Source organism: Hirundo rustica, chromosome 3 (assembly GCF_015227805.2).
Source record: "Hirundo rustica isolate bHirRus1 chromosome 3, bHirRus1.pri.v3, whole genome shotgun sequence".
NCBI classification, from domain to species: domain Eukaryota; kingdom Metazoa; phylum Chordata; class Aves; order Passeriformes; family Hirundinidae; genus Hirundo; species Hirundo rustica.
The window spans coordinates 95,408,513-95,480,601 of NC_053452.1; the positions used below are offsets into that span (position 1 = coordinate 95,408,513).

Genomic DNA, 72,089 nt, shown 5'->3' on the forward strand with positions numbered 1-72,089 from the left:
AAATAACAGAGTAGGACAGAGAAAATAAAGACAGACCTAAAAATATCTTCTCTATATACCCACCTTCTCCTCAAGCTCAGTGTCATTCATTCACTCTTCTACCTCCTTCTGCTCTCCTCATTGCATGGGGTTAGGGAATGGGGATTGCAGTTTGTTTGTAACACTTCATCTCTCCTTCTCCTTCCCCCTTAGGCTGTTCCTTTTCTAGAGCACTGGATCCCTCCCATGGGAGACAGTTTTTCATTAACTGCTCCAACAGGAACCCTTCCTGTGGAGTACAGTCCACCTGAAACAGACCATTTCTATGTCAGTCCTTCAGGGGCATGGTCTGGGCCAGGAAAACTGCTTCTGGGAGGGCTTCTCTGCACAGGATGCAATTCCTGTTGGGAATCTCATTGTGCTTGTGTTCTCTAAGGGCTGCACCCTCCTTCAGGATGTATCCACCTGCTGCAGCATTTGGTTCTCCATGAGATGCAGGGTGGATTTGTGCTCCACTGTGGTTGTCCATGGGCTGCAGATAGAGAACGCACATCACCATGGTCTCCCTCATGGGCTGCAGGGGAATCTGTGCCCCAGGCAGGCCAGTCTCTGCAGCAGCAGCACCTAGGAAGTCCAGAAGCATAAATGAAGAAATATTCAGACATAGTAGAAAGATTTTTTTTCATCTTGAAGGCAATAAAGCCTTGGAACAGGCTGTGAGGTCATGTAGTCTCTGGCCTTAGAGGTTTTCAAGACAATTACACTCTTATCCCTTCATGGAAAAATTAAGAAAAGTGAAGATTTGTTTTCTTTTGTTTGGGTTTTTTTCTTCTTGTTTTCATATCTAACTATCTCCTGAAAGACTGGGACTTTTTTCCCCTGGTAGACTACAGAAGCAACCATCATTGACTGTCACTTTGGTAAGAGTATAGTTCAGATTCCAGAGAACTCAATGTCTTTTCAATATGTAAAGGGGTGTTAAGAAAGTCAGAAAAATATTTTTTTAAGGTCTGTGGTGAAAAAACAAGGGGCAATGATTTTAAACTGAAAGATGGTAGATTTAGACATAAGGAAGACATTTTTTACAATGTGGGTGGTGAGACTCCAGAAAGGATTACTCAGAGAAGTTGTGAATATCCAGAGAAATACATGACTGCCCTTGGCACATGGGTTGGACTAGATGATCCATCTTCAAAGGTCCCTTCCAGCCTAAACTATTTTATGGGTCTATGATTCTATGAATGTTGCACCATCAGAACCCTTTAGAAAATAGGATCATGAAATTCACTGTTTTATGATGCAGGTTCCACACACGTGCTGAAAATCAAATTTTTGCTTGGACTGTACTACTTGAGTTCTCAAATTCTACTTTGTTCACTTTCTGTGCATATTCTTTTAAAAATATACCTGTCATTCAAGCAAGTTTATTGCATAGTAGATACATTTTCCTGAGGGTAGAGAAGGGTTGACCACATTTTCATCTTACTTTCATTATGCTTGATATTTATGATTGCAAACTTTTTACCCTTTGTCTCTCTTCCTTAGTTTTAGTACCCTACATGTATTTATATATTCTTTGTCATTCCACTGACATACTTAGACTGCTTTCCAGATTATTAATATAAGAAATAAATTTGGAAAAAAAATGTCCTTGATATTGCTAGATATTTATGGGGCTTCAGCCATTCTTAATGTAGACTCGACAATCTTAAAAAATTCTGGTTGCTCCAGATGTTTTCAAACACAAAATAGTGGAGAATGCTGTACACTGGAAGTGATGTTTGGACATCCTTTTTATTCACTTTCTTTAATCAGAAGTTTTAAAAAGAAACACATTGAGAATTATCTAATAATACTGTTTGAAATCCTGGTGCCCCTGAAGTAACTGCTATGTCTTCCCCATGCACAGCTATGAGATCAATAGAAGGACACTTTAACAAAATCACCTTTCTCATATTTGGGAGAAGTAACCTTTGTGTTTCTATCTTACGAGCTGATGTCTCAGTGAAAAAGAGTATAGTGAAGCTTATTTATCTGTGTAAAGATCTGAGAAATGCCACATTAATACCTGTATGAAGTTTTAGAGTTTTAATACACCTTATCAATCTAGCAGACTGGCTTCTTTGAAGCTCATTGACAGTATTAAAGTTATTAAAATTCAAGTTGATAGGTATACTTTTTCTCATTGAAAAACTAAACACTGTCATTAAGTTGTCTCATGCCTTACAGCTGAAGCGAAAGCATAAATATCTTATTTTGTCTGATTGAGGTTTGCATCAACATTGAAATATTAGATGTCTGTAAGGAGCTATGGCTTCATCCAAAGAAGTAAATTGGATTAATTCTGTTGATTTCGTTGACATTAGATAAGACCTTCTGTGTATTTATGCTATTCTCTTAAAATAGACATGTAGTGTGTAAGAGCCTTGTCAGACAGAAAAATACCTTTGAGTAATCAGCATGTAAGTATTGATCTATTATGTTCCAAAATAATTTGGTTTGACTGCATCATTTCATAGAACAATGTCTAATGTTTCAGAGAATGATGAAATAAATTATGCACTATAGCAGAAGAAAATAACTCATGAAGAATATTAAGTATTCCTGTGACATACTTATTTCTAAAAATGTAGTAAACTCTTTAGTTTCAATAGGTTAAAAGCTATCTTTCAATATTTTTCTGTAGAAATAGATATGCCATTAATGGCTAATCTTTTGCCATAATTTTAATTTTTCCTTTATCATTCAGCTGATGTATTTTGTATTATACATTCCAGAATTTCTGCTGAAATATGATAAATATATTAAATTTAAGTTCCTATTGCAAGGTTGGATTTCTGTTTTTTAATTTAGCAGAATGTCCAACATCCAAAGTATTAAATTAGGTAAAACATGTATAATTAGATTAAAGAATCTCAGTGGATGATATGTATCATATGCATCTCATGTTCAAGAGCATTTTTGATACAAGTAGGACTTGCATTTGACTTTTTTTTCCTTTGTAGTTTTTACTTACTGTCCTGATGCTAGATTTTACTTCTAATGATTTTTTTCTAGCAATGATGTTATTTCAAATCTAATAGACTTGAAACATACAGAACTTAAAACTGTGAATCTAATTTTCAAAATATGAATGAACAAATGTGGATGAAAATGAACCACTAGATAATCTTATTGATAATTTGTTTGGTATTTGGTTATATGCATACTTCCAGTCATCCTGGAAGGGCAGCTATGAGGCTAAAACTCACCTTTTACCCATGCATTTGTGTGTTGTGTGTGATATATATCATACATGCACAGCTGTACATGGTTCTGGAAATTGGTGCTGAGAATTATTTGGAATGATATTTCACTGCAGTGTCTATGCTCTTTCAAATGGGACCAAGGAAATTTCTTTTCCAAATTATCCAACTTCATTAATTATTTTTTTAAAAATTTCTTTAGGAAGAACTCTGAACAGCATTCTTGTAATTTATCTACTTCACCCATTTAGAAGATACCTTGAAAGATCATTTAATGTTACTTCAAGTAACTATCAGTATTCAATTATTATCTAAAGTATATTTTTACAGAATTGTAGAAATTTTGACATCCTATAACAGACAGAACTATTTATTTACAACAAAGTAAAAATATTTGAGGAATGATCAATGAAAAAATATCTAGTGATAAATATGCTTAAAAGCAAAAGTCTGAGACACCAGAGACCAAAAATATGCATGGCTCCTGCGTGGAAATATTCAAACATAGCAGAGGATGCAGCTTAGTAGAGAAAGCACTATGGCGCTGTTGTGATTAACAGTCACAGATTCACAGAATCATTTGGATGAGAAGGTCTTGGAAAAGACCTTTGAAAAGACCTTTGAGATGATCAAGTCCAACCTATGATCTAACACCACCTTGTCAACTAAACCATGGCCCAAAGTGCCACAAATCCAGTCTTTTCTTAAACACCTCCAGAGATGGTGACTCCAGCACCTCCCTGGGCAGCCAGTTTCATACCCAGCAACCCTTTCTGTGAAGAACTTCTTCACTTCTCATGTCCAACGTAAACCGCCTGTGGCACAGCTTAAGACTATGTCCTCTTGTCCTGTCACTGGTTGCCTGGGAGAAAAGGCTGACCCCCACCTGGCTGCAATGTCTTTCCAGGGAGTAGAAGAGAGCCTCCACTGTAAATTAACAGCCTGAAAAACAGACTTGGTTGTTCACTAGAATAATGCAACCACAGGACCAGAATCTGAGGCTGGAAGGAGTATCAAGAGGTCACCTAATCCAGTTGCCTACTCAAAGCAGGTCTAATCCAAGCAGGTTCCCAAACACCTTCAATGGCAGAGATCCCTCTAGCCCTGCTACAGAATTTTACCACTCTAATGGTTAAAAAAGAAAACAACAACCATAAAAAAAATCATAATACATGACATTTCCCATGTTTCCAAGGAAATAATAATTTTTAGGCCATTTGTGCTTGTTTTATTCTACATGGTTTTGTGGGGGCTTTGATGTTGTAGTGTTAGAAAATCATACATTTTTGTCATATCTGTGGCTCCTGTGAGCTGGAATATGCCCTATTCATATTAACAGAAATACATGCAACATTATCACTCAGACTCTTACCTAGCAACCTGTGACCTTTTAAAAGAATTTAAGTGTTTTTTGAGTTTCACCAAAATGGCTTTCTCAAACTTAAAGGGCTTTCTCACTCCCTTTCTTGACAGATTTTTTGACTATTTGCATTAGATAATGGGTTATAATTTTGTTTTGAATTGACTGTTATTTTAAACAAATTATTCAGTTGTAAAGAAAAACAATTCTTTAATTAAACATCCAGTAATGGTTAAGCAAATTTAGCAATGTGTGCATTTAGGTTACAGAAAGGGTTTCTTCCAGTTTTTTGCAAGTTTATTATTCTCTTTGGGAAAGACTTTTTCTTCAGCAAGTCACTCCAGGTCCTTGGATCTGGAGGCCCTTATGCTCCCTGAACCCTAGCCATAACCACAGCACTAACGACAGCTTGGAGATGAGACTGAGAGCTGGCAGCTATTTGAGAACATTTTTCTTAAAGTGGAAGAGTTCTTCATGCTCAAACGCAGTGATGTGTGCAACCAACACCAGAGACCAACTGGGTTCATTGAAGACCTCCTGGTCAAACCTCTACAGTCATATTGAGTGCAGCATCAGCAACCTGAGTGTTCAAGGCCAGCCTGGACAGGGGTTTGAGCAACCTGCGCTAGAGGAAGGCATTCCTGCCCACAGCAGGGGGCTTGCAACTAGGTGGTCTAGACTTCAGAGGCCTCTTCCGAACCATTCTACAAGTCTGTCATTCTATGATTCAAGTGTATTTATTCTCTTTACTATTAGCCTTTAAAATAGTTCTTACATATTTTTTTACATACAGTATGTTTGTGCAAGTGGAATACTTCCAGAATTGCACCCTACACACACCGAAATATTTGCAAGATGATAAAACAATTGTTTATCAGTGACTAGGATAAAAACATTTATTGTGAAACATAAAGATTTCATTGTTACTTCACACCCATTTTGTATCTATTCGTAGTTTCAACTATAAATTGCTTATGCCATTGACATTGTTAGGAATGAAAAGTAAAGTAGATTCATAGATTTGTTGGGCAGAGCCCATTGTAAAATATTCTATATTTGCCACATCTAGCAAATTCTTCATGTAATACAGAGCAGATATGTGTAGCTTAAAATTTTAGCACAAGGATAGGCTTTTTTCCCTTACTGTTCCATTTTTCAGACTTCATTAAAAATTTGAATTCCATATGATAAGATCTCAGTTGTGTAAATGAAGTCTTAGCTTAGCAGATTTCAATGTTTTATATTTAAATACTGATCATTGAATATTTCCAAGCACAGAATAACAATTGCTTTTTGTTATAACCTACATTTTTGCTTCGTTTATCTTTAAAATTTGTGTCCTGATTCTGACAAAAGACATAATTTATACCAAACTTTAAACAATATAGTGTCCTAGCAGGAAAATTGTTTTTCTATTTTATTCTTTTCCCATCTGCTTGTAATTTTAAACACTATTGTTTCTGTCAGATTATGGTTTGTACTTAAACCTCATTGAGCTTCTAACAAAGTTTTCACATATTTGCATATCTGAAATGGCTTTTAAAACATAGTCATTAAATTAAAATGGATGACTCATAAGAATGGGTAAAAATTAGTAATTTTAAGTTGCTTTTGTTATACTGTGGCATTAGGTATCTGAAGTATATTAGTAATTTCAAGAATTACTGTGTCAATGACTTCCTTTGTAATCAAAACTGGAAAAAAACTACCAAGAACAGTAATATTGATAGTAGAGAGGGGAGGGGAGTTTGCAATCTTTTCATACTCTCTTGTCCTGCCTACCAGACCACATCTCTCTTATCAGCAGGCCACTCATTCACTGAGATTTACTTCCAGTAGAAGTATTTTTAGTGACAAAACTGCAAGTTCCCAGGGAAAGAAATATGGATAGGAAAGTCATGAAGGGAGAGTTTCTGAGTGCAAGATAAATAGTATCTTCTAGAGCATTGTCCATCTGCATGAGATAGTGGAAGTTTTAATACCATCCTTATCATCTGAACATTAGAAAGAGATTTTAAATTACTTGTTCATCTGTTAGCCTCTTCCTAAAAGAAACCACCTAACTGCATTACCAAAATACATTATTTTTTATCAAAAGTTTAATTGTGTGCGGCATCCAGGGCCAACAGGTTGCTCCAATAAGTGGGAAGGGCTTAAAAGCATTTTAGACTATTATTAGAAAAGAAATGGGATTAGAGTGTTATAAGGTTTATTTTTACAGCTGGAATTAGAATACAGACCTTCTTTATAACTGCCTCATTACTATTAATGTGAACTAAGTTTGGAGTTGGAGTTGATATTTTTAAACTTCAGAATAGTCAGGAATTTTCTGAAGACTTGAAATTACAACCTTTTGGCTTCTTATCTATAAGATTTTTTGAAGGGATACATAATGGAAATTATGATTAAATACATAAGTTGAAAACTTTGGAAAAATGCTCTTCAATATTTAAAATCAGCTACATAAAATTAGAGATAATTTTGAATTTTTTGTTTTTGCATCTTAAGTTTTCCATGTATAAACTCTCACTTGTGTGAATACACTGTAGTCATCACCAAGAGCCAAGGGTTTACAAAAAAATAAAATATCTATTTTCATGGAATTGTTTGAATACCAGCACATTGTCTTGAACAGAGATGGTAAAACAAATTATTTTAATGATCTCTTATAGATTAGGTTCTTTAAATTCAGTGCAATAAGTTAAAAAAAAATTCTGCACTTGCAGAAGTTCTAATCACAGGGTGCAGAAGTTTGGATCACTAAAGGAAAATTGGGAGCTGAGTAGCACTAGTTTGAGGTAAACAAAGATCATTCACCCAACATATGTAAACATCCTATGTTTGATGATAATACAAAGTCTAAATGGAAGATCCTTGTTGGAGTCCAGGGCATTCCTTTGGTTGCCCTGGAGGGTCAGGGACCTGGGCAGGGGGGTCTGGGACCCCAGCCCAGAGCTCAGAGAGACACTGGCTTTGATTCTAGTCCATGGGAAAGGCTTCTTGCACTGCAGGAAGCATTGCAGGCCACAAGAGTGTAAAAATAGTAGTTTAGTATATCACAGGGTGAAAAAACAGTGGGTTTGGGATTTTTGGCATTGAAGTGAATGGGGCAAGATGGAGAATTTAGGGCGTTGTCTCTTTCTTCTTCCTTCTTGTTCCCTCACTCCATTTCTGCAGTGACGTTGGCACAAAGTAGTTAGTGAGGATTGGGTCAGAGTAAAGATGACCTTTTTAGTAATAGTGATAGACATTGGTAATAAATAGTAAATAAAGAATACGTAGCAATTAGTATAAAAGATAAGGACAGCCCAGAGACAGGAGGAGTCACCAGATGTCCGAGCCGCGGCAAACATCTTTTGGACACTGAGAAAATTGCAAGATAAGAACTAATAAACGAAGCATGTAACCTTGAAGACTCCGTCTTTTCCTGCGTTTGGCACAGAGCTTTGCAGAGGGCCAGAACTCTAAAACCACCTGAATGCCGGGGAATTTAAACTCCTGAAAAGGAGCCCCCGACAAATGGCGTCCCTGAGATGGGACAGAAACAACTGGCACCCCAGATGGGACAGAAACAGATCCTTCCCATATAAGAAGAGAAACCAAGGGAATGTGGGGAGAGTAGATGCCACTGTCATGTTTCCCCTGGTTTAGCATGCTCTGCCTGATCGGAGCTGCTCTTTCTCCTCAGTAAAGCCTCCCTTTCTTCTTGGTATAGAAGGTAGTACTAGTTTTAGATTTGCAATTCACTATGTTTTGCTGTTGCAGACCATCAATCATAATAATTCATCTTTGTTACATTTTTGCTTTGAGCAACTTAAAATTTTAGGGAATGCTCTATGTGTATGTGGGCTTTTCATGCTCCATTCTTCCTGTACAAGTTGACTGATAGTACAGGACTGAGCAAAAGTAAACCTGCACACCAAACCAGCACCTCCATACAACATGATCCTGGGACAGAGTGAAAACAACATGATCCTGGCCCGGCTTCAGAAACAGATTATGTGATGGAATTTTGGATTTTCCATATGAAACTAAAAGGAGAAGTGAGATACAGACACCATAAAAGAACTCACCAAATCCAAGAAACACCAATGTCTGGGAAATTGTTTGCCTCTCAAATGAATAGATGTATTTCCCAGTACTGTTCTCAAATATAAAATTAGTAAGATTTAAGACTTCCTGTTCTCATCATGTGCCCTTGCTTCTTTGTGGATCCTGCCTAACACACAAAAGTTCAAAGACAGTGATTTGGCTATTTCCATTTCTAGCTAAAATTTTCAGAAAGCTCTTTCATTGAAAGTATTATGACAATGTCTTGCCCTCAAAGTGTGTGTCTGACTCGAGGTGAGCTCACAGAGACATCAACAGGGTGCAAAGAAATCATATCATCAAATTAGTACTATCACTCTTACGTAGCAGTCAGAAAACACACCAAGTGGGAGGATAAAATAAGATCAATGCAAAATCTGTTGGCTTTTGTATTTCTTATTCATTGGCTTCCTTAATAAGACAAATCAGATGTTTATTAGTCTGAATTAATGATCTTTAAGCCTATTATGAAATCTTTTCTTTCATATTAGGGCTCAGTAAAAATGTGAAATAAGAAGATTTTATTATTTCTCATTCTGTAAAACAAATCAGCTACAAAACTATTTTCAGAAGTTGCATAATACTAATTAATAAGTATCTTTGGTGTTTCAACAGCTATTTAAGCAAATCAGCAGGAATTCTGCTAGGCAAGGTTTTTCTGCATAACACTTAGCAAAGAAGCAAGAATTTGCAATGAAGTTGTCTAAGAAAAAGGGTTTTAGTGACACAAACTTGCTTTCTGGATTTTAAATATTTCCACTGTATTTAGCATTTCTTGTGCAGTTTTATGATTCCATATAAATATTGAAGACAATTCTAGACTAGTTTTAAATATTAATCACTTTATTAATTTCTTTCTCCGCTTCTGAGTACTTCTTAGGCTTAGTGACTTAGTGTTTATTTTGATCTTTCAGTGTTTGAAAAAAAAGGATTACATACCAGATATATTAGTCATGCTATTTTCATCAGAATTGTAGATAAATTAGTATTGGGTCGTCATACCTCTGATATCAAGGCAAGGATGTATCTTTTTTTCTTCTTCATGCTGAATGTCAGGTTATGGAATAATGCGTATGCTTGCAGATTTAAACTATCTCTGGAAATGGAAAATCTTGAGGTAGCATAAAATATGTATCATTAAATACTACTTTTATCATAAAACTATGTTTTTCTTGCCCTGAAACAAATTTGAGTTGTAAAGTACCATTATTTTGCCCCCAAGCATTTTACAGTCACCAAAGTTAAAGTAAAAATCAAGTACTTCATCTGCCTGAAACGTTTATTTCCTTCCCAAGAGAAGAATTAACAACAAAAGGTTAAATAAAAATGTTATTCCTCTGCCCTCAAGCAAGTTTATATTTCATTTGGGATACTCATTCCATTGATAAGTGAACGTATCAATCAACGAACAATCCCCTGCATGTGTATAGCTCTAAATAAATACTCTATGCAGTCTCCTTCCCCCCCAGAATCACGTAGCTGGAAAATCTTCCTCAGGCTAACAGTAGGTAGTTTCATCTAAGAAATAAAATTTTATCAGGTGTTAAGACATGCCCAATGTACTAGAATTCTTCTAATCACTGGAATTTCTCAGCATCTGGGTGTCACCACGAAAAATGGGAATTTGGGGTCTGAAAAAAGGAGAGCTTGAAGATGGGCTATCAGAGTGGAGCATGGTTAACCACATCTGAACCCTTCACAGACTCCTCACCTGTTAGATGTGGACATCTAACAGGCCAAACAGTCAATTTAGTCAGCCATTCAGCTGAAATCCTTTTACAGTCTACTGTGGACTTTTGTAAATCCCTCATTCTGCAGAGTTCTTCTACAGCAATCACTATTGATTTCCACAAACTTCCATTACTTAAATTTATTTTAAACCTGGGATTAATGCAAACTTGTAAATATAGTATTCAGCTTATCACTGTCTTCAAGATTTCTGGTAGGTTTTCACTGGCTATGTTTTGGTGTGCATTTGGAATTTTTACAGGTCTGAAGGTACTTAGAAATTGCTAATCTTTCCCTTAGTCCTTCCTATGTCTTCTATTCAAGTGAAGTGATAGGAAAAACCCCGAAAAAACTGAAAATAACTTAAATTTTGTCTCAGAGTTATTCAGGACACGATGACCATGCTTATGAGTAGAGGATAGATCTTCTCTGAGGAAAATTACCATCCATGATGGGAAAAGATTTCTAGTTTCAGGCTGAATTTTTTATGCCAGCCAAGCTAGATTCAATGTCTAATTCTTAGTGCTAAATTAATATTCAGGCTATTCCTAAGGTGATGTAGGACCAAATATTAATGTATTAAGGAATACAAATATATATATAATCAGCAAAAATGTTTGTATAATGCTATGTCTAATACTTCATGTTTATGGATGTCCAGGGTATATTTGACCAATCCCTTAGCCTAAAGTCTATCTGATAAGAAAAACAGAAGCCACTCACAGAGCAAGAAAATTAGGACTCACGACAGCAATGTTTTTAAAGTCCTACTAAGGATATATCTCTTCCTTAGATGCCATACTTCATAAAAGTATGGCACATCAACTTCTTAACATTTCTTTCTGCCCTCTAAAACTGCCTTTTTTAGTATCACAGAAAACTGTGATATTGCACAAGTTGAAAGTTCATCCTTATATTATTCTTCTGAAGAGTATTCGGCAAACTTTCTTAAAAAGTGCTTAGAATAAGGGCATACGAAGTGCCAATCCTTTTGAAGGCATAATCCAATTAATTAACTGGAGCATGAGAACTCTCCTTTTTTATACACAGTGTACAAGTCAAGTTGCAACATCTAACAAAGTTGTTCATCTGTGCTACTTTGGAAAGTCTTATGATAAAGATTATCATAGGCTGCAGAGCTGGAGTAGCAATTAAACTAGACATCTGAAAATTAAATTTGGACTAAGTTATGTTTACCTTTTTTGATAGCAATTGTTATATCATAGTCAGTGGTGATAATGAGCTGACTAATAATTAGCCAAGAGAAACAAAAATATAAAGCCATAGGGACTTTTTTGTTGTTGCTTGGATTATTTTATTTTATTTTATTTTATTTTATTTTATTTTATTTTATTTTATTTTATTTTTTCTCCCCCCTCCCCCTCCCCCCCCCAAAAAAATAGTGGAGCTGGTAAAATCACAAGAGATACTTTGTTTCAGATATCTATTGGATTTTGGCAAAGCTTCACCTGTACATTCATATTACTATTTTGAAGAATATGCTACTAAAATTAAAAGTCATCCATTGAAATTTTGACCTTTATCAGAGAATTTAAGGAAGAAAATTTCCCCCTAGTTATGATACAGACTTCTCTATGATTTATACTGCATAATACGGTTCTTCTTTTGAACACTTCCTTTGTGGCTGTGTCTTTCCACGCCTGGCGGGCGCTGACCACTGGCTGGCTCAGATCTGCACAGCGGCCAAAGCGTTTCGGTCGGGGTTGCAAGCAGGCGAGCAACCTCTTCCCGTGGGTCTCGGCTCCCCACTGGTGGCTGGCCCTGATTGTGTCGTGACTGCAGCGGCGGACAAAAGGGCGACTCTCTACTCGGCAGGTTTAATGATGGTTTATCAAGGTCCAAGCGGCGGGAGCTCCACCACTCTTCAAACTGCCCAGAGAGAGCCCTTTGAATTTCCCTCCGTGAACTTATAAACGGGGGAGGATTCAGAGGTGGTAACAACAGGTCAGCAAATCAGGGAATTCGGGGGGATAACAGGGGGTGTCCACTTTTAAACATGGGACCACTCACAAGGGGGGAAAAGGGGATTTCCCAGGCACCAGCCTATCACTCAACGCCTCTCCTGGGACTTTTCCAAGCCCAGGGAGGGGTCCTGAAGTGACAGACAGGACGCCCCAGAGCTGGGGGGAGAGGGGATTGACAAGGACAGATGGGGGGGTGGGATGATTGACATAGAACAACTTGCTATACAGAAAACTCATAGGGGAGGTACTGTTACAGGACTGGGGCCACAGTGGAATGAACCATAACATAAAACTTCTTATAAAACTTCCAAAATTACTTAAGAACTTGATAAAACAATTCTTGCACCGCCACACACTTCACTATCTGTAACCTTATTTCCTAGGAGTGTCATGGAAACCGTAAATTAGTCATAGAAATAACAAAAAAAAACCCTTTCAAAAAATTCAGGTTATTATTTCCTTTAGTAACGAATTTTGTCTGCTTTTGGTCCAGTGGAAAAGCAATATAAACATGGGTTCTGCTACAGTCTGTTGCTAGAGATCTCCCAGGATACAGAATGACTGCATGCCATAGAGTTCACAGTTCTTCATGGTTTGTTTTTTTTGTTTACTGTTGACTGCAACCTGACAACTAGACTACTTTTGTATGAGGTTGTTAGCCTTTTTAATACTGTGCATTCATATTTCAACAATATGAGAAGATATTAGTGGTGTTTGGGACTAAACCTAGTTTAGAAGAATTTGCATTTTGATTTCTGTTTTTCAAATACTTACAGTAACTAGGTTATCCATGACCTAACCTTCATTATTATCTGTCCAACCTATTACAATCTTCTTACACTCACCATGCATGTTTTGTTTTAAGTGATAAAGCACTTCTATCAAAGCAATCCATATCTGAATATCAAATAGAACATCTCTTGAAGTTTTGTTTTTTATCTCAGAATGAATTAATGTCTTTTATGACCATTTTCTTTAAAGAAACAGGTGTACATTAGCATTTTAATACTATCTGCCAATAGACATTTAAAAGACTCAGACAGAAATGTGGACAGCAGAGAAATTAACTTAAATATCAAGGAATAAATTTTAAAATGTATATTTATTACAGCATGGCATGTTTTGATCATAGAGACTCAATGAGATTTCAAAGTGAAAGAAGGGGCAAATCTTATTTTCTGATTCAGTAGAAAGGAAACTCCAGAACACAGACCAAAATCTAAATTAGTCTGGTATTTGCTTTAGTTCAAGTCACGGTTTCCTAGGCACCAGGATGTTGCCCTGTCCCTAACTGCCCTCTGAGCAAATGCAAGAATAAATCTGCTTAGTGTCATTTTCTACCCTTTCATACAAAGTTGAACTGTTTTCTATATGAGAGGGAGAAACTATTGATTTGATTTTGAACATGGCTGTGGGGAAACTTATAGGCCTTGATGGAAATGATTTAGTAGAAGAACAAGGTATTGCACTTGTGCAACTTATCATACAAAAATATTTCCCATTTATTTTCATGTTTTCAAATGGCAAAAATACAACCCAGCGCATGTGACAGCTCCTGAGAAGTGAGATGAAAGACAGGGTAAAACCAGGCACCAAAAAACTTGGTATATTTTGTTTTAGGAAAAGGTGTGTGGTCTGAAAAAAGGTTATAAATCATGAACTTTGGAATTGTACACTGTTGGTCTTTTTTTAGGTAAAAGTAGCAAGCAATACAAAACTACTCTCCCTGTAAGTGTTCCTAAAAATTAGATCAAAATAAAACAGGAGAGTTAATACATGCTTCCTGTGCCAGATTAAACTGAATTGATGCTGTTTTGGGAGAAGCAAAAGAATAATTCATGTGGATATTATTTGTTACTAAACCATACATATATATATATATATATATATATATATATATATATATATAGGTACACAAAAAGAAAATTGTTATTACAGTGTGAATAAAATCTACATTAGAGTTTGTAATTACAGCAGCTAATACAGCAAAATATGCCTAAGATTTAACAAATGTGATGCAGTCTTTTTCAAGTTTTTTGTACTCATTGGTTACACCCTTTCTGTAATTTGCTATGTCTAATTACAAGGGTGGTACAGTAAGAAGAGTAAAGGTCAGTGACATCTCAGATCCTGTATTTGTTGTTTCTCAGGAGAATGTAGCTTCTGAAGAAGCCAGATCATCTTTTAATGACTACTGGATCATTAGTGAGTTAATTAATTTTGGAAGAAAGCTAAAGTCTCTGACCTAGTACCAGAAAGAAGAAAACATATAATTTATCACAACAGATCTTTCAAGTTTCCATTTCACAACTAGTAGGTCTTTGCAAATTACATTCATTTCCAGTAAATTAATTTAGACTGGTACATAATTTAAGCTATGGCAGCCATTGTTTTGATACATTTTGTCCATAGGTGAGTAATCAGGAGTTTTGGGGAGAATCAGGGCAGTTTTGTCTGCTCTTAGGCTCTTATTTAACCATTTATAAATTACTCTAACAAATAAGGGAAAAGTAAGAGCACCAAAACACTGTAACTAGACATGACTTCTTCCGCCCATGCAAGCTCCTGAAAGAGGTAGCCTAATCATTCTGGACTGTAATGGAGGCCCATCAGGATTAGGCAAATGAGGAAAATAAGACACATTTAAACAATACTGAACAAAGAAATTTTTTCAAGTATGTGTGTTTTGCTATAAAATTATTCAGTAGCTGAAACAAAGCTGTTTGGTTTCAGCACATCCCACAGTCACATACTGTTGGAGTCCAGGGCATTCCTTTGGCTGCCCTGGAGGGTCAGACACCTGGACAGAGGGGTCTGGGACCCTGGCCCAGAGCCCAGAGAGACACTGGCTTTGATCCCAGTCCATGGGAAAGGCTTCCTGCACTGCGGGAAGGATTGCAAGCCACAAGAGTGTGAAAGATAGTAGTTTAGCTTATCACAGGGTGAGAAAACAGTAGGCTTGGGTTTTTAGTATGGAAGTGAATGGGAGCAAGATGGAGGATTTGGGGCGCTGTCTCCTGCTTCTTCTTTCTCCTTCCCTCACTCCATTTTCTGCAGTGATGGTGGCACAAAGTAGTTTAAAGAGACTGGGTCAAAGTAGAGATGACCTGTTTAGTATAAGTGATAGGTATTGGCAAATAATGATAAATAAAGAATACGAAGCAATTAGTATAAAAGATAACGACTGCCCAGTCTGGGAGGAGTCGAGGAGTCACCAGATGCCCGAGCAGCTGCACAGACCTTTGCTGGGCACTGAGAAATCTGTAAGATAAGAAAAAACAAATGAAGTGTGCAACTTTGAAAAATCAGAACCTGAAGACTCCATCTCTTTCTTAGGTTTGACTCAGAGCTTTGCAGAGGGCAAAAAGACTCTAAAACCACCTGAATCTCAGAGAAAAAACCCGAGATCGATGGTCTGGACTTTTATGTGATGCTATACTAGAAGAACAGTGGGAACCCGCAGGACACATGGCATGTCCTGTAGCGTGTCCTGTCCTGTTCAGAGGTGGTAATCCTGTGTATGAGCAGCATGAATGGAAAATTTTGCAACAGGCAAAAAATACAGTAAAGGAGCATGGCTTGAAAACTGAAACTGCTCGAGCAATGTTGGATTGGATTCATACTGCAGATATCTGTTCTCCAGCCTGGATTGCCTCCAATTTGATCACCATCATAGGACTGTTAATAAATATATTTACAACTCTGCTATTAGTATGTTACTGCCCAACAGCTACAGAGCAGGCGTCTCCCTGGGCATATATTGCTTGTGCTTGTGGCCTTTTCATCTACCAGTCCCTGGATGCTATAGATGGGAAACAAGCAGGAAGGACAAATAGCAGCCCTCCGTTAGGGGAGCTTTTTGATCATGGCTGTGATTCACTGTCTACAGTCTTTGTGGTTTTGGGAACTTGTATTGCTGTGCAGCTGGACTCCAACCCTGAGTGGATGTTCTTTTGTTGTTTTGCTGCGACATTCATGTTTTACTGCGTGCACTGGCAGACATATGTCTCAGGAACGCTGCGCTTCGGCATAATTGATGTAACTGAAGTACAAATCTTCATAATAATCATGCATTTACTGGCAGTGATTGGAGGATCACCTTTTTAGCAATCTCTGATTCCAATAATCTCTGATTCCAATACTGAATATTCAGGTGAAAATACTCCCAGCTCTTTGTACTGTGGCAGGAACCATATTCTCCTGTACAAACTACTTTGGTGTGATCTTCAGGGGTGGAGTTGGCAAAAATAGATCCACTATAGCAGGAACAAGCATCCTCTCACCTTTTCTCCATATTAGCTCCGTGACTGCCTTGGCTGCAATGATCTACAAGAAATCTGCTGTGCAGCTCTTTGAGAGGCACCCCGGCCTCTACATCCTGACTTTTGGCTTTATGTCTGCCAAGATCACAAATCAACTGGTGGTTGCCCACATGACCAAGAGTGAGATGTATCTATATGACACAGCATTCATAGGCCCAGCATTGCTGCTCCTTGACCAGTATTTTAACAGCTTTATTGATGAGTATATTGTCCTCTGGATTGCCCTGATCCTGTCCCTGTTTGACCTGCTCCAATACTGTGTCAGCGTGTGCAACCAGAATTGCTGCCCACCTGCACATCCACGTGTTCTGCATCAAGGGCTGCCCCATGCACTTGAACCACCACTAGGGATGGGAGCTGCCACAGAGGAATGGAGAAGGAGTTGGGTTTTTACAGGAATGGATGAAGACTTGTAGGAGTCAAAGACTAAAAGCAGATGAGAACAAAGTAATTTATAATAATCAATGTTGTTTAATTTTTCTTCTTTGTTATCAGTAACACTCTTAACCAGTCTCCTGCCTGAGAGTGAATTCCGAGTTCACCCTAGTCAACTCTCCATGTAGTCAACTCTGTTGGTTCCAAGCCTGGGAAAGCATGCAGGAAACAAATGCTCTGTCTTTGTAATTACCTTGATTACAAATTACTCTCTATATGGTGAATGGATCCCCACCAACTGGAGTTTCTAATGTAGTATAATTACAGCTGCAATCTGACTTGCTTTTAATTTTAATATTTCATCATCTCTCAGTGAAATACTTGTTTAGTGTCCACTTGGAATTTATTTACTAAAGACTTGAGCTGGTAAAAAACCAGAGATATCTTACTAAGTTGTGTTGCTGCAGCAACCAGGTGGGAGCCAGGCTGGGGTGGTTTTTACTCATGCATTGCTGACAAAGCGGTTTCATGCTGAACAGGGTCCTGTGAGCCAAGGGGTGCCCAGCATGCAAAATAGTGTGTGGTATCTTTGTCAATTAATTTTATTTTTTAAATAAATATTATCTAAAAAAAAAAAAAAAAAAAAAAAAAAAAGAGGGATATGGCAGGTCTGCATGGTAAGACATTCTCACGTGTTGCATGCCTTTTGCTCATGGTGTCAACAAGTGTTGCAGGATCTCCTCAATTAGCTCATCAATCTTCTAAGAGAACTAATGGATGGGTGACATTTGCCAATATGACTGGACAGGATTCTATTTGCCTTAGCCTGGCCAGTCCCCAGTCAAAAGCTGCTAAAATAGATTAAAATATTAGGGTTTGATTCTACCAATGCTTGCAGAGAGAATGTTTTAGAAAAGTAACCCAATATTATGATACTTGTTCAAGAACTATGCAATAAAATTTTCAGAGCAGGATATGTTTCAAAGATTCAAGAGAAATAAAAATAAAATCTTCCATGTTCTACAGTTGATATGTAACATGAAGCACAATGACATGATTTTTCTCACTTCCAATATCCCATCAAATTTGTCAAGAATTAGTCAATCACCAATAACTGGAGGCTGTTAAGCCAGACAGTATTAATAGAAACACACTCCCCTGGAGAGAAACCAGATAATAATATAAACGCGTCCCCTTAAAAAGGGAGCAGTTAGACCAGACAGAATATAAACACAACCCCCTAAAGTAGAAACTATGACAAACAGCTCTCTGTTATGGCAGAGAAATGTGTTAATCAGTTATAATGCATTGGGGTTTTTTTCTGACCCCAGACAATTGGTCCATTTTGGATCCCACCCCTAGCTACCCTATATAATCCCACCCACCTTTGGCTCTGGGATTCTTTCCTGTTCTGATCCTGTGGCATAAAGCTTTCCTGGGGATTAGAAAGACCCCATTTCTGTTTTACTCCTGAATCGCTCTGCACTTGAGAGCGCACTGGAGAGAAAATCACTTTGCACTTGACAGTGCACCAAAGAGCTGAATCACTCTCTGCCTGAGAGTGGCTGTGCCTCCATCGATCTAGGGGTCTTTTTAGAGACGCTTCTAGTGAGGAAGGTTGTGGCACCTTCACCACTGGACCAGACCACGACAAATAACCAAATTGAATACAGCTGCCTTTTCATCTTCTTTGCACTGGAAAGCTCAGTTTGAGACTTCTGTGTACTTAAACAGAAAATTAAGTTTTTTGACAATGTTCTAGTCTTCTATTAACAAATTTGAATTTCCTCTTGAGAACAAAAAAGTGATGGGTTTATTGGCATAAATTCTTCTCTTACATCAAAGAAATTAGTACCCTGAAAATAGCTTTTCTTAAACATTTCTTTTCTAAATGTTCTGTATAAATAGTTATGACATCATGGAGGTTATTATGGGGCATAAACATAAGTCAAAGAACAGGTTTCTTCAGTCCCACATTACTCAACTGAATATGGATTACCTAAGGTTTTTAAACATGCTAACTAAAGTTTTTCAACATGCAGAAAGTTAGGGTAGATGATCCTCAATTTCTTATACTCTTGAAATCTCTAATGAATAACACTGCACAAAGGTCTGATATTTTCAGACTACTATCTACTACTAGTTTGGACAGGAATGTGTGCCATTTTACAATCAATCTATGTATACCCTAGTTCTTCGCCCAGCAGGAATAAACCCTTACTATTTATTACACACTAATAAAGCAAGTGATGATAAGCAGTAAGTGCATACAGTGCGTTTTTCTGTTAGGTTGTGCTGACGTGTTTCCATTGCCATTTCAGAGACTTCTGCATTTCAGATTTTCAGTTTAGTTCTACCTCATCACTATGTTGTGGTTTAACCTCATCCAGCAGCTATGCCCCATCCCAGCACTTGGTCTCTCCTCCAGGTGGGATGGGGGATAGAATCAGAAGAACAGAAGTAGAGAAAATGCATGGTTCAAGATAAAGACAGTTTAACAGGTAGTGCTAAAGCCATGCACACAAGCAAAGCTAAACAAGGAATTCGTCCACTGCTTCCCATGAGCAGACAGGTGTTCAGCTATGCCTGGGATAGCAGGGCCCCATCACACATAATGGTGACTTGGAAAGACAAACAGCATCAACATTTGCAGAGAGAATGCATTTCCTTCTTTCTACTTCCCCCAGTTTTATATGCTGAGTCATATGAGCCGTATGATGCCATATGGTCTGGTTATGGGGTCCTGTACATGGGTCACAACAACCTCATGCAGCTCTACAGGCCTGGGACAGAGTGGCTGAAAGCTGCTCAGCAGAAAAGGACCTGGGGGTGCTGGTCAACAGCAGCTGAACATGAGCCAGCATATAACCAGGTGGCCGAAAAGGTCAATGGCATTCTGCCATCTGTCAGAAACAGTGTGACCAGCAGGACAGGTGAAGTGATTGTCCCTCTCTTCTTGGCACTGGTGAGGTGACATCTCAAATCTTTTGTTTAGTTTTTGTGCCTTCACTACAATGAAGACACAGTGACACTGGAAAGGTCAGCTTTTGCCTTCCAAAAAAGGGCAACAAAGTTGGACTAGATGATCTTAGAGGTCTTTTCCAATTCTATTGAATCTGTGATTCTGTGATAACCCATTAGTCTGTTGGGGTCAGCTGTCCTAGCTGTGTACTCTCCACGCTTCTTGTGCACCCCCAGCCTCCTTGCAGGTGGGGTGGCGTGAGAAGCGGGAAAGGCCTTGACTGTGTTTGAGCACTGCCCAAAACAATGAAAACTCTGTTATTATCTACACTGGTTCCACACAAATCAAAAAACCAGTCCCAGGTCCACCTAGTATGAAACAGATTAAGTCTTGACAAATGCAGAACACACTTATAACACTGCTTCCTGCTATTGCCCAGGTTTACTCTGAGGACTTTTACAGTGATCAATAAAGGAGCTGGAAAGAGTATGAAGCAAATGAGACAAAACTATTTTTCTTTTAAACTTCATTCTACAGCATGTCAGTTATTCCTCAGAACAGCAGACTTATTGTATGTGAATTATTAGTTGAATAAAATATCTAGGTCTCAAATCTACCTAAATTCTATTGTCAGATATGACTTGGGTTAAATTTACAAAGATAACTGGATTCCTAACAGCGAACAGCAGAAGCTACAGAAAGTTAACAGCTGAGATTCAAGAAGTGGCAAATGGAATAAGTGTAGTAGGAAGATGAGAAAATTATTATAACATAAAAAGAATAGTAAAGAGACATTTACTTCAGAGATTTAATTGGATGTAGTGATTCTCTGGTTATATAGCACAGAGGTTATATAACACATCAAATGTTATATAGCACACCCAAAGGTTGTATAGCATGTCAGGTGCCTTGAACTGCTAAAAGTAAGCAAATTAAAAAAGAAGAAAATAAAACCAAAGACAGCATACTCAGCGAGAATTCTAACTATAACTCAACTGGAAGTCACTCTTGATGAAATTACAATGCCAAGTATATTTTACATCTCAAAAAATACCTGTAAAGCATGTCTTTGCTTCTGTTAGTGGAAGCAAATTCTTTCTGTCTGCTTACACTTAACTCTCTCCAGAGGGTTATAAAGTTTTGACAGCAACTGTCTGAGTAGTGGAATGACAAAACAAAATGCAGTTGTCATTTTGGACACAAACAATAGAAAGCTCAGCTTCTTTTTCATGAACCACTGTTCTTGCAGTCAAACTCTGCTGTCAGATATGAAAATGGCATTTTATGTGATGCAACATTAAGCTCAAAAAAGAAAGTGAAAGAAAAGTTTACCAGGAAATAAAATATATGAAAAGCCAGCACAATAAAAGTCATTACAGGATGCAACAGAATTATAATCATCCTGCTACTCACATTTCCACCAGAAGTGCATCATATTTTGGTACAACAGAAGAATGAATGTACTTGAACTTGTACTTCAAGTATTATGTTAGGAAAAAAAGCAGTGATAAAACTTGATGCAAATACTGCACATATTGTTAGATAAGAGAGTATTTCCTCTCACAAGGTCTATCTATGCAATTTTTAAAATATATTTTGTAATATCTTGTATTAGATTGTTATCTGAACAGAAATGCCCTTTCTTATGAACATGACAAGAATTTCTTTTAGTCAGAAAAAAGAAACCAGCAAAACTACTCTGCAATTATTACAATGATTTTCCATTACTTGAAACATTTTATTTAGTTCTTTTTATCCTTCTTAACTATATATATATATATATATATATATATATATAACTATATATAGTAGAAAATAGCAAATTTCAAGGCTGATGATAAGAAAGATTAAAAACATGGAAAGATTATCTGTGAAAAAAAAATCTGGAAAAAAAATTGATTAATTTGAAAATTATAGACTGAAATAAAAATACTTTTAAAAGTGTTGAATATTGCAATTTAAAGGACCACACATTCTCCTTATATGTTCTAAAAACACAAACCAAAAGGTGTTTCATGAAATTGATAGCTGAATTTTAGACTTAACTGTTTCAAGATAAATCTTAGATAAAGAATTTAGAATGTCTCAAAAAAGGACATTTTAAATATCTGAAAATTATTTTTGTAGTAGTACAGAGAGAAGTGCCTAAATCAAACACTGCTAGTATATTATTATTATATATTATGTAGTGTGATGTGTTATTAGATAATTCTGACCAAAATGGAGTAGAGGGGAAACTGTATTCCTTGCCTAAGATATATTTCATGTTTTTAAAATACTGCTGCATGCTAATCAGGCACAAGTAAATACTTCCTTTTCAAGACTGGTTGAAATGTTTCTCTTTTTTTTTGTTGTGATTAAGAGGGAAGTGGCAGATTAATCAGACAACCATCAGTATGCTCAGTAGAAGGTAGATCACAGAGTCTAAGAAAGATTCCAGCAACTTTCAGCATGGTGACGGATGCAGTGGCACTAAGTTGGGTTCCAGTCACTCTGCTCCTCCACTGTATTGGCCTTGCTATAAATGCCAAGCTAGGGAACACTTCAGAAACATTTCACTAGGCTTGTGCAATTTTGAAAAAGTTCAGATTTTCTCATTAAAATAACCCATAAGTTCATAAAAAATAATTACAAAATAGTTCTAACAACTGAGTGTGTGTTTCTGTTTTAGGAAAAGAGTTTCAGTTTCACCCCTGACTTTTAAGGAAGATGCGCCAGAACCTTCCATTCTTCCCTCACTGTAATTGGCCCAGTACCAGCACCGAGGAGCCTGTTGGACCTTTTAACTGCTCCTCAAAACCTGTAGCTGTTTCTATTGGGCAGCTTGCAAAAAAAACCCTCCTAAATCATTTAGTACACAAGAAAGAGCACAAGGTTTCTTGAAGTTTTTCGGTGTATCTTCGGTGAAAAAGGCTTCTCTGCTCTATGCACAGCTTTTGTTCTTTTGTTTTATATAGTTTGTTATTTTCTCTCTTATTAAAACCTTTTTGCTTTTTCAAAACACATTCAATCAGTCATCTCGCTAATTATTATTGAACCATCTGAGAAGTTGCTGGTCAACCCTGAGGACTTGATACACGTTCATGGGACTCAAAACACTCTGGCTTCATGCAGAACTGTATCAAACAATTCCCAGAGAAGCCTTTCATGTTTTTAGAGACTGTTTAGGCATAATACATACAGATCAGATAACCAGATTATTTATTTAAATTTTCAGCTCAAGTCTTTTTTGTCAGAGAGAATCTGAGGAAACACTTATTACAATAGAAAACTATTGCACTTGCTTTCTGTGATTGTTATCACTTCCTTCTTCCAAATAATTTTTTTTCATGACAAGAATCAAGATACCAAGATATATGTAGCATCATTTTGCCTTTCTATAGCAAATGTGTGAGTCATGCCACACCACTTACATTCTGAGTTAGATACTACTGGCAGTTGTACAAGATACAAAGGTTGGGGTTTTCCGCATTTGGCAGAGGAAAAAGGTGGACAAGGCTGTTGTGCAAGAGTTTAACTCTACTGAGTTCAATGTCAACAAGAGAAACAAAACATCTCAACTCAATACCACTCTCCTGAGTTTTTAATTTCAAATATCTGTCTTGTGGGAGCAAGCAACTATCATTTCTGGGTTAATCCTCTTCAAGAAACAAAGATGGGCAAGATTTATCCACTTATTGAGACAATTCATTTTGTTTCAAAATTTTTGACATGCCTACAAAAATCAATCTCAATAAATTTCAAGCAACATGGAGATAGAGGTTATTTGTCTGTGATCAATTTTTATGTGACAAAGTAATGAAATGGTGAGAAATTAATTTCTTTAGTAATACAAATCATTCTGAGAGAGAGATAGATGTCCTAGATATTCTAGGTCTGTATGAAATTGCATTATTTGTTTAGTGAAAAACAGAGTGGTGACAATTATGACTTTTCTGCCTAGCCTTGGAATATACATGCCTGGTTTTTCCTTCTTCATTTTTACAGATGGTCTTTTCCCAAGAGGTTGCCAAATTTTTAACTTGATTTGCAGTATTCAAATCATCACAGTGTGTGTCTCAATTATGTCAATATATAATAAGGAAAGATTGAAGAGATTGTATTATCTTTCCCTTGGTGGTGTTTTTCTTTCTGTATATTTCCCATATTCTACATTTCACCAGTTTTGGATCAGAACAGGTATAAACTTATAAACCATAGAGCTTAAAGGATAGTAACAATACAACCCATTGATACTGAGAAAGTAATATGGGAAAGAAGAAAAGTGAGTTGATGAATTAATTTGATAAATTTTGTGATCTTATTTTGGTTCTTGAAATCACAGTTATTAATTCTAGATACCTGTTAGACATCTCTTTTCATCTATTATTTCCTTGAAATGGAAACTTCAATATTTTTGTCCTTAAATTGCAATATTTTTATCTTTTATGAAGTTTATATTATTGCCATTATTCATCATTTGTCTAATGCATTTACCAGAATTTTAGATTCAAAAAAGGCTTCCCATTTTTTCCTACATGGTGCTTTATTTTAATTTTAATTTTAAATACTGGTAATTTTATTATAATTTTGTGGAGTTTTTATTTTTCTGTTGTTAAAACTGTATAATCTAGAGAATAAGATATGTTAAGCCTTATCCTACCCTGATTTCAAATTAATTTTGTCCTAGGATGCAATATGGTTTTGGTTAACTTATTAATGTGTTGCTTTTTAAAATTAACTAACTTAGATTCATTTTGTTTTAGTCTGGCTAGCTGAATTTGAGGAGGGTAAATATTTTTAGCCAAGTTCTGTGAAAAGAAAAATGCAAACAAATTAAAAATCAGGTACTAAAAGCAATTTTTTATGGATTTCTCACTTCAAATCTTCCTCCTTAAAAAGAAATGTTGAGAAAAACCACTATAAATTGTGCACAATAATTATACATTAAGTCCTTTTTTTCTTTTAGAAAACAAAAGCATTTACTGTAGAAGAACACTAAGGTTAAAAGGAGAAAGAACTCACTGCTGCCAAGAACCCACTTCTAACATGTTTAAATCTTTTTTAAAAATATTCTTGTCCCTTAGTAGTGTTCTATGTCATGCTGGATGCAGAAATTTCAATTATATCACCATGTAATATTCAATACCAGCCTGTGAATTGCTGAGGTTTTTCCAGACTGCCATATACTCTTCTGGTTTCATAATATAACTGATGACACTTGAGATATTATTTTGCTTCAGAAAGATTTAGAATTTGCTATTTTTCTCTGAGGGGACGGAGGATGTCCATCTTTACATACTATACCCTGTAATGTATATTGTTTATATGATATATACTATTGGTGTATATTGTGCATGCCAATGAACTGCACTCATTGACTCCATACTTTCACTAAATGTCTTGGGGAAATCTTGGTTTCATGAATGTGTCACCCCTTAAATGCCTTCATCAGAGACTGTGTTAATTATTTTACAGTTTTATGGCTACACTACTTAAGTAACATCTATAGATTTTCATAGAATCTTTAAAGGGACTATTTTTTTTTCTCTCTCTTCCATTCTCCTATGTTGTAATTTGGTTTAGCTTCAGAGATTGACACCACTGGAAATTTTGTTTCCTTTTACAATGTAAAAATCTAGCTTTGAAGGCATTGACTTTGAAAAGACACATTTAAGATGCTTTGATTAGTGTTTCTTATTTTCCTAAGTCTATTGAAGTTGCTTAAACAATGCTAGAAAAAATTACATGTCTCAGGGAATATAAATAATTTAATATTCAAATGCCTTTTTAGCTTAGTAGAAAGGTATAGCATGGTTCGTGTGGTTAATCTAACAGTATTTTCTAATAGAGATATCACGAGTTTGTCCTAGAAACAAAAAATTATGGCATGCCCTGTTTTTCAAGTGAGTGTTTAAGTAGGCTGTTTGGCATTGGCCAAGTAATCTCCATTATTACAATTATGTTAAAAATGTTCCTTAGTGAAGTCTTGACAGAGTAATATTTTAAAACAGAAATGCCTTTTAAGCCTCTGAGGAGGGAAATCTGTTTGAAGGAATACATTTCCTTTCTTCCTGGCATTTCATACCACTAAAAGAATGTGTTAAGTAGTTAAAGCCAAGGTTTACAGAATCCCAGAGTCATGGAACAGGTGAGGTTGGAAGAGATCTTTAAAGATCATCAAAATGGAGGAGGATAGCTCATTAAAAAGTAGACAGAAAATGCCAAGATACTTAATGACTTCTTTCAGGGTAGAATTTGCTTTCATGAATTCCAGGTCCCTCAGACCAGGGGGAAAAACTGGAGATTAGAGCCTGATGGTAATAATGTGAAGTTCATGTGTTTGATCCCTCTGTGGGACATTCATCAAAGAACTGGACACAATGATCTGTGTGGGTCTCTTCCAACTCAGACTATTCTGTGATTCTCTCATTCTGAAAACTTACCCTCAGTGGAGGAGAATCTGGTTAGGGGAGGTTTAAACATCTGAACACATACAAGTCCATGAGGCTTGATGGGATGTACCTTCAAGTTCCAAAGGGCTTGGCTGGTGTCATTGTGGAGCCACTCTAAATTTTCTTCAAAATATCACGGTGACTGGGAAAAGTTCCTGGAGACTAGAAGAAAGCAAATACATGCCCTGCCTACAGGAAGGGGAAGAAAGAGGATCTGAGGCACTACAGGGCTCACCTCAATCCCTAGGAAAGTGATGTAGCAACTGATCCTGGAGACCATTTCCAGGCATGTCAAGTACAAGAAGGTCATTGGAAGTAGTTAGCATGGATTTATTAAAAAGATGTTATGCTGGATCAACCTGACAGCCTTCTATGGTGAGATCACTCACTTCACAGATGACGGTGAATTAAAGGTTGCCTGGATTTTAGTAAGCCTTTTGACACTGACTCCCATAACATACTCACAGACAAACTAATAAAATACGGGCTAGATATAAGGACAGTGAGGTGGATTGAAAGCTGACTGAACAGTCAGGCCCAGAGGATTTTAATCAGTGGCACTAGAGGTCATTTGCTACTGCAACAGTACACCAGGGGACAAAATTTGTGTCTATATTGTTTAACATCCTGATTAATGGCCTTGACTATGGACACAAAACTGTACCCACAGCAAGGCTGCAGACAATACAAAACTGGAAGAAGTGACTGATACACTAAATTATTTTTCTGCCATTCATAGCAACCTTAAGAAGAAAGGGATGAAGGAAACCTCTCAAAGTTGAATTGAGGGAAATGCAAACTTCTACTCCCAGGGAGGAATAGACTGAAGTAAAAGTATGCTCTTGGTGCTGACTGATAAGAAAGCAGTTTTACTGAAAAGACCTTAGGGAAACAGGTCAGCACCAAGTTGAACATGAGCCAGCAATGTGCCTTAGAAGAAAAGGTTAACAGCTTCCTGAGCTGCATTACAAAGAGAAGAAAAGGCTCAGTGGGAATCTTCTCATGGTATACCAAGCAAAGTGAAGTAAAGAACTGAAGACTGTGCAGCCAGAATCATCATGGTGCCAAGCAGTGAAAATACAAGAGGCAATGAGGAATGCAGGCACTCACATGCAGGAATTTCTACTTAACTTACCTAGAGGTTAACATCTCATCCAGGTTATTTATTCTTAGATTCAAAGCCAAAATGGACACAGCCCTGTGCAATCTGCTCTAGCTGATCTTATTTAAAAATAATGTTGAACCAAATGATCTCCACAGGTCAATTCCAATCTTAATTATTTTGTGACACTTCTGTCTTATCTTCTTCATTCTACCTTGAAACTTCTATTTTCCCTTTTTTTCTGTTTTATTCTAACACATTTTTTTAAAACCTTTTTGTTGCTGTTGGACATGAAAGAAAGATGAAAGACTCCTAGTATTCCAGAAGGCAAAACATATAGAAAGCTTTATTGTCTAATTTTTACCACCTTTGATAAGGTGTTCCGATACAGACTTAACATGATTGGTGACTAGGAATGAGACCTCTCTAATCCCATTGGTGAAACTAGAGAAACAGCAAAACACCACCTGGAGAAGGATTGTTTTGGGAAAGGGTAGTTGTTTTGCCAAGTTTGCCTTGAGAAGAGGCTTTCTCGAGAACTTTTCCCTTGGGAAACAGTTAGCACTGTTAGCAGGCTAAAGGCTCTTAGACCAGAAGTATCAGGCCCACACCTCTTTCTCTTTCCCAGCATGTGTCTCCCACATTATGTATATCTTTTGCAAGGCTCAGATTTGCCACTTATTTCTGTGTGAGCACTTGCTCTTGTATATGCCTTCCAATGAAGCAAAAAGAAAGCTTTTCTGGCAGAACACAGCTCCATAATGTGCTGCTCCACCCAATGATGTAGTGCACCATAAACCTGGGAATAGTCAATGGAGCTTAGAGCAGCCTCAGTGCCCCAGTTAATTGCTTGTTCAAGTTCCAAAACAGAGCTGACACCTGTGAAAACTCGGCTTGTGTTTCTTTGTCAACACATATACATCATCCATAAAGGTCTTGTTCATACGTAATAGAAGAGATTCATCCATGGAATATCTGTTACATCTTGCCTCTATTAGATGTTTTAAAAATAAAGAGAGATTGCAGCACAACAAGGATCATTCCTTATGAATTACAGTATGTCTGCTTTATAACAAAGTCATAAAATTTATATTGATGATTGATCAGTGTTATTTTAACTGCTTAACAAGAAAAAGAATTACATGACTGGTAAAAGCCATAAAATCATCTTCTACACCATTAGCTCCCAGTGCATTCCAATAGTTTAATAAACCTGTTTATCTAAGTACTTTGCAATGCTGAACTCATTTATTACTGTGTCAGTAATGACTTTATTACTCTGAGCTCCGCAAGTATTCCTTTATTTTACGCACATTAACGTTAAGGCAAATAATTTAAAACTGAAAATTATGAGGTGCAGATATTGTAAGAAAATAAATATTTTTCTCATCAAACCAAAACTCAGCACAAAAAAACCTTCTTTTGTCTGTTGCTGGATATTGAAAGAAATGGAAAGTGGGAAAGAAAGTGAAAAAGAAAGAAAGAAAATGTGAGACAGAAAAAAGAAAGAGAAAGAGAGAAAGAGAGAGAGAAAGAGAAAGAAAGAAAGAAAGAAAGAAAGAAAGAAAGAAAGAAAGAAAGAAAGAAAGAAAGAAAGAAAGAAAGAAAGAAAGAAAGAAAGAAAGAAAGAAAGAAAGAAAGAAAGCCTGCAATTGCTTATTGAATAAAGAGGAGAAGGCAGAGATCTTAAGTAGGGTTGAAATCGAGGAATTTTTGAGTTATTGTTCTGCCACTAACAAAATTTATTAATGTTATCCTATTGCTTAGCGCTTAAAAATTTTGGATGAGACCCATGAGATTGTATATATTGTCTCCTTAGTATGGAGCCCAGCAGTGAAAATATTTAAAAAATAATAGGCCTAGGATAGACTTGGTAAAACTAATGTGAAGAGGACTTGAGAGAAGATGAATCTTGAAGGACCCAATCCATTGCCACATTGTCTTACTAGAGTAGCTTTGCCCAAAATGGACAATGCAAAATTCAGTTTCAGATGCAAGAACCTGCAGCTCTCTGGAAAACCTCCATCCTGTGTTTACACTATTGTGCAGGCTCTTAGTCAAAGGCAAACCAGCTTTTTTTCAGCATTATTCTCAAAATGTATTAGACTACATCAATTAGTCCCTGCAACTCAATATAGATAATAGTAGCTGCGTTTCTGAATATTGATATATGTGCTCTCTGAGGTCTTAATTTCTAAATAATTTGTATTGATTTTTTTTATATATATTTTGTTTATTTTAAATGTGGTACAAAAGGAAGATCTGATAAAAAGAATAATTTATTAGAGATCACAGGAAGGGTTAATTTCATAGCTGGGATTTGGCGTGAAGTCTAGGTCAATGTTTAAATCATAATATAGCAATGTTATTTAGATTTACCATTTTTCTTTCTAATTTATTTTAAATTACAGATTTAATATTATTTGCATGTCATATTATATGTATTAAAGTGAAAGAAGTGTATTAGTTGCTCCTTTGTAAGTTTATCTTCCTAGTGAAGTAAATATATTGCTCTCAATACTTCATAAAATTCCCTCATGGCCAGGTTGGTATATATTTTCTGGGTTATAACTTTTTTTTTCTTATTTCCTTTTTTTTGTTCATTTTCCTTTTGCTGTTTCTGCTCCTCTACTTTCAGAAAACCTTACAATAATGAAATGAAATGTAAACCAATGCAATGATCCAGCCTGAGACCAAAAATAGCCTGAAACAAAATTCTATAAGCTTTTAACCACTCTATTCATCTCAGCCGGGGATGTGAAATTAGGCATGTATCCATGGTAGAATATAGCAAATTTTCTGTTACAACATTTGTGATTTTATTTAGCTCAACACACCACATTAATTAGTTTCAGTAGTTCTGCAGGGAACAATATGATCCTCTTCTTCCTTTGTGCAGCTACAGAAAGAAACCTGGATTCCCTATTTCAGAGAGAGCAAAAATATATATTTGAAATTCAGATGATGGAATGAACTGTACATCATTCTCAGATGAAACTTTTAATAACTAATAATAACTGTGGGATCTTCAGTCATGTAATGAAAGTAGAAAGTGTTCAACCATATAAAGTAGAAGAATTCTGCCACAGAGAAGAAATACCAATTCATTTAAGATTTTTTATTTTTTAATTAGAAGAAAATATTTAGATCATTTAAGTTTCTCCTCTCTGGCATCACCACAGATGGCAAAGAAGGAATCAATGCAACTAGACTGGCATTTACTATCTGTATTACATGATTACAGGAAAAACCTTAATTTTTGCTATCCTCCTCATTTTTCTGATCATTGTAGATTACACTTTCCATTCTTGACTTTATCTTGAGGCAATAGTAAAACAAAATAAATCACCCTACTTTGGATATCAGATTTTTGTAGACTACCTGCCTATTTATTACCTGTTGGTTTTCACATAAAATATAAGCATGAATCTCATTTCAGAGAAAAGAACACAGAACAAACACAGAAATTAGAGGTATAAGAAGTATAAAGGATTTGATTTGATTTGATTTGATTTGATTTGATTTGATTTGATTTGGGTTTGTTTGTTTGTTTGTTTGTTTGCTTTCCAATTTGCTACAAAAGCAGTTAAGTGATGGTTCTAAGCTGCCCTAGAAAATGAGTTTGAGAACTTGGGCTCACATATGTGATTCTCTTTTTGGATGTAGACATAGAGATATATGTGGTTTAGGTAGTATAGTATAGAGGTAGGTATATGGTAGTTATTAAAGAATAAATCTTTCCCTCAGATATGTTGTTGTAATGTTTTTTCTCTGTATCATGTGGTCTGTCTTTGCCCAGCAGTGTCCATCCCCCACACTGAAATGTAACCTAACTCTCTTCCACTCCCACTTCTCCCTTATTGGGTAGTGTCTTGTCCCTGCCTCTGGGCCCTGCCCCCTGGGGAAAAAGCTCCAACATGGGAGGGGCCTCGCGCTCTCTGGCACAGGGGAGCTATCGGGAAGGGCTCCAGCCAAGCAGGGTGGGACTCAAGAATAAAACCTGTAATATCCTACCTGGTGAGAGAGAGCAGACTCTTTTCCTTTTGCCATCAGCAGTCATCTAGTCTCATAAAGAAATACAACAGTATGTGAAGCCCCTTATAGATGCTTCTTCCTGTACAGATAATATAGACAATTAAATTAATATGAAGTACCTAATTTCAAGACTTTTATTTTGATGCCTAAAATTAATGGAATGAAACAGACACAGTCAACTTGAAATTCCATAATATGGCTATACTAATTTCTGATGAGTTGCCCAGTAGGTTTTTGGAAAGTTGTTACTTTTTAAGACAGACAAATGAAATTACAGTTATATTTGTTGCAAATGAATCTCTACATAGGAGGTCTCAGACTGTTTCACGGTACACTGATACAATGTGCAGAGGGGGAAAACCCAACAAAAAGCTCTTTGAATAATTGCAATACCTATTTCTCTTTCCCAGAACCAGCTTGCATAATCATTATACTCGTGTGGATGGTGCATGTAGTATGAAGAAAAAAAACACTAAACTTTTGACAAGGAACCAGCCCACTATGCTGACAGTCATTTTAACATTGTTTAGTTTTCGTGTGAGTATATAACATGCCACTAGAACAGTAGAAAGTACCTTATAGGTCCTTGAAACAATAAAAGTTCTTGGATTTTTTTGGTTGATTTGTTTTGGTTTTGAGTGTTTGTGTGTTTGGTTTTTAACAGTTTCTCCAGTGGAACTCTTCTCTAGATTAGATACTGGGCATTCCCCACCAGACCTCCTTGTGACCCAAACAGCTGTTCACTGCCTTCTTGCTGTTAGAAATACTGTGTTGGAGCTCATGGAAAAGGCTGTTTCCCTGTTGCATGAGGCTTGTTCTTCAGAAGTACTTCACCACTACTGAATGGTGGGCTTTTATCAGAGATATTCTTTTCAGGGGTAGAATATAAAACCTACTCAGCCCTTCTTAATACTCCCAGTTTTGCAATAAATTTCTAAAGGATTTATCAGGGAACTGTTTCACACAGTTAAGGTTTAAAATCATCGTCTTAATTGTGGTAATTAAAAATCACTGTCTTAATTCTGTAATACTGTAGAAATTAGTTATTTGGGTTATTTCCTGCAGTCTAATTAATGAAGAAGTTCAAAGTGGAGTGCTTTGCTAATTGAATCAACTATGTAGAAAAAGTGATGTGTCTATAGCAACTAATCCCTAAGGAATGTATTAAATGGCAGTCCCAACAAATTAGAATATGAATAGATTGACAGAAAACTATTGAAAGGTTCTGCAGATCTGCAGTGTGAACTAGAATACATTTAGCATATGCGTAGTGAAATTATTTGGCAAATTAAACACAAAATCATTTAGTTTCTGTAGTTTGACAAAATTCTCAAGCATGGATGAGAGTTAGAAAACATATTTTACCTCATTATGGTGTTTACTCTATGTATTATTTAGCACTTAATTTAACTTATTATTGAGCTCACGCTTTTCTTCCCAGTAGCTTCCTTCCAGTCATTTCTTGCTACTTCGTATTTTCTTTAATTGCCATGCCATGGGAACTCTCTGCTAGTGCTATGCATGTGATGTCACACCAATGACAATTTGAATGTAGAGTGGAAGAGTTAAATCAGATGTAAAAAAAAACAGTAAGAGAAAACAATGATAAATATTCTTTCCCTTTAAAAACAACAACAACAGAATAAAAAAAAAAACACCAAAACCAGAACAAGACTCCAAACAAATACTCATATAGATTATATTAAGAGCAAGGAATGGAGCTAGTAATTGTATTTAAAGCAGTATAATTATCACATGTGAGTGTTGAGCTAAACATTATGCTTTTAGCAATTTTGATTTCAGAATATGTCACCTTAAATAACTCTTTTGAATGTGTTGCAATTGGTACAATTCCAGGTATCATATTCTTTATTCTTTTTTTTTTCCCACTGTTCTTCAGTGTGACCTAACATTGCCTCTCTGTTCTTTCCTTTCTTGGTTTGTAGCCTTGTCAAATTACCTTACATAAAACAGGTTTTATTTGTCACACTGTTTCTACAAGTTTTTCATTAGTTCAATCTAAGAGAAAGATTTCTTTTGGTTCTTTCCGGGAATCATGTGGTATCTGTCTTTCTGGTTGTCATCTGTGCTTGTGAGTTCTTTTAACTTCTGAGGGTTTTGATGTGCAACACAGCATTCCCATCCTTAAAGGAAGCCATGAGGATTCATACTAACTCAGGTGTTGGTCCATGGTTCTTAAAAAAAGGCACATTGTTTATTTTTGTCTTCTCAGGCAGGCTATTTTTATCTAGTATTGGCTTGGGCAATCATGACTCACTGTCTACTCCCATTGGAAGATGACTTTTAATACATATTGAATAAGTAAAATATTTTGTGACAGATTGTGATAAAATACAAATTTAGACCTGATCATTTTATACTGCTGATTTTACTTCTCCTCTCATATTTAAGATGCTTCTATTAAAAATATTAAAAAGAATTTGTAAGACACTTTTTTTTTTTACTATATATAACAAAGAAATACTATATGGATAATATCTGGAAAAAAAAATAAATAGTAATGACTGCAAAATTTTAGTTGAAGGTCCAGCATGGAAATATGGGATGAAAGAGTAATATCAGAGAAAATTTAGTCTCTGGACTGTAGCTGGCAAAAGCAGCTCTAAAAAAAGTACCAGTTGCCTGATAGAAAGGTCTTCTAGTGCAGATGAGATTACTATGTTCCAAGGAATAGGAAAACTAGAAAAAAGGGTAGGAAAAACTGACATTTTCTTGGTAATTTTTTTTCCTTTGCATTCTTCTTGGAACACTGTAATCTGAAAATATAATTACTTTGGGAGCAGACAATGGTGAGAAGGATCATTTAATTGTGAAAGTCAGAGAGGAAGAAAAAAAGGCTGAAAAAGTTCTTTGAAGTCCTGTAGAGAGATACACTCCAGGGTGAGGGATATAAAATTTTATAGTTTCTTGGCCAGTTTTGAAAAAATGCTTTTAGACAAAAGGCTGTTATGAATTTTTACACAGGCTAGATTAAAAAGTTTGAGATCAAATCTGAAGGAGTCCATAAATGTCAGAATGTCCATAAAGTTCAGGCTATTCTGTAGAGCATATGCATGTATCTGTGCTTGATCCTAGCACATTTAGACTTCACTAAAGTATTAAATTACACTATTTGCAACAGATGGACAATCAGTATATGTACTCTAGAAAAACCAAAGGCATGTGTAAGTTTTAACTATATTGTACAGGAAACTTGATATTTCTATATTATAAACCTTTTATTTTCATATTTATAGACCAAACAAGAAAGCCCCACTCTTTCAAGGAATCACTCTTCCATCCTCTCTTGCTCAGAAAACAGTATACAATACCTCCAGTACTACATATATATATTAACATTTGATTTCTTTCACCATTCAGATTTCAAAAGTGTCTTCCAGTTTTCAGAGTCTTACAGATTCTGCTCAATATTTTCTCCTGCACTACCAGTTCTTTAAGTACTTCCATGTTTCATAATTTAAAAATTCTCAATTCATTTATTTCTTTGTTCAGGCAGGGAAGTCTAAAAGAGCCGACACGTTTCTGGCACTTTGTGCTTTAAATATATCAGATGGTCTGAGGAACTTCCTTATGCTTTTTTTTTTTTTTCTTTACAACACTGCATTGTTATTATCCATAGATACACAGGCTGATGACTGCAAATACTTCAGTTCATCTGACCTTTCATCAAAACTTGGTTTCTCTTTGATTTGGAATTGTATTGGTCAATGGTAAAATTGGCCCAAAATTTTGTAACCAATTACGATCAAAATAGATATAAAAAGCATTCAGACAAGCAGGAAACACAGCATAGGATAAGAAAATATGAGTCAAGACAGTAGTACTCTTTGGACGCCTTGATGACCTAGCTTTGCTGTCTAACAGGCTTGGATGTCAAAGCCAGCAAGCCTTTGCTTGCTGAACAAATAATGGATAGTCATGTCACTCTGAAGTATGTGGCAAAGACAGATAAGAAGAATTACCCTTTTAAGGTGCTTGCATTTCTGGAAGTATCTGTGTTTTTCTCTACTTCTGTCAACAATCAAAAGAGCCCATACTTATTAATTTATTATTAGTTTTATTAATAGCCCATCTATCTAGATTAGTATGACACCATATATTGACAACTATATCAGTCATTTTGAATTTTGGAAAACTGTGAATATATATATCTTTGTACTGTTCTATTTTATGAAATGCAATTTTTCTAAGGAAGAATGTCTTGTCTGAAGCAAAATATTTTTTAAAATAACTGAAAGTGGAAAGAATATCTTGTTATAAAAAATGGTTTTGTGCATTATGCACAGCACCACTTTTCTGCAGGAAGTTTGCATTAATTAATAATCTTACTTTAGTACACACAAAAAAGCATCCTCAGCTCCCTTTTTTTTTTAGCCAATGGAGATAATGGTGTAAAACTTCTCATATTTCAGTGGCTAAATGCACTGTCATTTAATACTCTCTTGAAATTCTTAGGAGAAAATAATTTTCCTGACACAAGTACTGCAGAATGACTGTGTTTTTACAGCAGAGTCAATCTACAGTTTTATTCTACAGTAATTTTATTGCTTGTTTCTATCCTCTTTAAGGGTTATGTGGCCAAAGCAGCAGCATCTGAAAATAAGGTCAGTCTTAAAGGTGAGTTGTTGCACACCTTCTTCTAAACAAGTGGGGATAGAGGAGGCTAAATAACCAGATTATATTTATGTACCATCACTGAGGAGTTTCTAAACTAGCAGAATTTTCATTCTGCTTTTTCTATTGTACTTCCGGCTGCCAATTGTCTTGAAGTTTTGTGATATTAAATGAGTATCTGAAAATTATCTTCACTCCTTTTTTCAAGATAGTGATATACAATCTTTAAAAACCAAATCAGTTGTTTAATTTACCATTTATGTGACTTCAAATCATGCTAATGGAATACTTCCAGAACAATAAAAATAGGGTACTATCTAATTCTATGATGATAAAAATTCAGACAGGGGTTTAAATTTTTGATGCGGCCAGATGTTATTGTGAAAATTAAAGAGATTTGTAAATAGGATTATTTTAATTAACACTATCTGTTTGGGGGTTTTGTCCACTTAATCATTGTGATTATCCCCTCCAAAGGGCAAAGAATTAGCTATCTTTTTAATAAGTTGGGGTTTTTTTCTAAATAGTATTATAGAAATATGACATCTATACTTGTCTTAATGAGACATTTCAAAGAATAAACATTTAAAAATCTGTAATCAACAAGATCTAATATTCAGAAAAGAAGGGGAAGAAATAAAAGAAAAAAAACACTGTGAAGACATCTGTTTGTGGTTGGAATTTGATCTTTGATATACATGTATAAACCTGGAAAATATGGAGTTACTCTGACTTTCCTCACTCTTGCTTTACAGATCAGATTCTGAGTTCTAATTTTAGTTGATGTGGAAAATGTAATGCTTAGATGATGCTTATTGATTTCTTCCTTGTTGTGTTGATATCTACAGAAATTGGACATCTTTTCTGGTAAAATGGAAAAGGTTATTATAACACGATGCACAAAAATCTGTACTTTATCCTGTATCAGAATCAAGAAATACAAGAGAGTGCACTCTTTTAAATTCCTTTCCCTGCCTATAACTATAATCATTAGGATATGAAAATCATTTTTCATTTCTAAATTTAATTCAGGACTGAAAAGGGTAAAATTCTTCAATATTAGGTGTAGCACTTTGAATTTCAGTCCGATAGATCAAATTTTCATTAGTCTCAAATCTACCAGTCCCTATCTAAACACTTATATAATTAACTGAATTTCTGCTTAATTTTTATTTATTCCCTTTTGGGGTTTTTTTCCTGTTATAAATTTAGTCCATATCCTTTATTACACCTGAGTGTCACATAATGTAAGCATATGGTAAGAAGATCTGATTAATTTATAGTCAGTGTAGATGGACACTCATATGACTCATATGTGAACACAGGGGAGTGTTTGCTACAATAAACACCAGGAGTTTTTATTATACATGTTATGCAGTTTTGTTATTGTCACTATGATATCAATCCTACATTGTCAAACCAATGTAAAAATGTTTGAGAAGAAGACATCTACAGCCTGCAGATAAGTGTACGAAGGCAATTAAAATAACAAACAAATGAAACACCCCTTTTTAGAGTTCCCAACAGCTGAAATCAAATCATCATTTTTATTACCTTAACCTAAGGCTGACATTAACTTTGTCTTCTGAATGAATAGCATAGAAAATATACATTATGCAGAGAAAGGAGTTCTTACAGTTTTGTTTGTTTTGCTGCACCATGGGACAAATGTGTCAGAACAGAAATGCTGTTTCAGCTGAGTAGACTATTACACTTACATCAAGAAATTTGAAAATCATCACATGCCCTAAGCTGAGCCTAAATTAATAAGGAAAGGTACACAAACAAAGCCAACACTAGAGTGGTGGGGGCTCAATGGGTGGACAGTGATATGTATACCTTTCTGTTTGCTGAGCCTGAAGGTTACCTATATATTTACTTATGTTATTCTTAAACGCTGAACAAATAAGACATTTCATTACTGAGAATTCTAGTTGATAACCACTCATTCATCTTCATGCACAAAATTACATACGATCAAAGTGTCACTTTCTTTAATAATTTAGGATAAGGTAATTTGGATGTGACCTAATTGTGGCCTTCCAGTATCTGAAAGAAGCTTTCAAGAAAGATGGAGAGGGAATTTTTACCAGATCACCTAGGGAAAGGAAAAGGGGAAATGATTTCAAGTGAAAGAGAGTAGATTTAGATTAGATATTAGGAAGAAATTCTTTACTATGAGGGTGGTGAAGCTCTGAAACAGGCTTCCCAGAGAAGCTGTGGATGCTCCATCCTGAAAGTGTTTAGGGCCAGGCTGGGTGGACCTCTGAGCAATTCAGTCTGGGGAAAGATGTCCCTGCCTATGGTGTGAGGATTGGAGATAGACAATCTTTAAGGTCCCTTTTCAGCCCAAGCCATTCTACAATTCTGTGATATTATAAATAACATAATGTTATGATCTGATTATTAAGAGATGCCACTGCCCAAATTAAGGTGCAAATGACAAGATCAATAATACAGATTTTATTTAACTGTAAATGTGAGAAAGAAATGGGAAAGGGGAGTGAGGGTGAAGAGGGAGAGACAGAGGGAAACCAAACAGAAGGTAGTCTGATCCAATGTGGATCCCATGGCATTTCCCTGGTCCTTCTTTACCCATGTCCTCTCAGTGGTAGGGGTCCCAGAGTGGTTCTTCTCAGGCAACACCTTTATCAAGTTCTGGGTATCCACAGGGCATAGATGCCATTCCCATAAATTGGGATGGCATGTGTATAAGCAGTTGTTTCCTTTCTCAGTCTGCCACAGAAGGAATTTTTGCCTGGATGCACTAAGTAAGGTGTGCTAACCTGACCTCAGCTCTGCTAGGCCTGGAATTAGTGCCTTCCTGCTGCAAGTTCCTCTCTTCTGTACTTATCTCAAGTGCCTGCTGTGGTGGCTTATCTTATGGCAAGTTTCTTCAGTGGCTTTAACAGTGTTTAAGGCAATTGTGATCTTTAAGTCTCTTACACTTAGGAATAATATTGTTTATATGGTAATGCTAAAAAACCCCATCATATAGAGGATTTTTTCTTATAGCCTGTTTTTCAAGGATTATACACAGAAGATACATCTGATGGCTGATACTATATAAATAAGCTCTTTACCTTCATTTTTCTCTAGATAAAAAAAAGAATACTCCATTGCAGGGTGCTGAGAGCAGTGTCTTGAGTCATACCCAGGCGCTGTCTGGGAAAAGCACAGACTCATTAAATTGGAGAATCACTTTTTGTTGGAGAGAACCCCTGAGGTTACCTCATCCACGGCACTGCTCTGTCCAGGGCAAAATGAGTGTTCATCCCCTCATCCTGTTTATTGGATTTGTAATTCATTATCCCATGGGGAACATTCTGGCAGGAGCTGACACACACCTGGAAAACCTCAGATGATGATACCAATGTTAAATATTATCCATATCATACAGTAGATTTCTATTTTCAGGTAAACCAAACAGCATTTTCCAAGAGCACTGTAAATCCAATCCTCTAATAAGCACTCTATCTTCTGGTAGAAAAACTGCAGTAGAGGTCTCTTATTCCTCAGCTGGAATAGTCAGAACTTAGAGCAACAGGAGCAGATATGATCTCCAGAACTTTATTAACTATTATTTCTGGCCTAGAATCATTATTTGATAATTACTTCAATTAATGAGAACTGAGTAATACTGTCAATATATTTTATAGACTCTAAGGCACTCCCATTATTTTGTAGCCAGCAGAGAGCTCAAAATTGCTGTTGTTTGAATTATTGCAGAATGACATGTAGAGCTGAAACAGCTTAATAATATGTCTATAACAAGTCTGCCAATTACATCTCAGATGTGCATGAAGGATAAATAAACCAGCAATCTCGCTCCACTTTGCAAAGATAAATGAAATGTCTGGTTTATTAAAGGTATGTCAAAATAGAGGTATTGTATTGTGGTCTGAACACAGACAATAGACTAACATTTCCTGAATTTTAATCAAGGTCAGACAATGAATCAGTGAAAATGCCATAATAATCTATGCAGAAAATAACAAACTTACACCTACTAATTGCTTGGGGTCCTTTTGAGGATCATTTGGTATATGTCAGATACCAAATCCTAGTGTAAGTGGCGTGATAACTGCATGGTACTTGGGGGCTAAGGTGCTTAGGAGCTTTGAAGATAGAAAAGAAGTCATTTTACTTGTAGATAGACTGTGAAATTGTAAAAGAGTTATTCTGTTCTCATTTTGTTTTGTCATGGAAGGGCTTGCTTAACACATTTGCCTGTTTCCATATAGTGTACTCAACACTTGTCATTGAAAATGTACTCCTCTGACAAAGGGTTTTCATTCGTCTTCACACTCTTCCTTCTACAGAGCATGGACTCTAGTTCAGCTCTGATAGTTCTGTAATTTTGTTACTGATAACATTCACAAAAGGGAATAGAAAGGGTATCTACCTCACACATTGAATAAGAAGGTCCTCCATTTTCATACCTAAAGCCTTTGGAGACCAGACATCAGAAAAAATATTCACTCTTTAGTCAAATTCAGGCTTTATTATTATGGTATATATCTTTTGTTGATTAAATACACATCTTTTCACCAATATTTATTTAGAAATCTTCAAACATATTCTATTTTTCCCCAAAGGGTTTATGTGGTAAAATAAGAAAAAGAAATCCTTCTATTTTGAGTTCTAGATTTTAGTTCAGAGCACTGAGGTCACCTCCCTGCTTCAGGTGTATAGTCTTATATGAAATATTAGGAGGATAAATGACAGATAAAATTATTTCTATCAAATGGATCAATATGGCATTAACATTTGACTTAAATTCTGCTTGCTTCTTAGCTGGAAATAAAATCTAGGTAATATTTAAAAACATCAAAAAATATTTAACCACTTGTCATTTAATGTCAAGTCTGAGATACTCAGTTTCAAAATCACTTATTTTAAAGTAAAATTAATTATTCTCTGGATAGCTATAACTTATGTACTGAGTTTATCTTCCTCAAAAATTTTCAATATCAAAGAAAAATTATGCTAAATTCTCAAACATTGATAAATGTTAGAATTATTCTATTGTTCCTAAACTCAAGGATTCATTAAAAAAATAAAAGGCATTTACTTCATGTTTTCATATTCAACATGCTTTTACTATGCTTGCAATTACTCTTATGTGGTAGATGCTATCAGTGGATCAAAAGTAGAGTCATATGATGCCATATGATAGAAGGCATCATGAAAAAGCAGATAATAGTATTAGAACATTTAAAAGCACATTAGCATTTCAGTATACTTGAGTATCTAAAAAGCCTCACTCAGTTACCAGATTTTACTCATTTTAAAAATAAATTTGATTAAAACTTGTGCTGGATTTGTCTGAGATAACTTTCTTCACAGTGTCAAGTGTGGGGCTGTGTTCTGGATTTTTGCTGTACACAGGGTCATTAATATAGAGGTTTTTTGCTATTGCTGAGCAGGGCTTACAACAGCCAAGGCCTTTCCTGATTTTTGTACTGCCACACTGATGAGGAGGCTGGGGAGGTGCATGGGAGGTTGGGAGAAGACATAGCCAGGACAAGTGATCCAGATTGACCAGAGGGATATTCCAAAGCATCATGCTTAGTATATAAAGTGGAGGGAAGAAGGGAGATGAGGGGACACTTGGAGTGACGACGCTTGTTTTCCCAAGTAACTAATGCATGTGATGGGGACCTGATCTCCTGGACAGTGCTGAACAACTGCCTGCCCTTGGGAAGCAGTGAATTAGTCCCTTCTTTTGTTTTGTTTCTGTGCTTTCCCTACTAAACTGTCTTTATCTCAACCCACAAGCTTTACAACTTTTACCCTTCCAATTCTCTCCCTTATCCTGGTGGGAGTGAGCAAGCAACTGTGTTGGGCTTGGTTGCTGGCTGGGGTTAAACTACAGCAACTGCAAAAGCAGTCCCAAAAATCTAGTCTGCTGGTTTTCTAGTCATCTGTTCATTCTACTGTTCTACAAAATTATGTCGCCTGATATTGAATTTTATCTAGCTTTGTGACTATATTATTCACTGATCTTTTCTAATGTTGAGCTTAAGGTCTTTGCCTGACATGAACTAGCTATGACAAAATTATATTCCCTAAAGTTTAGCAGAATTTAGAACTTTTTTCCTAATACCTTGGCAAATACTTAAAGTGGAAATAGAAAAGCATTAACATTGCAATGCACAGAATTCCTTCTGGATTTAAATGGAATTTAAATGTCTTCTTGACTGCTTCTGAACTGCTCAAACTTGTAAGCTCCAGCTCAAACACAAAGGCGAATTCATAAGATTAGAAGTGTAAACTTCTAAGTTTAAATACCAACTTCTGTAGGTGTCCGTAGGTAGAAGAGTTGAGTGGGTTGTTCAGAATGAAGCCAAGCATCTCAAGGCTTGGCACCTCTGGGTAACACAGTCTGAATGGCTGTCTTGAGCTTAAGCATTTGCTTTCCATCAGATGTCACTTTATAAGCTACACTCTAAAGAATTTGATATTCATTTTTCCCATTACCATGGATCACATGTGTATGTAGGTATGTACAATGGACTGAATGACTGTATATATATACGACAGTATGAATGAGAGTGCAGTTGTCATTTTGGAAGGAAAAATATATATTTCTCTATCTTCTGTTGATATCTTTCCAAATTGTATAAAGTATTTGAATACTAATCTGGGAAAAAAAAAAAAAAAAAATAGGATCAAAAATGGTTGTCCCTTGCCTCAAGAATTTACTTCAGAAAGATAGGACAAAAGAAGACATTTTGTTTTTCCATATTTTTTCTCAATAATAACTCCCGAAGAACTATGTTCCATATGAGCTGACAATGCTGTTTGCTGGAGATGACTTTTTATTGCCATATTTTGAAATATCTCATGTCACATCTGAGACATCTTCTCAAAAAAATGATCAGCAGCTATTGCCTCATGACCAAATTGCTACATCTATCACTAAGCAAGATAGGCAGCCCTAATTTCACTTTTCTTATTAAACTGAGCTATTATGTTTATGGTCCAGAAAAAAAAAAAAAACCTCAATTTTCATGTGAAAATGAATTAATAAGAATTTTGGAAATCACTGTTGCTAATAGTACCTCCAGATAATAACCAAAATGGATTAACCAATGAAGTGTGAAAACACCATGTAGATAAAGTAACAACATATACGGGAGAGCTGACATTGTACATAGATCTATGAGCCTTAAACGAAGCAATCAAGCAAAACATGTAACAGATGCCCAAATTTGTGATGTAACAAATGGATTAACTGATGTCAGCATTTTAAGCACACTGAATAGCTCTTGAGGGTACTGCCCAAAGAAATGTCAGAGTGCATTTATTGCCTCACTGGGGATTCACTCAGTTACCCTTTGATTTTTGAGCTCAATAGCTTTTATAGAAGCATAGCCATTATATAAATTATATGTTTAAAATTGTTTCACCTTGATGAGATTAAATAACTCTTTTCAAGATGTTCATTTTAGCTTTTTGACCTATCACAGAATTTCAAAACAGGAAATTATTTTAATGTTAAAGAAGAGTAAGAAATTGATTTTAAGGAAAACATCAGAATCTTGAAATGTTGGCATTATATTTGCTTGACCGCTATATTTATAGTGAGTAGAAGAAAACAGTTATTTTAATACAATTTTTTTTTGGGCCATAAACTGTTGTCACAATTTCTCTCACTTGTTCCACTGAGATAACATTACATTTGCTTATGTGAAAGTTCTGTCAAATATTTTTTTTTTAATTTTGGGGGAATAATATAATAGATTTATTTTCTGACATGTGCACAACACTCTCTTTACTTTCAAAGTGCTAATCTAATTAAGAAACTTTATTAATTAAAGCGTCTCCACTAAGAAATTTTAAAGAAAGGCACTGAAAGATGAAACTGCCAAAATTTGACAACTGCAGTTATTAAATGGTAATGGGTTAAAGCAAGATGTTCTGCTCTTCAGGAAAGCATTTGAGTGAAGTCTGATACTAATAAATATGTAAGCCAAATTACTTTGAAAATGATTAAAGCCAAAGGCAATGACTGTACCAAACTGTTCATTGAAAAAAACTTTAATGTTGCCATAGTAGATTTGCAAGGCCAGGCTTTGGTAGCAGGGGGGGCTATGGGTGTGGCTTCTGTGAGAAGATGCCAGAAGCTTCCTCCATGTCTGGCAGAGCCAATCCCTGGCAGCTCCAAAGTTGTACATGCTGCTGGCCAAGGCTAGGCCAATTAGAAATGATGGCAATGCCTCTATGACAACATGGTTAAGATGAAGAAAAAAAGGGTAATGCTGTGTTGTAATTTTGGCCAGAGAGAAGTGGGGTGAGAACATGTGAGAGGAACAGCTCTGCAGACACCAAGGTCAGTGCAGAAGGAGGGGGAGGAGGCACTCCAGGTGCCAGAGCTGAGGTTCCCCTGCAGCCTGTGGTGATGATATGAAACCAGATGGCTAGAAACTTTCTAACAGAGCTTTGAGTATTAGATAGCAGGCATTCTTTGTTGCAGCGCGTTGGTCACTCCTGGTCACTAGGGATCCTTCCTTCATTCGAGTGCCCTGAGCAGCAAGTAAACGGTTTTTATCATACACACTGATTTCATATTCATTAGCTATCTCCACTTACTTTGACTTGATTTGATATAGTCGTACACCTTATCATAAGTCCTTATTTGGTTCTTTGGGGTCTGTCTTCGGGTCTGGTGTCCTTTTCCGGTAGCTGTTCTTTAACTCTGGCTTTTGAGTAAGTGCAATATCCATGTTTTGTATAATTTCTACTTTGTCAGTCTTTCAGAGCTGAGCTGGCATCCTACTTGTGTTTTGCATGACTTGTTTGTCTAAGTTACATCCTTTATCTATTTCTATGTGGCTGTGCTGTTCTGGTTTACTGATCCTGATAAAGATAAAATGTTGTTCTCTTCCACTATCTTTATGCTGTTCTGTTCTGCTGTCCTTATCATGGAGGCAGCTGTGCCCCTGCAGCCCACAAAGTCCATGGGGATGCAGAGATCCACCTGCAGCCTGTGGAGGAGACTCATTCCAGAGCAGGAGGATGCCTGGGAGGAGTCTGTGATGCTGTGAGAGGCCTGTGGAGAGAGGAGACCACACTGGTGCACCCTGTCCTTGAAGAACTTTACCCTGTGTAAGAGTGATCCACACTACAGCACTTTCAGGAGGACTATTACCTGTGGGATGGACTCATTGAAGAATTTCATGGAGAACTATCTCCTATGGGAGGGACCCCATGCTGGAGCAGGGAAGGACTCCTCTCCCTGAGCAGTGGCAGGAGCCATGGGTGATGAACTGATCATAACCCCCATTCCTGTCTCCTTGCACCACTGTGGGAGGACGTAGAGCTGGGAAGGTGGGAGGGGTAGACAGATATAGTTTTAAAGATCTTATTTTATTTATCATTATTCTGCTTTTATTTTGTTATTAATATCTCTTTAATATCTCTTGATTCTGTTTTGCCCATGATGGTATTTGATGAGTGATCCCTCCCAGTCCTCATCTCAACTCATAAATCCCTCCTTAAATTTTATCTTCCCTTTCCAGCTGTGGAGGTGAGTGACAGAGAGGCTTTGGTGGGTGCCTGGAATCCAGCCAGGATCAACTCTCTGTGTCTGGTTCCATCCCCGCTCCAGGCGGGAGCTGACCTCTGGCTAGGTCAGGTCAACACAGCCACAGAAGGTCCCAGTTCAGATGGGCACGCAGGCTATTACCTGCTGGGTCGGCTTCTCGGCAGCTGGGCCCAATAGTGTCGTGACAGCAACGGCAGCAGAAGAGAAAAGGCTTACTCTCAGCTTTGCCAGTTAAAAGATGTTTATTCAGGCCAGCTGCGGAAGTCCACAGCTGGTCCAACCTCAGTCCAGTGAGGCCAGAGAGAGCAGAGCTGAAGAGCTCTGAGCTGAGAGGATTTAAATCTCCCTCCTCCCCTTATAAGCGGGGGAGGGGTTCCAGGGAGGATACAACAAGACAACAAATCAGGGGATTCAGGGGGTAACAAGGTGTGCCCATCCCCAAGCCCTGGACCACTAAAATCCACAGCTAAAGGAATTCCCCCCAGGGGGCCTATCACCTGAAGCCCTCTCCCTGAGATTTCGCAACCTGGGAGGGCTCCTCAAAGTGATAGACAAGCTGCCCCAGAGCGGGGGGTTGGGGCAGAGGGGATGTTACAAGTCAGGTGAGGAGTGGGAGGACTGACACAAAACACCTTATTATACAGACAACACAAAAGGGTTACAACATTGGGGATACAGTGCAATGAACCATAACATAAACTTCTTATAAAAACCTAATAAAACAGTTCTGCACCACCACAACCCACTATATTTATCAAGGAAGAAAACTCCTTTCTTGTAAATCTGTAAATTGAAAACCATACATGGAGTCTCAGGAAGTGATAGCAAGAAACCCAGTCATTATTTCAATGCAAACCTATACATTAAATATATACTTTCTCTTATTCCATTTCTCCTCTGAAATGAATCAATTATTCTTCAGTTTAGGCATTTTGAAATGCAGATGAAATTGACAATGCAAGTGGATAAATTTCACTTTTGAAAAAGGAAGTCTAAGCAATTTCTGCATTGAGGCCAATTATATGAATGGAAATAAACAATCCCTTGGAAATCCCTTGCTCAAGAGGTACATGCTTCACTGCCAGAGTACCCCTGTGCTACAAAGAGTTGTAATTCCAGAAGAAATATGAATTCTGTCAAAAGTACAGACCAGAAGAACAAAGACCAGGTGTGATAGCATAAGCCCTTGGCAGTGCAAACCAATGGAGGAACTCTTCTAGGTGCAAACAAAGTCTTATAGAAATCCTTTTTTTTTTTTTTTTTTTTTTTTTTTTTTTTTTTTTTTTTTTTTTTAAATCAAGTATTTATGCTACTTCTGGACTTGTTGACAGTGTAGAACTCCTGTGCTAAAACAAAACTATTCTCTCTACTACCTATGATACAAACTGAAAGAGTTAAAAAGTATTTAAGGTTCACAGGCAAGGGTCATATATCTTTTAACAGGCATACCTGGAAAAACATAGCTTAAAATTTTTACACTTATAGGATCAATATATGAATGAAATTGTATCAGTCAGCATGGCCAAAGAGTCTCAAAAATATTCACAAGGAAAAGTAAGCTGGGTAACAAATCCAATAACACAAAAAACTGTAATGAAAGAATAAGGAACTACAAAATATTTGCACTAAATAGTTTTGTGGACCATCATAAGGCCCCAAACAACTTGCTGAAAGGGCTTTACAGAGCTTCCTCTACTCTGGGTCAGACACATGGGAAAAATACCAACCAGAGGTCAAAAAAAGACAAAATTTTATTGGCAAATTATAAAAAAAATCAAGGAATTTTGTCAAAAGATTTTGTACAACATACAACTAACACAGAACAATTCTCACAGCATTAATTTGGCCCATTCAGCTTAGCAAATTTTAAACTTATTTGGCGTTAAGTTGCTTGAAATGTTTCCAGAAGAGGGAACTAGAAGAAAGAAAGACAAAAACATAGAAAAGATATAGAAAAATGCACATACAGCTACCAACTAACTCCTTGGTTCCAAGCATGTTCAGACAGAAACTTCAAGGGCACGTAGGATAAAGACAGCTGCTTGCCTCATGCTCAGCCTTGAAAACCCTTGTGCCCTCATGGGCCCTCCCCCCAGGTGGGACATCTGGTCACTCGGTCCCTCAGGTGCTGGGTTAGGCAAGAGAGGAGCTCTGTTCCCCTGTGCCAATGGTTCGATGACTGGCAGCTCCACGGGGCTGGGACACACGTAGCTCTAGAGGCGTTTGGGGCAGGGCATTGTCTCCCCAGGGCAAGGCCTGACCTGCCCAATGCCCCCCACAGGCACCCCGAAATGTCTTGAGAGATCAATCTTTCTAGTCTCTGACAAACACGGGAACAAATTAACGTTAGGTTTAGTGATAAGATTATGCTCAAGACACGGGGTTGGATTTAAATCATCACAGATACCTCTACAGTACCTTAATAAAAATGTTTTCTTCTAACAAAATATAATAAACAGTATTTTTTTACTAACAAACATAGCATATAACTTTTGAACAGTGATTGATATCATTTTCATCATCATCATCATCATCAATTTTCACATGCATCAAATATTTTATCAAATAATCACCTGACAAACAGGAGATTATTTTTTAATTATGGTTCTAGTGGTGATAGAAATTTACACTAGATTAATTGATAGTATGATTATTCAATTTAAGTTATGTTATATACAAGCTTATAGTTTTCTAACAACGGATATTACTGATTTCCAAGGTCTGCCTTTGAAAATATTTGGTAACATTTAATACCTCTAGTCAAAGAAATTAAATTTCATGGGCTACATTTTAATTTTGTAAAGCAATTATTAAATGCTTCAGTTGAAGGTGAAAGGCCTGCTTGTCTTCAGAATGTTTCGAGGAGAGGGAAACCTTCTCAGCAAAGCTTTTGGGGCCTTTCCACTAAACACTAATCAGGAAAAATAGTGGGGGAAAAAAAAATAAAAGTAGAAAAAGAAAAAAGAAATTAAGATGAAAATGAAAAGATTCTTCATCTACACAGGTAAAGCCACAGCACAGATGGGAGGAATTGAAATTTCTAATTTAAATGACATTAAACATTCTCCGAGATATAAATTTAATTAAAATTAGCACTGTTATGACTATATAAACAGTCACTACAAGTTTCCTTACTGTGTTTTTCCAATAATAATATGGTAAGTGACAATGTTCTTACAATGGTAGGTAAAGTTGATATATAGCATTTTTTCTTCTCAAATCTGGAGTCAAGCACAACACCATAAGATCTATTAAGGTACTATAGTACTATAGTATGAAATCTGGAAAAGAAAGAGCTCTGACAAAAGATGACGCCGTGAACTTTTCACAAAGAAATGTCAGTTACAACTGCGGTCTTTGAGGGATCAAAATTTAAGAAATGGCTTGCTATTATCTGAGCCAAATTTCATTGCTTATCAAGGAATGTATAAAAATTATGTTTTCTAGGGGAATGCAAGAGTCGTAAAATTAATGGTTATATCAGAATGGATTTAAAAAGAAAAGAGAAAAATGCAAGAAAAGAAGATTTAAGCATGACCCCCAAATTATTGAGCAGAGGGAAATAATCAGATTTAGATTTTTTTGCTTACTATTCTTTTAACTCTTCACTGGTCTTAATAGCACTTAGGAAAATTCCATAGAAGCATTTGATTGAAAAATATCATGAGGAAAACAAAAAGCAAGAGATCTTCAAGCTCAACTTCAATTAAAGAGTATGATTCCTGAATAAATATGGAGGATTTAGATAAGAGTGACTGGAAACTAAGTAAAAATTTCTGAAAGAGGACATGAATAATAAATGAGTGATTAATGTAAGGAAATAAGAATAAGATATTCAGGATTTTATCAGTACTTACCATAAGTATTCAATATAGAAGTTTTTATATTATATATAAATATATTATAATATCTCTGCAGATAAATAAGAAAAGAAGAATGGCTTTGTGTCTCTCTCATGTCCTCTTTCCAACAGTGGCTGTCAGACAGTACTTAGAGTAAACTGCAAACATAATTCAGTTTAATGTCCTACTTTCAGCTCAGTGACTTGCTGAACTAGTCAAGATTTCTATATATTTAGTGACATGTTTCTTTCTCTGAGCATGCAATTTCGTGTTTCCTCTGTATCCTTTGATGAAAAATTCCATCCTTCAGAAGAACAGTTTCCTTTGTTTTGATCTGGCTTTTTTAATATAGCCTCTAATCTCTCACTGCAAGAAATTCTGAATCCTGAAGACCTATGCACTCATGTCCATGACATTCATATTGCTCTGTTAAATTCTTCATCTCTTTTCCAGACTTACATATTTAGTTCTTTACACTGGAACTAAACCATGCTTGTGCTCATACTTCCTCCAGTTTTACATTACCCTTTCAGATGCTGAGGAGGCCATCTGTAGACAGCATTCAAGATGCAGATTAACATTTATAATAAAGCTTTTTCATTCTCTCCTTTTCTAATATTTTTGAACATATATTTCTCACTGCTACTGAGAACTACACTGGCATTGCATAGAACAAAGCCAAATAGACATACTGTATCCACATTTGCTCTGGTTCAGTGGAACAGAAACATCTGCTTCTGTGTTTGAGAAGGTTTGAGCAGAAATATACACATTAAAACTTGAAAATGCTAACCTGCTTATCATGCCTACTATAGTGTATATGATTGCTGAGTTGCAGAAGTAAAATGTGAATGCTGTAACTCCTTTTACCACTGAGGGTGTAGGGACCTGTTGCAGCTTTCTGGCTATGTGCATGACGCATGCTTAATCAGGAGAGGCACTGATAGATCAATCCACCTCCCCACTCTTCCTTTCTTCCTCTTCTCATAAAAGCTCTGATCTCATCCTTTGTTTGTACTTTCTGCTACAGAGTATCAAACAAGTTTCCCTTACCACATGATTATGGATAATGTTGGAAGTTTCCTGAGACTGCGTTGAGTCTTCTCGAGCATCTCATATTCATTCATGTGTCCACTGATTCTAGCTCTCGGACAGTCTTACTCCATAAGGGATTAGCAAGGGTATTCTAGGATTCAGTCATGACAAATGAAACCAAAACCTGTACTAAGCACCATTGTTGGTTTTCCATGGCCTGGTTTTCGGTAGCAGGGTGGCCACAGAGGTGCCTTCTATGAGAAGGTGCAAGAAGCTTCCACCATGTCTGGCAGAGCCAATTCCTGATGACTCTGAAGGAGGATATGCTGCTGGCCAAAGCTGAGCCAGCTAGAGATGGTTGGTAGTGCCTCTGTTACAGCATATGTAAGAACAAATCAGTACAAAGATGGGGGCACAGCTGTAATTTTCTAGCCAGAGTAGAAGTGAGAACATGTAAGAAAAACAACAATGGAAACACTGAGGTCAGTGGAGAAGGAGGGGCAGGAGGTGCTCCAGGCACTGGAGCCGAGATTCCCATGCAGGCCGTGGTGAGACCATGGTGAAGCAGCTGTGCCCCTGCAGCCCATGGGGATCCACAGGGGATGCAGAGATCCACCCACAGCCCGTGGGGATCCATGGGGGATGCAGAGATTCACCCACAGCCCATGGGGGAGGTGCCCATGCTGGAGCAGGCTGTAATCCAGTGGAAGACCAAGTGGAGAGAGAGGGCCCTGCTTCCAGGCTGGAGCAGCCGGTCCTTGGAGGACTGCACCTTGTGGAAAGAGAGACCCACACCACAGCAGTTTTGGGAGGACTGTGTGCCCGTGGGACTCAAGCTGTAGCAGTTTTAGGCAGACTGCTACTCATGAGACTGGACCCACGTCAGAGAGGTACACAGAAAACTGTCTCCCATAGGAGGGACCCCACAGTGCAGCAGGGGAAGGACTCATCTCCCAGAGCAGCAGAAGAAAACCACAGGTGACAAACCGACCCAAACCCCCATGCCCTGTCTCCCTCACAGCTGGCGGGAAGGAGGGAGGGGTTGGGGGGGAGGGGGAAGCTGCTTTTAAGGGCTTATTTTACTTCTCATTCTACTGCTCTGATCTTGTTAGTAATAAATTCACTTTATATCTTCCAGCTGAGCCTGCTTTGCCCTTGAGTGTTCTCTCCTGGTCCTTACCTCAACTCATGTACCCTTCCTTAATTTTTCTCTCCTCTGCCCAGGTGTAGCAGGGGAGAGTGAGTGAGTGGCTTTTGCAGGTGCCTGGCATTTGGCCAGTGTCAAACAACAACAGTGGCTTTATTACCAAACTAAGATAGCAATGGTAAGACTGTTGGTTAAAATCGTTAAGACTGGCGTTCTATTTATTTTTGATGATCAGCCAGAAGGGGGTTTCTAATTGTGCTAGTCTGGCCCAGTCTGGATGATGGGTGCCCACCAAAGACAATCTGTCACACCCCTCCTCAACTGGGCAGGGGGAGAAAGTATAACGAAAGATTCACAGGTCATAGATAAAGACAGGGAGAGATAATTTACCTTAACCATTACCACTCAGGTCAGAGTAGGGTGATGAGAAATAAAACCAAATATTAAAAACACCTTCCCTCAATCCCTCCCTTCTTCCACAAACCCATCACTCAATGCTCTCTCTCCTTTCCCCCACCAGAAGCAGGGGGGTTTGGGGAATGAGGGTTGTGGTCACTTCATCATGTCTCTACAGCTGCTGCTTCCTCAGGATGGGGACTCCTCACATTCTTCTCCTGCTCCAATGTGGGGTCCCTCCTACAGGAGACAGTCCTTAGACTTCTCCAATGTGATTACTTTCCACAGGCTGCAGTTCTTCACAAACTGCTCCAGTGTGCATCCCTTCTGTGGGGTGCAGTCTGTCAGGAACAGATTGCTCCAGTTTAAGTCCCCTGTGGGATCACAAGTCCTGCCAGCAAATCCACTCTTGTGTGGGCTCCTCTCTCCAGAGGTCCACAGGTCCTACCAGAAGCCAACTCATGCATGGATTTTCCATGTGACCATGGCCTCCTCTGGGCAACCACCTGCTCCAGTGTGGGGTCTTCCACAGGCTGAAGGTGAATAACTTTGTGTAAAGGCTGTTCTGTGTATTGCTTATGTCAACCAAAATCAGAGATTCTATTCTAAGTGTACTCATTCTCACAGACTGCCTCACTAAATACTCTACCCAATCCCATAACTCACAGAGATAGAGGTCTTATAAATCCCAAGACTTCAAGACAAAAGATCATTTTTTTGTCCAAGAATTTGACATACATGAAAACTATCAAAGGAAATAAGGAGGAAAAATATATAGGTAGCAACAAGGAACATTGTTGTCAAGTTGATTGGGGTTTGCTTTTGACTCATTACTAATTCAAGTAGTAGTAAAATAAGATTAAAAGTAGTAAGGGTGATTTATTATGTTTTTGTTCTGGGAAAAACATTAAGGCCATAATTATGTGTAAATATGTATTATAATGGTAGCAAGATCATGTGGACTGCAGCCATCAAGACAGTTATAGTAAAGCCTTCTCCCTAGATGAGTTATTCCCTGGGATTTTATGAAGACTGAGTCAATGACAAAACTGCAATCTTTTCTGAGTCAGCTAATGAAGATTCATGGTATAACAGATCGTTCACTACTCTAGTAAACCACTGGCTTACGCTCATATATTAAGACTCTGTGTGTGAGGGAAAAGAAAACTTTTAGTCCTGAGATATCCATTAAATCTGTCATAACTAGCAATTTTAAAGAAATTAAATTAAACTCTGTGATGAGCTTTGTGAAAAAAGGCTGTTTCTATAACCTAGGTCTTAAATAATTCACAGAATAGTGTCTCTGGGAAAGATGTTGAAATTTACAATGCACACTATTTGTGTGAATTACTCAACTTAATTGGAAGGATTTCTAAGGAACGTTTGACTTTTTCAGGTCAAGGGTGTACTTTGCATATTGGCATTGCAAATGTTTGGAGAATAGTTCTTTAAAGGATTAATTGTGTAGTGTATACAAACAAAAACCCTGAGCAAGGCACAAATATGAAAGAGGAAAATAATATTTGAATAGTTTTCACACAAAGTTCCTGTTGCTAGGGAAACCTCTTCCTTCGTCTGTACCTCTTTCAAATCTGTCTATCTCCAGGTCACTCAAATAGTGAAGATCACAATCTAGTGTCTTGTGAAATGGTAAAAATAACTCATATATGACTGTTCTGTAATAGTAATTAGTGTGCTTTTTAATAATCTGCAGAAATTTTAGGAGATTCATATCTGCAACAGCATTTTGAAATTCACAAAGAAACATATACACCAATTGTTGTATTTTCATTTTGTTTGTTAGTATTTTTACATTTTTCTCTGCTGTGTGCCTAACTTCTACTGTCACTGTTTCAACCTATGATTTACATTTATAAATAACAAATGCAGAAGATGTCCTACTCTTTCTAATCACTTGCTGAATTCTTCAGCTTGCTACATATTATTTTTCAAAGAAGAATGAATAAATCTAGCATAAATCTGTCTTGGCATATATATAACTCAAGGTTTAAACTGGAGAGCAAATAGATCTACCACAGTTGTGGTACAGGCACACTGACAGCATCGAGCTTCAACAAGCATTTTTGTCATCACTCTGCCTCATAATCTCCTGGTTCACTGGAGTAGAGAAGTTCACAGAACCAGGCAATATTGTGGGTTGAGAAATGGTAGTTTTCCAGGATCTGTCATCTCCTACATAAGACTGCAGTCTATGTTTATTCATATTCTTCAAACAAAACCGTAATAAAATACTCCTGCCCTTAATTTTAAACATGAAGTGCTTTGTCAATCTGGAGCCAGAGATAAACCTATACTTTAGAAATTTTCTTGAGGATGTAAAACAGTAGAAACAAAGAATAGATTCTGCATCAAAATTTAATAAAATGAAATTTCAATTTCTACTTTTTATATCTATTTTTTTTTTTTTTGATTGCCATTGATGACACATTGGTTGTACGGTAATAAAGGAAGACAGACACAGTTGAAGGACATTACACTTTTTATCAAAAAACCAATGGTGCTTAAGCCAAACGTTTTGCTTAAAAATCAAATTTGCTTGAAATCTCAAGTTCTGGAAAACAAAATCCAATTGATTCTTTGTATACTGTAAGAAAAATGAAATTTGCTTGGGTACTAATAAGGGTTTTTTTAAAGAAAATGAGTTGCAAAGGAAAGGAAGTTTTTTACCAATATGTATTTATTTTCAGGGCTGGTAGCTTTTGATCAGGGTTATTCTTCATTACTCACTTTACAATGTTTATTTCCCATTTCTAAATTAAACATATGTGACATTTAAGTATATCCAGTGCCTGAGATTATGCAAGAAAGAGTAATTTGGATTTACCTCCATGAAATTTCTTTTGATACTTGATAGGACTGAGTTCACCAGACTTGTGGCAGGAGAGAAACTGCCAATAGCTGCCAGAGCTGCCACAATCAGGACACCAAGTCTTGCAGCTGCTGAAACTAATTTGTCTCCCAAAGTCCTCTTTCTTTTACTACCACAGTAACTAATTTGTTGTTATGTAATTTAAAACATCCTATTTGTGATGGACAGGAATGCAGGCAGTCACACAGCACATGGAAAGGACAAGTCTGTCTGTCTCTGTGGAAGAGCCTTCCTCCTCCTCTACCACCAAACTTTTTTCTCAATCTCGCTCTACAGAAATTACTTACGGCAATTGGATTTGCCATGCTGGATGCAGCCCGGACAAGGGATTTTTATTAAATCAAGCAGTTATCCTGAAATGTGATTTTTTTTTACAAGCTCAAGAAGATGCAGTGGAGAAGGTACCTCTTTAAAATGGTGACCAGCAGCTAAACAGGATTGCTACCAGGCATATATCAATAGGTCTTTAAAGTTTAAATGTTTGAAAGTTTTAAATGTTTGAAAGTTTTAAAGTTCATCATTATGGTTGTGTGTTTTCACCCATCTTAAACAATCTAAACCAGAGTGTCAATGCCATACTGTTTAGTTAACATATTTTGGTAGGATTTTATGATTATTTGAAACTGCTATTCTTTAAAAAATACTTTTGCATTACTGCTGGAAATTAATACCTTGAGTTCTGAGTAGTAGAAAAGCCATTCTCCAAAAGCTGATCATTACTTTCCAGGTAATGCATGGAAAGGAGGATGACTACTCTATGGCTGCATGCTATTTATTTAATTATTTAAATTAATTAATTTACAGGTTGGCAATTCCCAACAATGTCCTAGAGTGGCAGATACAATCCTCATAACCCTAAAAGTCCTAAAGAGGGATTCAGTCATCCCCTCTCATCCCAAAACTAGATACAGAAAAGGTGGAGAACCAATGCTCAACATGTCCATATAACCCTGCCTTTCCTCTTTTAGTGACATCTCCAGCATTGCAGGACACATCAAGGAGGCCCAGAAATAAATGCAACACGAGATGGATTGCTTCTGAGAAAAGCTGGCCTAGGATCATGGCCAATATGCCCAACTTCTATGCTACAGCTGCAGAACTGTGGCAAAGGGGAGGAAAGTCCGAGAACAAAATCAGGCTGGGTACACAATTCTGCAACAGTAGAAGTTGCCACCCAGTCCATGATTCCTTCTATGCATAAGTCAATGGTATCATTCTCCATCTGGAAAACAAGGTGATCTCAAAACTCAGAGGAGCAGATTTTAGCAGACTTCAGAAGCCTGTCAAAGATAAGTCAGTATGGCATTTGTCACTGTGACAGCTGGCTTTGTGAAGACTTGTGACACTGGTCTCATGGCAGTAGAATAATGTCTCTTCCTGGAGGATAAAATCATTTCTCTGAAAACACTTAAAGGACATGAGGCAGTTTTTGCATCAGTTCTCAGGAATGACCTCACAAATTAGTGTAGGCAAATTGCTATATGTCCTAGGGTAACTTTATGATGCCTGTATCCCCAATCGTCTGTTCTGTTTGTGCTGTATATTGAGTCCTGTGCCTTTAAGACTGGTTCTAAGAGCAAGGAGAAGCGTGGAGTTTGTTTTGAGAAAACTACCTGACTCCTCCACATTCTTCTGCGGACGGCGTGTCTGGCGGAGGCTTGGAGAGACTGCAGGACAGAGATTTTTTTTTTTCCTTTGCTTTTAGTTAGTTTCAGCTAGCTAGGGCAGAGAATTTCCCTGGACTGTTTTTTTTCCTTTTCCTTGGAACTGTTTAAACCTGCTCTGGACTGAAAACCCAGGGGAGCACTGGGGGCTGCACCTGCGGCCCATCGGGGCCTGGACCTCGGCATTTTCCAGCAGCGCCGGAGGGACTGGGACTGGAGACGCTGAGAGAGAGCCGAGCTACACCCACGGCAAGGACTTTCTCAGTTTGCCATCTCACTTCAGAAGGAGAGGTTTTATTGTTTCATACTATTCATTCTTTATACTTGTATGCACTTCATTTGTTTAGTAAAATAGTTTTTTCCACTTTTCTCCAAAGAGGGTTTTGGTTTTTTTCCGGACCGGTTGGAGGGAGGGGCCACGTGGGTTTGCTTCCTTAGAGGGATCCTATACAGGGGTTTTCTCCCAAATTTGTCCCAAACCAGGACACTATATGGATTTCTTATTATATTATTATTATATTAATATTATAAATAAATTATAATAAAAACTTAAAAATACTAATCTCAGCAAATTAATACTCTAAATATTACCAGTCTTTAATTTTGAATTAATATCTTTCCAAACTATGTGATATGTTTAAAGTTTATGGTATTTGTAAAAAATAATGAGGTTTGGATTTCTACTGTTCAGTAAATATTCTGAATCTTAAAATAACAGCAAACGTAACATCTCAAAAGACACTAAATTTAAAAAAATAAAGTGCAGAATGACACCATATCTCAGGACAAGCATTTCTGATTTGCTTCACTATAGACCTTAATAAAAACACATGTAACACAGAATATGCATATAATACCAGCTTTACTTTTACTTAATTAGGTGCAAAGATTATCTGCAATTTTAAAGCTCTGGGGTTTTTTTATCTTGTGCATTGTTATTGCAGTATTTTATATTGATTGCCATAGATTGTCCAGATTGTCTCTGAGCACACAAAATGCTTGTTTGGGTTTTTCTGTTTTGGTTTTTTGTTTGGTTGGTTTTTGATACCTTCCTCTATGCTTTTGGTAGACTGGTACTTCCTTTTGTAATAATCTTTCCTGATCATTGTAAAGAATGATTGATGGTGGTTTTCCCCAAGACATATTTAATTGAATGTCTGTCAGTTTTCTATTTCCCTAAACACTTCACTTCCACGATTTCTGTGGTTAGCCTCTGTCTTAATTTAATTTGTCTTGTCAGTCAAGGTTGAGGGGAAGAAATAGCTATTTGTTATCTACCTTTTAAAAATTGTGAAGTTGTAGGGACAGCATTTTTGGTTTGTTATACATAGACTCCAGAGGGCAAAAAGCACAACAAAATTATTCATACATCAGATATTAGCTTTATGTATGAGCCTGATTTTTATTCATATAAATAATAAATTTAAAAATTGGAATTCAGCAGATTCCTTCCTCACATATAATTCTCATGAGCAAATTTCTACAGTGTTAAGCAAAGTTAAGACAAGCATGCCTTGGCATTTTTATTATACAAAAACTCTACTGCAGCAAGGTGTTGGTTTAATTCATAGTATTAAAATTTAACTACTGCAGACATTCAAACAGCAAGTACTGCTTCAGCAGAAAACTGTGGATGGTTTACAACTCACCTTCTGAATGAAAAATGTCTTAAAATGTTCCTTCAGATGTTTTAACAGTAATAAGAGAGTTTCTTAGTGCTGGACAGAAATGTATATTAATTCAACATTTCCTTAAGTTTTAGGATGGAAGTTGAGGTTAAAAGCCCTAAACATTTGTTTTGGAATTTATATTTGAAATATTATTCTTGAAACCTGAAATTTTGTAAGGAAGAAAAAATTCCACCATCCCCTGACTTTAAGATAAATGCAGAAAAATTCTCAAAACAATTCCCCATTTTTAAAATGCATTGTTTACTTTTAAGAAAATGTGTAAAATGTGTGAATTTTATATTCATACTTGTAACTGCAAACAATTTTCTTTAAAAAGGGATGTTTTAACAAAAATTTCAAGAATTATTAGGGCAAATATATCTACTCAATGATGATAATGGATTAAGAGTTCACAGGTTCATAACGCAGAATAAAATATTACTTTGTACCTAGCTTAAGGAATGGAGCTTACTTTTTTTTTTTACAAACAATAGGCTGTGGGGTTCCTTCTATTTTGTTGGTCTAGAAGAAAGCTGTGTTTATGCACTCTTTTGTGACTCCACTCCAAAGGGGACATGTATAAACCTGGCCCCTGTATCTCACAGTAAGTATGAAAGATTCAGATGCTACATTAATCCCCCCAGTTCCTTTCAAAATAGTTGCTAAGACTTCTGAAAAAACTCACACTTGAAATAATAATAATATAAAATAAATAAATAAATTAAAAATAAATAATATATTATAATAAAACTTTGTCTTCTCACTGTATTTGAAGTCCATCAGCAAATGGGTCCCCATGTATTTTGTAGTTCAACCTCTCCTTAAGTCATCTCTTACTATCATGCCTTGGAACTGGAAGCAGAAGTGGCACATGAAGAGGACTTTAAACAGCACTCCCCGCTATTCAGCCCAGCAGAGCATTGTCCTGGCATCCCAGTCCTGAGCCTCTCTGACTGTCTTATGGTCCTTACTCACTTGCAGCTTGAATCTCCATGTTGCATTGCACCCCTTAAATGCAACTTAGATTTTCATTTGGGCTTTGCCAAGTGACTTCTCTTGTACACCTACTTAGGACTTGGCAAAGTGTTCTTCTCTGCTTTGTTTTTCTGATTGGAGGTGAATTACTGTGAAGATTCTGGCTGGAAAACTGAATACTAAAAAACTTTCTATTCAACATTCAATTGTGGATTCTTATGAGCTTTAAAGTTACAAAATTATGCTTCATTTCTCCTTTTATATCACAGCATGAGGTATTAACATCCAATGAGGGCTAGATCCTTGCTTAAAACAAAACTGCTGTATTTTTAATGTAGTTTTGCAGGTTGGGACAGGCATTGTCCAGTGTCTTCTGGACATTAAAAGCAGGCACTGATATTTGGAATTTCATCACCTTATAATGACAGTTTGGGGCTTGTATTTTTACATTTAGTAGATGACTACACAATGAAAGATTTTGAAAACAGTGAATGATATTGAGGGGAGGGGAGGGGAGGGGAGGGGAGGGGAGGGGAGGGGAGGGGAGGGGAGGGGAGGGGAGGGGAGGGGGAGGGAGGGGAGGGGAGGGGAGGGGAGGGAAGGGAAGGGAAGGGAAGGGAAGGGAAGGGAAGGGAAGGGAAGGGAAGGGAAGGGAAGGGAAGGGAAGGGAAGGGAAGGGAAGGGAAGGGAAGGGAAGGGAAGGGAAGGGAAGGGAAGGGAAGGGAAGGGAAGGAAGGGAAGGGAAGGAAGGGAAGGGAAGGGAAGGGAAGGGAAGGGAAGGGAAGGGAAGGGAAGGGAAGGGAAGGGAAGGGAAGGGAAGGGAAGGGAAGGGAGGGGAGGGGAGGGAAGGGAAGAGCATTGACCTCAGGACTTTAAGTCAAGGCCTCATTTCACACATGCATCAAAATCAGATCATGAAATTTGCGAGATGCTGCTGTGTTGTAAATCATGTATTTTTAAACAAAGAAGCCTTTTTTTTTTTTTTTTTTTTTTTTTTTTTTCAGAGATACATATTGACTTCCAGAAAAAAAAATTCTCAAATCTCCAGAAAATTTCTGTGTGGTGGTGCAAGAGCTGTTTTATTAAGTTATTTTTGTAAGTTTTATAAGAAGTTTTTTGTAATGGTTCATTCCACTGTGCCCCCCGTTTTCTGTAATGGTTTCCCCCCTATGAGTTAGTTATATAACCAGTTGTTTTACGTCAGTCATCCTCCCCTGCACCTGTCCCTGTCAATCCCCTCTCTCTCCTCTTGATCGCCCTGTCTGTCACATCGGGGCCCTTCCCTGGATTCTGGAAAGATCCAGGGGAGGCATTGAGTAATAGGCTGGTGCCTGGGAAATCCCCTTCTCCCCTCTTGTGATTCGTTCATTGTTCTAAAGTTAACACCCCCTGTTACACCCCCAAATTCCCTGATTGGCTGGGAATGGGTCCATTGTCGCCACCCCTGCATCCTCGCCCGTTTATAAGTCTCTGCTCAGCTTTGATCTGGGTTCTCTCTGGGCAGCAAGGGTCTGAGGCGGAGCTCCTTGCCGGACTCCCCTTTAATGAACCATCTTTTACCCTGCTCAGAAGAGAGTCGACCCTTTTTCCGCCGCCACGGTCGTGACGCCATCAGGTCCACCCACCAGTGTGGGGAACCAAAGACCCACAGGAAGGAGGTTACTCACCCAGCCTGTAACCCCGACCTATCTGCTTTAGCTGCAGTGCAAAAACTGAGCTAGCCTGTGGTCAACGCCTGCTAGGCGTGAGGGACACTGCAACATTTCTGATTATGTTGCAGAAGACAAAACACAGATCCTTTCATCAGTAATTAAATTTCATTGTTCCATGTCTGTGTTACAAAATCCTTTGTCTTTCTTGCATACCTTATTTCTTTTTGAGCTATTTACTTAGGAATTATACTCCAGGTTATGCTCTTCAATCTGTGCACCTATATTCTGCTCAGCCATAATGGAATTTAGTGTCAGAACTTAGTCCTGCAATCTGCAAAATTCTGATGTCTTTTATTTCATGCCGACAAACTTTAACTAAAACTCATCACTCAAAATGACTACAAAAATCCATATTTTGCTATTGTACTTGTTTTATAATTATTACTCCTACATACAGATGTGCAATAGTGTTGTACAGCAAAGGCTAGGACCATCATTTCCCATGCTGTCTTCTACACCTGTTTTCCATGATAGCAGGACCCCACAGCCTTCTGGTTCAAGATATATGGATATCTAACGTGGCTGAGGATTCTGCAAGGAAACAATCACAGCTATGCTACCAGAAATGGTGACACCTGCTGAATTAGCTGATACTGGAGAGAGCAGAAAGCAGTAAAGCTCACTTTCTAAGTCTTCTTTTCATTGTTGCCTGTGGAGCATTCTGCAGATGATCCAAGGAGTAAGCAGACAAATTTACAAATATGTCAACTCACTGTCATCAAAAGGGAAGTTTAAAAGTGGAAATGGTCCTTTGTTCAAAACAACAAGGAAATGTGACAACGTCTCAAGGATAGATTTGATCATTTTGCAAAACCTGTGCATTAAAAAATGCAGAGCATTTTGGAGTAGGAAGGCAGAAGAATTTTGATCATGTATTTATATCATTTTTTTTTTTTTTTTGTCTGAATCATGATCAACAGGACTTAATGGGTAAATGAGTACAAAAATCCTTCTTCTTGACATAAAAATTATCAAAGGTTCCTAAGTTTGAAATGCATAAAGTGCATTATTTTCATCTATCCTGATATTTTGAAAAATTGTATGCTGTTCTGGTTAAAATGCGTGTACAACAATTTTGCTTGACCTACTTTATGTAGCTGGATTTTTCTCATATACTAGAAAAACATCTATACACAGGACAATTCATCTTGTTATGGCCACCCTTGTAAATATGGACAAAAACCAGCAAAATAATGGCATGACATTAGATTTAAAATTAAGTCAGAGATCTGTTTCTCGTACATTTGTGTTTATTGCACTAACTTGAACATTTGCTCTGAAGGAAAAGTTTTAGCTCATACACTTACACTTTGCCCTTAAGCAGAGCCAATCCTGATAAAATGACCAGAGGAACACAAAATTTCTTTTTCTTATTCCTTTAATACTTTGTGAGTGATTAGTGACAGAAATCCCTTGTAGCCACAGTTCTGTCAGAGTTTTCATCCCCAGGAATTAATAATGCTCTTAAAAATTGGTGGTAACTCCTTCAGTTCTCAGCACTCATATCTCTATTAATTCATACATGCCAATTTATATCTAAGCCAGAAGAGAGATATTTTTATTTCATTTCCTTTCATGTAAATTAGTTTGGATTTTTTTTGATTTAAAGATATTTAAAGTCATACTACTAGGCATGTCAACCACTTTGACAGAAGTGGGCAGCTTTAATCTCTACCTCACTGGGGTTCCTACATAATTTCCCATGGGAGAATACAATAAATCACTTGATCTCAGCTATCTTAGATGAAATTCTGAGATGGAGAATACTATATTTCACATCACTGAAATCCCTCCAGGTAGATTTACTAGGCACCCCTAGCATTTTCCTGATGTTTTCTACTAGTTTAAAATTAATCTTGACAGAAAGTAACCGGCTGTTTCAAAAAGAAGCAATATGTTAATTTCCAGTCATACCTTTATTCTTTGCTTTACCGGGATGTCTTCTTCAGAGATAATGGAAGAAGGTACAAAAAGTACAGCTTGCAAATTATAGAAACATATAAGCTTATAAGAGCTGGCAAAAAAGGAAAAGCGGTGTGAGGATTTAAAAACACATCCCAGGATGGCAATCAATTTAAAAAACAAAAAAAAAAAACCAAAACCAAACTAAACCAACCAACCAAACAAACAAACAAAGGAGAGAGAGAAATTGTAGTGCAATATGCCTTTTTGGTAAGTAGCATATTTTTAATTTCTTTTTTCAGAGATACCTTTCCAGCCCCTATTACTCTTTAAACTCTTGGTTAATTGGTCAGTAATACACATTCATTTCTCCCGATTAACTTACAGGTTTCTTTTTTTAAACAATACATTGCTTTTGGCAGTGTCAGAGACTGAAATGTTATGGTCAAAGGTGCACCAGCAAAGCCCACCCTGATTGGGCCCCTGACTGATACCCTGAACTATGATTTAAACCATCTAAGGTATCTTGAAATAAGGAAAGTGACACTCTTGTTCAAAGCATCTGGAAGAACATCCACAGCAGGGCCCAGCCCAGCACCTTCAGGGTACAGGCCACAGCCCCAGGTTTATCTGCTGCCAGGCTTGCGCAGACCCTCACGCCTAAGAGGGGAGAGGTTTTGGTGTGTGGTGAAAAAAGCTTCTGGTCCAAGGCAGTTAACACCCATCCTCCACTGTGCAGACCAGCTCAGCTGCAGAGGCCTCCTGTTGGAGTCCAGGGCATTCCTTTGGCTGCCCTGGAGGGTCAGACACCTGGACAGGGGGGTCTGGGACCCCGGCCCAGAGCCCAGAGAGACACTGGATTTGATCTCAGTCCATGGGAAAGACTTCCTGCACTGCGAGAGGGATTGCAGGCCACAAAAGTGTGAAAGATAGTAGTTTAACTCATCACAGGGTGATAAGACACTAAATTTGGGGTTTTAGCATTGAAGTGAATGGGGGCAAGATGGAGGATTTAGGGCGTTGTCTCCTGCTTCTTCTTTCTTCTTCCCTCACTCCATTTTCTGCAGTGATGGTGGCACAAAGTAGTTTAAAGAGACTGGGTCAAAGTAGAGATGACCTGTTTAGTATAAGTGATAGGTATTGGCAAGTAATGATAAATAAAAAATACGTAGCAATTAGTATAAAAGATAATGACAGCCCCGTTCGGGAGGAGTCGGGGAGTCACCAGATGCTCGAGCAGCTGCACAGACCTTTGTTGGGCACTGAGAAAATTGTAAGAAATAATAAACGAAGCATGCAACCTTGAAAAATCAGGACCTGAAGACTCCGTCTCTTTTTGTGTTTGGCTCAGAGCTTTGCAGAGGGCAAAAGACTCTAAAACCACCTGAATCTCGGGGAAAAAACCCGACAGCTTCCCACCCTTGGAAAGCCACATCCACAGGACATCCACATGAGGGATGGCAGAGGGGATGTCATGGCCATCAAAGGACCCGACAAAGGGGTCCCCAGACCCTGCACCTGAGCACTGCATGTGGTGCAACACATCTACAGTTGTTGCAAGGGACAGTGTCAAACCTACCCCCTTGGATATTAATCCAGTGGATTCTATACTTTTCAATGCGGGATCCTCACCACCAAGACCAGAGAGAGGGAAGCAACAATATGTTGTTGGAATCCATGGAGGATGATATGTTTCTACTTAATCTCTGCCACTCTCACTGTCCCCCCTCAATGCACCTCTTTTTCCCTATTTATTTATTTATTTTCTCTTTCTCTTTGCCTCTTTTGCTATTGAATGAAATATAACTTTTTTTTTTTTGTAGCAACATCTAGCCTCATTTGGTTTTAATCACATGTTTTGGAAATATTCAAACCTTTCAGGGTTCAATCCATTTTATTCGCAGAGAGTTCCCTTTGCTTTTATGTGCTTAGAGCAGATCACAACAGGCAGCTTTTTCTTTCATTGCAATTCCCACAATAGCTCCACTAAGTTTTTGTGTTACTGAGAATCTTGAAAAAAGTGCAAACACTATTTTAAAGAGCCTTCAGTTAATTTTGTTATTATTACTTTCCTAGGCTATCCCTAATGTAAAAAACAGCCTGAAACCAATATATTTGCATGAGCAATCTTAAAGGTATGGACAGACCTTTAAGTCAGGGAAATAAATTTCTAATCTAGTATTAAGGTACCTAAGCTTGCTGATCAGCAAATACTGTGAAAGAGATGTGAAAAAGATACAGATGAACAGTTTATTCTCTCCATCTGTGTAAAGAGATCCATAGATGTTGTCTACCTGGACTTTAGTAAAGCTTTTGGCATCATTTCTCTCAGCACTCTCTTGGAGAGACTGGCTGCTCATGACTTGGATGGCTGCACTCTTTCCTGGGCAAAATCTCAGTGGGTGGCTGGGCCTAGAGAGTGGTGATGGTTGGAATTACATCCAGCTGGTAGCAGGTCCTAAGTGATGTTCCTCAGGGCTCAGCACTGGGACCAGTTTAATCTTTATCAATGACCTGGATGAGGGGATTGAATAGACCCTCTGTTAGTTTTCAGGTGACAATTGGGTGGGAGTTTTAATCTGGTGGAGTAGAAAGACTCTTATGGTGTCCTTTCAGTATTTAAAAGGGATTTATAAAAAAAAGAGGAAAAGGAACTTGTTACATAGGCAGAAAGTGATAGGCAAGGAGGAACATTTTTAACCTGAACAGATTTATGTTAAATGTTAGGAAGAAATTCTTTACTGTGAGGGTGGTGAGGCACTGGAACGGGTTGCCCAGAGAAGCTGTGGATGACCCATCCCTGGAAGTATTCAAAACCAGGTTGGATGAGGCTCTGAGCAACCTGGTCTAGTGAAAGATGTCCCTGCTTGTGGCAGGAAGTTTGGAACTTTAAGGTCCTAAGCATTTCTGTGATTCTATGAAACATTTTCTTTCTGCAACTGAGCAGTGGCACAGTTTGCTCAGAGATGTTGTGGAGTCTCCATTCTTGAGATATTGAAATGCTGTTTGGACAGGGTCCTGGCCAAACATCTCTAGGTGGTCCTGCTTGAGAGAGGTGGAGTTGGACCTCCAGAGGCCCCTTCCAATCACAGTTTTTCTTTAATTCTGTTATTGCTGATGCAGTCAAGGAGATACATGCAAAGACTCCAAAAATGCTGAAATTGTATTTGTAAGACAGCAACCTTCAATAAATTAGACTAACATCAGTCCCTAGAAAAATAAGATAAAGATGACAGAACTCAGATGATAAAAAAGCTAATTGCTAGAATGTAGTTAATTACAGACAGCTACAGGTTTATATAAACTAGGTTTTGTCTAATGAGCCAAATTTCACTTTTTATTTATTCAAAGGTTTGACTATGTGGCAGCTAAGCACCTCATAACTGTTCTCTTACTGCCCCACTTTCCAGTTTGGACTGGAAAAGAGAATAAATATGTGGGTTGAAAGAAAGAGTTTAACGAGACTTAAAAGGAAATAATGATAATAATAGTAATAATGATAATAATAGTAATAATGATAATAATAGTAAAAATATTAGAACATACAAAATAAGTGATACACACTGGTGGGGTGAGGCGAGAAACAGGAAAGGCTTTGACTCTGTGTGAGCCCTGCTCACCAATTACAAAAACATCAGTGTGTTAGCAGCATTATTCCCATCCTAAATCCAAAACATAATACTGTGCCAGCTACTGGGGAGAAAATTATCCAAGCTGAAACCAGACCACTGTTTTGATTTGTTTGGATTTGTTTTGTGTATAACATTTTATAAAGGTTGACACAACATGCTGAGGGGAAAAGAACCATGTATATTAAATCATTGTGGTTTGTATTAAGTAGATTAAAATGAGGTTAGATTGTGATGTTAAAATAAAGTGACATTAAAGACAAATCAGTTCTCCTATTCACAATGATAGCTTAAAACCTGATGGTGAAATACGTAAAAATGAGGACAGACAGTTCATGTTGCTTTTTAACATAGGGGTTAATAACAAAGGCTTTAAAAAATATAGAGGTTAAACACATAGAAATTGATTATATAAACAGGTTATTATATTATTGTATTATATAAAGCCCTGAAGAAAGTTTAGGTTTTGGGGGTTTTTTTAATTACTACATAGCATATTACTTATAACATATTATGTTAAGAGCATTTTAAATGGATCCAGCTACCTGGAAGCTATATGATAGCCAATGATGAAATGAAATACAATGATGGAGTTATTTCTATGAGGGAGGGAGGCTATTTTAGAGAAATCAAAATTAGGCCTAGGACTATTCATAATTTGAATCAATTCTCTAGAAGTAAACAAAATTACTACTGAAAAAGCCTCTAGACACTACATCCAAAATTTCTGCAGAGTTAAACAGTGGTGAGGATAAAATAGACAAAAATCTTTAGGAGAGGCAAATGCATAGGTGTTTGGGAAGAAATAAAGACAGAAAGAATCAATGAATTTTTTGAGAGGTAGCTCTGGAGAGAATCCCTATCTGTAAAATATTTGTACCTATAACCTGTCATATCAGTCTTAAACACATTTCTTCTTTCTTCATGAAAACAGATATAAAAATTGTCTCAATAGCACCTTCCTCTTTCAGATCTAGTGGCAAAAATTATAGAGAGACATAATGACTTCAATGGGAAGGTGCACAAATTGAAATATATATGACAATGATGTTTTAGGAAATAAATTGTCAGCTGTTAAAACTGGGTAGTAATGGCAGTTGTAACTGAATAATAATTAACATAGACTCTATTAATAAAGCCCTTCATCTGAAAACAGGTATTTTCCAAGTAAAATATAAAGGCCTTCACTGAACCCAGTGGATGGTACTGGGCAGTACACAGAGTAGATGCAATCTGGTGGACTATTATGTAGGAAATGATCTAAGAAGTTCCACTGATTTTTCTGGCCTTAGCTGACATGCACACAGATAAACTAAGGAGATCTAGCTTACGTTATCTTTTTTTTTAATGATTTTTTAAAAATTTTTTTGAGATCTTTGTGTTCTACTAACTGTACAAGTGAGAGCAGAAGCCCAAGAGAGCCAAGGACTTCAGATGAATTTTGGAAAATCATGTTTCAGCCAATGTGGAAATACCACTGCCTGTGGTCCAGAAAAAAAAAAAAAAAAAATCTCTAGAATGCCTTGCCAGTGATGAAAATAGTCAAAAGTTCTTGCTCCCAGTATTGTAAGATTATGCAGACACCGTACTAGTAACCTTTTATTTGGAATATTATACAACAGTCTAGGTGAAAGTTGGCAAAAACATGGGAAATGGCATCTTCATGCCTGAGTACTAGAAACAGTTTTAACTGTCCATTAAGGAACTAAATGGTGATGTTAGAAAAGCCAGGCTTATCCATAAAATTTCTGAAAGAGGAAAACTTTTCCTACATGCACAGTACATAATGAACATTCATTTTTTCTTTCTTTAATTTGTAAAATAATGTTAAATTAACATTAATATGTTGTAAAGTTACTGTGAATTAACTTTTTTCTCAGTGTTTTTCCCCCATTATTGATTAGTTAACTTTTTAAACTGATTTTATCTAATTGAAGAACGAGATAAATTTTCCTCCCAAATGCCCACATAAACCTTGTCTTCATTCTGTTTTTTTACTGTTTTCATGTTCTTATGTTCAGTGACTAGGACAAAAGTGTGTAAATGAGATTATGTAGTCACTTAGGACCCTGCTGCCTTCAATAGGTTTTGCATCAGGACTAACCCCTCAAAATTTACATGATACCAAAGAAAATGATCTAATAAATGCAAGGAAGACAGCAGAATGTATAATTTAAGATCAGTAATGACAGAATATCCTTCACATCTCAGAAAATAAAGGGGAAAACAATTTATGTCCATCTCAGTATCATAGAATGTTTAATATTGGAAGGGACCATCTGGTCCAACCCCCAACTTTTCAGTACCTTGAAGGATAGAAACTCCACAACCCCTCTGGGAAGCCTATGCTTGATCACAGTGAAAAAGTGTTTTCTGATGTTCAGATGGCACCTGCTGTGTTTTAGTTTGTGTCCATTGCCTCTGGTCCTGTCACTGTACACAGCTAAAAGAGCCTTGCTCCATCTTCCTCCTTTGTGTATTTACATACATTGACAAAATTCATCCTTAGCATTCTCTTCCTTTCACTGAACATTCTTGAGTCTTGCAGACTTTCCTCATGGGAAAGACATTCCAGTCCAGTCCTTGCAACACCTTTGTGGCCCTTTGTTAGAGTCTTTCCAGTATGTTCATGTCTCTGTTGTACTGGGGAGCTTAGAATCAGACATTGTACTTAAAGTGTGGCCTCTCTGGTGCTCAGTAGAGAGGAAGAATCACCTTTCTCAACCTGCTGGCAGTACTTTGTTTATTGCAGTCCAGGATGCCATTTCTCTATTTTTGCTGCAGGAAAACATTTCTGACTTAGGTTTACCTTTGTGTCCATCGGAACCCATAGGTCCTTTTCTGCAAAGCTGCTTTTCAGCCTGTTGGACTTCAGGTTATATTGCTGAGTGGTGTTGCTCCTTACCAGGTGCAGGAGTTTGCATTTCCCTTTGTTAAATTACCTGAGGGTCTGTTGACCTATTTTCCAGCGTGTCCCTCTGCATGACAGCGCATTACTCTGGCATGTCAGCCATACCTTCCAGTTCTGTATTCTTAGCAAACTTCCTGAGTATACACTCTATCCCATCATCCAGGTCAATAATGTTCAACAGGATAGGACTCAATATTGATTCTTAGGGTACACTGTTGGCCTCCAACTAGATTTGTTTCTACTGATCTCTGCTCTCTGGGCACTGCTATTCAGCCTGTTTTCAGTTCACTGTCTTCTCACCTAACCCACATAGACACAGCCTCTCTGTGAGAACCTTATTGGAGACAGTGTCAAAAGCCTTACTCCAAAAATATTTATAGAACCTCCCTTATTGATTATATTTAAGGAACTGCCTAATCCTACAGGAAAAATTTTCTACTGGAGTTTGAAAAGTGTAACTTTTCTTTTTCTTCAACACTGGAATTACAGGTAAAAATAATTCATTTTGTATTTACTATATGCATGGCTAATACAAGGATTTCACCTTCTTCTCTTTTGCCTCACTCATATGAAAAAACTACAGCTCAGGATGCTTAAAGTACACATCTGATCTTACTAAATCTAATTATTAAAAAATAAAATGTTGGATTTTATAAAAACTAAGGATCACTTTAAAACAATCAGCTCTTGAGTCCTGTTCTACAACTAGGCTTTCAGGATGTTTTTCCTTTCTAAGTTTTTTATGTAACATTTACAACTGTCTACAAACAACACAAGCAATGTCAGCCATATGGTTTGGAAAAGCTTAAGGCTTGGATGGAGACCAGCAAGTCTCCTATACCTATCTTAGTTACTAAGACCTGACCAGGAAAAGCATTTTAAAAGACAGGTAATATAACAGGGATGGATCAATTTGTTCTTACTTTATTTTAAGGAGTTGTGAAAACTCCAGGTCTTCCAAGCTATTTCTGCTGTTTCTTTATGGTCATGTAAGTGTTAGAGACAGAATAACTGTTCTAATTCACAGACTGCTTGAAGCCTGGGCTCACTGCTTTTTGATAGCAGCCTTGCAGTTTCATCCATATCTTGGTCATTTCAAGACTGAAGCTATATCTTTTTGGTGCTAGACGTAGTGCATCATTTGCTAAGCAGTGCTTTTTCTGAACTAAACTTCAGTAAATATAAGAAAAAGTAGTTGGTGTCTTTTTTGTTACCATTTATGTCTCTGGCATTGTTTCCTGTCTTCATTTGTAACATTTGGATTCTTGTAGCCTTCCCCATGAGACTAGACGGCCGCCGAAGGTAAAGGAAAAGTCTTGACTCTCTGACTTCGGTTGGATATCTCTGCTTTTATTCTAATGTCCTGCTCAGCCTTGAGACCCTACCCGATGGAAAGCCGATGCCAGAGAGTGCCGGCACCTCCCCCGCTGTGGCTTTTTCCCCCAGGGGGCAGGGCCCAGAGGTGAGACCCCAGAGGCCTCGCCCCATCAGTGTTCAGTGGGAGGAAACAAGATTAGGTTACATCTCAGTGAGGGGGATGGGCACTGCTGGGCAGGGACAGATAGAAAAGAACATTACAAACATAAACCCAATTAAACCATTACAACATTTCTCCTTTCTTATTAAATTATGAAGGAGGAAGGCTTGGTTCGTGAGAGATGCTCAGAGTTAGGACCTTGAATACCTTTAAAGTTACAAAAGAAAAATGACCTTTAGTGCAAACTGTTTAGAAAGACTCTATCAAGGAATAATGATAATTAGAAGGAGAAGGTTCAGCGCTTTATCCTCCTCCAGGCAGCACTGGCCACTTGTGGGCCCTCTGCAGGGGGTTCTGCAGTTTTGGGGATGAAAGGTTTCACCCACTCAGCTGGCACCCACTCGAGATCTGGGGGAGTGGACACATAGGCGCACCCATGACCCCAGGTGACCTGATCATGAGGACTTTTTGTTTCTCTGGTCACTGGATCCTTTACTATCATATCTGGCAACTTTTGCTGAAAGGCAGAACTGGTTAAAGCAGGATTATTTATTTTAACATTTACATTTTCTAGTTTCTTTGAAAAATTCCCTTTAGACCTTTGAGACCTCCTACCCCCATTGTCCCGAAAGTCCAGAAATGGCTTCTTCAAAGGGCACTGAGATGCCCAATGTCCAGCCTGATCACACAGGAGACACTTTGTTCCTCTCTTGGGCAGTGGCCATGGTATACATACAGACAGCACGGTGTTTGCAGCAGCAGCTTTTTGTGGTGGCTTGACTCTGGAATTGTGGTTTTGATGAACTTTTATGAAGGGAATCTTCCTGGCACACACCTGGAGCATGTCATGTAAAGCTGGAGCTGGTTCTGTGGACAGGCTGAGGATAGCTGCCTTGCACTGTTCATTTGCATTGGCCAGAGCCATCTCCTCCAGAACCTGTTCCTGGGTTCCCTTATTCTTAACCTGTAACTCGATAGCTCGTGTTAAACATTCCGCAAATATTACTAAAAGTTCTGATGGAAGCTACTCTGTTT

General features: G+C 37.3%; 1 pseudogene; it reads left to right on the plus strand.

Annotated features, from left to right (window-relative positions):
- The first annotated feature begins 15,854 nt into the window (after positions 1-15,854).
- Positions 15,855-17,056, plus strand: LOC120750047 (choline/ethanolaminephosphotransferase 1-like; annotated as a pseudogene).
- The last annotated feature ends 55,033 nt before the right edge of the window (positions 17,057-72,089 follow it).